General features: G+C 38.6%; 1 pseudogene; it reads left to right on the forward strand.

Moving 5' to 3' along the window:
* Positions 1–26,009: 26,009 nt before the first annotated feature.
* On the forward strand, positions 26,010–29,297 carry LOC149214787 (pentatricopeptide repeat-containing protein At2g13600 pseudogene; annotated as a pseudogene).
* The last annotated feature ends 42,792 nt before the right edge of the window (positions 29,298–72,089 follow it).

Below are 72,089 nucleotides of genomic sequence, written 5' to 3' on the forward strand. Positions count from 1 at the left end.
AAGCTTAATCTTTATAAGGCTTTGAAACTTTGTCATGATTTTTAAAGCGTTCATGAAAACTTATAGAGTGTTCTAGGATCCAATTTGGATCATTTAGCTTTTAAGAGAAAACTCACTACAATCAAGGGCAAACCTTATTTGCACTATAGATATTCAACTGGAGGTGCCTCGGCCCACGTGAGAAGTTTGTGTGGCGCATAACTATGGCCACAACCAGACGCCAATACATTCAACCATTTACCACGACGTCCTCTAGAGGCTAATGTACCAGCCTCCAAGCCTCTTCGTTTTCTTGCGAGGAAGAAGGGATATGAAATAAAAATGAAATGAAATGATATTTTAAGGTCCACGAGACTAAAAATAGTCTATGAGACCATTAGTTCCTTGTTTTTAACTTTTTTGAAATTCAATCCCTTTCCGATTCAAATTGGTGATGAGCTGGCCCAACCTTCCAACAATCCCCTTGCTAAAAAGACAATGCCAAGAAACTGATGCTAACATGTTCTCATAACTTTCTCTGATGTATTTGAATTCATCACATTCCAAAATGAACTGTTTTTCCAATTTCATAGCCCCAAACGTGCGAAATGTACACACTTGTTCTTCCCAAGCTTCTTTAGGCTTTTTCCACCATCTTGTTTCACACCGAAGTTGATGTGAGTTGGTCCTTAATTGAGCAATAACAACCTTTTCCCTCCACGAAATGCTAGCTCCAATGAACTCTTTTTGTTGTACATCACACATAGGGTTGAATTCCTCAATGTAATATTTCTTCTTTCTACCCATACCTTTTTACGAAACTTCTCCATCACAAAATCCTTTAGCTCCTTGCTATTTGTGGGATAGGCATTGAGGTAGATATTCCATTTTTTCATCCATGTGTAGTTTTGATTCATCCATGTTTTCTTTCTTTCACTCATGCCTTCATTGAATATAACATTAGGTCATCTACCCACTCTCATTTTCTTAATTATTTTTAGATATCTTATAAGTCGCACCATAGCAATTGCTTCAATGGGAGTTGCTCCTGTTTCACTCATCATTATCTCATAAGGTACTGAACTTTTTATTTTTAACTTTCTCGTGATCAAGTGTTTTTGGATTTTCTCAATTTGTTTCCATTTTGAGACAGGAGCGTTGCTAGCCCACAATTCACACCCATATAGCATCACTGGACAAACTAGGAGTCCAAAAATCACTTTAATCGTTTTCCAATCCCATAACTTTGCCTCTCTACATCTGTTTTGAAGAGCATATAATGCTTTCCACCGTCCTAAAATTCTCTTCTTTATGAAAGCCTCCCAATTGAGTTTGTTATTGAAATCAATCCCAAGGTACTTGTACTCATTTACTTCTTCAAGAATGTTGTCTTCAAAGAAGAAAGTATGATGGCTCTGCTTCCTTTTATTAGAGAAAAACATTGTTTTGGCCTTGCTAGTATTGAATTGCATCCCCACAGCTCTACAAAAATGCTCAAGGGCATATAAGTGCATTTTCAATCCATGGGCCGATTTAGAAATCAATACAATATCATCAGCATATAAAAGAAGCTTTATCACAAACTCCCCCAACCGAACACCATCTCCACCTTGCAGATTTAACCACTCTTCCAATTTATCAATATATAGACCAAAAAGAGTAGGGGATAGAGGGAAACCTTACTTGACTCCAATGTCACTTCTAAAGCTTTATGAAATACTTGCTGAGGTCCTAATTTTGACTTTCACTTCTTCATAAAGTCTATGGACAACGGCTCTATAATGCATAGGAATTTCAAGTTCTTCCATTCTATGCCACAACTTATCCTTAGGGATTGTGTCAAATGCTTTTTTGAAGTCACCAAAGCAGCAAAATACTTCTTCTTTGTCCTCCCAAACCTTTTCAATAATGTGTCTCAACGTGATACCATGATCCACTGTAGAATGTTTTGGCCTAAAACCTGCTTGTCCTCATCCCCTCTTTTCTTTTACTTCCGCCCAATACTAATTATGTCTTCTACCTTGTTGTCGAAAAGTTTTGCAAACAAAGGATTGATCATAATTGTTCTATAGTTGGATGGATTATTAATGTCTCCACTTTTAAAATGGGGTATTGCTAGGCTAGTTGTCCAGTCTCTTGGAAATCCTTGTTGAATGATTTTTTTGAATATTTCCATGATGTGTGGTGCAAGAGCGTTCATTCCCCATTTTAGATACTCTGCTTGAAGTTCAACCAAGTCCTTTGCCTTTCCTGTTTTCAGCTTTTTAATTCTATTCTCCACCTCCTGTAACATGAAGATCTTTGAATTTGTGTTGATCCTAGGGGGGCTTCGCCTTATATTCTTTCTCATAGAGTTGCCTTGCATATTCAAACCATTGATTGGCTGTAATATTGTCATGCGGAAAGAGTCAATTTTGCGGAAAAAATCGACCTCCCTAGAAGCTAAGGATTTCTAGTGACAAACAAGACAATTAAACACTATCTTTCCCTAAATATGCGTTTAGAATACAAGTGATCAGGTGTTTATAACATACCTTTAGTCCAACGCTTTGTAGCAGTCCAGCCTCGTCGATCCGGATGAGCTCCTCCTTCTCTTTGAAACCTGCATTCACTAACAAGCAAATGATTACATAGCACCTGAATAACTCATAAAATAAAACATATTCATCATACAGACCAAGGAGTATATGAAACAAATCATGTATAACAACTTGTTGAGAAAAATGAGCTTAATTGCATTAAGTGGAAACAAAAGAAACCATTACAACCTGAGCCTTGGTGTTGTGCAGGTCCCTCCCAGGGTCCAGCAAGAGTTTTCCTTTACTTTGATCAGCTCACCCACCTCCAAATGAAGCTAAGAAAGGATGGGAATCTCTCCTCTCAAGCTCTATTAGGGAGTCCTAATCTCAGCGGCATCTACCCTTAGGAATGTTCAGCTTTCAACCTCCCCTCCCTCTGGCCCAATGCCTGTACTTATAGTGCTTTGGAGGAAGTTAATCAGGTCCACCATGAATGGGATAAGCCCCTCTTTCAATGGGATAGCTCCCCTCTTCATGGGATAAGTTCCTCTTACATAGGGATGCATGAACCATCTGGAGGTGCTCAATCCACGTCAAACCATCTTCTAGAATGCTCTAGAAATGACCACAAGTAACTTTTTTGAAGTGAAACTTGTGCCTTTTGACCTTTACAGGAGTACGCACCCACCCCTTTACATACAGAGCGTACAAGTATGCAGGTTTTATGAACTGGAGGTGCGTACATGCAGGTAAGGCTAAGAGAAACTGCGTAACCAGAGTTAATTGACTTTTTAAGAACTTTCTCTCTTTCTTGGAGTTGGACATGAGGAGCAGAGGTATGAGACTTGCCAAGGAGGATAGTATGACAGATGACGAAGCCATACTAACTGTAGATAGTCATGGTGACAAATTTTAGTGTAACAGATTGCCCCCTAAAGTGTGAAGCCTGTAGTAGATTTAGGGTTTCATATCATCTAGGAAGGGTGAAGTACTTTATCATTCAAGGATTATCTTGTGGAGAGCCCGGTTGGAACCTGCAAGTATCCAACACAAAATACATGTATGAGATCATATCATCGCTGAGGTAGGCATTCCCATACTCAGATCAAAAACTTTAACTAGCAAACTAACTACTGCTCTGATACAGGAATGATTTCGCAGTACATCATAATCATAGACTCATGTAGACATAGTATGGACGCAACCATCTGTTTATAGTTAGTCTACTATATAATGAATACAAAACTCCTCGCAGCCTGGATGGTGGAAACTAGATCCAGGGTCTTCATTTCTACTTCCCGAAATAGTACGATTCTATCCATGCGAATAAATGAGTTGTTGTCGAGCATGGTAGAAACCACTTGATTACCAGTCAATGATGTAAACTGTTAACAAGTGTGAGAGAAACCACCAGTGATGTCAATGGTTCTCAAAGTACCCAGTACAATCCATGAGATGTGAATGAATGTGCTGATGTCGAACATGTCACGGAATCCTTCGATCGAAATTCAATGATATAAACTGTCGTCGAAGGCGAGAAATCTGCCATTGATGCATGCGGATCTCAAGGTACTGACGATTTCTAGATCATCTTTCTAGATAATGTGCCGATGTCGATAGAAAGCGATCCGTTGTAGGCAAGCCCACGACACGAAATCATAGATCAAGTTGAAGAAATGTAGTTGTAAGGACTGACTCAGGGATGGTCAAGATGGATGACAGGTATTTTGCAGATGAATGGTTTATTTGCAGCGACCTCTTGAACACATAACGACACAACAGATGGCTTGGTGACATTTGACCCAAAGTTAATACCTGGCTGAAGACTTTCAATGTGGTTCAATCAACTGTGAGGCAAAGGATTTCCCAACCCAGGTGAATGAAAAGTGTCGTGTTCAAGAGTGGTGATAAGGTTTCTTCTGATACAAAGGATAGCAAATAGGCTCATTTTCATCTCTTTTCCCCCACCATTTCTGGCAAGTACCTCTTTATTTTTTACAAGCTTGAGGAGGATAACATATGCTTGATTATAAGCTCACCCTTCGGATGAGTCCAACTTAGTTTAGATTCGAACCCTAAGAAGGAGTGGCCCGTTCCTGTTTGTAATTGAACAGGTCCTTTACTGTGAAATTTTAACGAGTCCAGTATAGGAGAAACTCGGCGTTTTTCAATTTTAGAGAGTCTGGAAAACTTAAGAAAACTCCAGGGTTGGACTTTTTCGTAAATTTGTCTCCCAAGCCCGAAAAAAGTATAAAATAATACTTGAGAGAACCGCTTGGTTTTTTACGACCAAGGAGTACTTTCATAGTTAGTGTCTTTGACCTGAAAAGTAGAAAGTGATCAAGGACACGTCGTTTTATTTCCAATATCGAGTTTGAAACGACAAAAACCCGGCAATCTTTTCCTGTTTTTACGGTCGGAAAAGGGCTATAAGGGGACCTCTTTTTAATTCAGTTTTAACGAGTGTAAAAGAAACACTCAGCAATCTTTCCATGTTTTAGGAGTCAGAAAAGGGCTTAAAAGATGACTCTGATGTTTTTGTTTGTGAAAAATGACAATTTTCCCTGAAAATCCTTTTATCCTGCACAAAAACCAACACGTTACTCATACCTGTTTAAGATAGATAAAAATGCTTTGAAAAATACCTTTTCATGGTGGAAAATAAACAAATTTAACATTCATTTACTCAAAAAACCTATAAAAAGGGTTTTTACCATTTTACTGTTGAGGAGAGAAAAAGGGCTTTTGGCAAGAAACTTCCCGTGGACATTGCGGAGAATCCGACCGTCGAAACCGAACGTCGTCTCATCAGGTATTCTTCAACATCCTCCCTTGCATTTTCATCCGTTTAGAATTTGTTTTTAAGCTTTAGTTTCATTTTTTGGAGGCCTTGGGGTTTCAAGGGCCGCTTTTCGGGGTACGCAGGTGCTCCACTGGTGACCTGCGTACCCCGACATTTTCTCAGTTGGGAAAATGCCGGGCATACGCAACTTGCCTTAAGAGAACCTGCGTACACAGGCTCTGTCTCTAAAGGCGGGCTGCGTACACCGCGGAGTGGGTTTTCAAACCCCCATTTCTCCAAAATGAACCAAAATCTTTCAATTTTATGGACTCTAACAGATGTTTTATGGTGTGTAGATTGCCCACCATGCTTGATTGGCACGAAAGAGAACACGAAGATGTTGATTTGGCCGCGATTAATCACCAACCTTCCATTGATGCTTTAAAGGCATGCGGTCTTTACAAATACTGGGCCATACCTGGCATGAGGGCCTAGGTGCGCTTTTTAGAGTGGCTGGTTGAAAGGTGGAACGTCCAGGATCAGTGCTTTTACATTGGAGGGCACCAGCTCGAGATAGAGCCCTCAGATATTTACTTTCTCACTGGTTTGCCCAAGAGGGGCGAACAATTGACTCTGTCCGGGACTAGGCTGGGTGGCCAGTCCATCGCTAGTCTCCATCTAGAGTGGTGCAATAATCAAAACTAGGAGAGGGGGATAGAAATTAAAAAGATATCCCGACCTGAACTTATGGTAATTGCCTTTACAGTTACCAAACTTTGCGCTGCTGCCGCTTTGCACATTGCCACCGAGTCCCAAATGCGGATGGCGATTGACTGCTATTGAGGCACCATTTTCAACTGGTGTGATGCTGTGTTGGCCAATTTAAAGGGCCAACTGACCAGGGCAAAAAATGGGCAACTCAAGACTTTTGGTTATGGGCCTTTAGTAGTGAGTTTTTCTCTAGAGCGGGTTCCGATGCTGATCCCGCAGCATCTTACCATTGAGGTTGGGCTTCCCCGAGAGCCTAAGTTGATGCGATGGGTTGCGGTGATGGCCCGTCATCCTGACGAGGGCACTGAGCTTGTCCGATTTAGACCGGAGTACTTTCACTGGTTAGAGGACCAGATCTTTTCGATACAGGATTTTCCTTATGCCGGAGTCGATTTCCGTGGTGATCCAGACATGATTCTTCCACCGGGAGAACAGTGGGATGACACAGGTAATTCATTTTTCACAAGTTTTTAAATTATCTATTTTTTTTTGTTTTTATATCCTCTCAAAACTGACAGTGACAATTTTCAAAATGCAGATGTAGGCCCACGGCGTCCAGCCAATCTCCGACCTTTCGAGAGGAGACAACCAGTTGCACCAGCACCGGTCCCACAGAACGAGGCTACAGAGACCTTAGTTGAGTTGGAACAAGACCTAGAGCGTCTGACGGCAGATATACCAGAGACTACTATAGATGATATTCCTATCAGGCTTCATCGCTATGTAATCAGAGTCCCGGGACCTTTTAGAAGGTTCTTGTGTAGGGTAGCCCGTGCAGTGGTGTCATATAGAGATCATCACCAGTGATTGGATGATCGCTTTTGTAGACACATGTGACATTTTGGTTTTTTGTACTTATCATTTTTGTCGATCATAAGGTGTTTTGCAACCTATGATCGAAGACGATGTATTTTTTGACACACTCCTATCTATATATATATATCATTATTACCGGCTTATCTTGTTAAACATGTGTGATTAAATGTTTTTAAATTTACATGTATGATTATCGCAAATGTCTGTTTAACATTCGAGAAGCAATTGCATCTGCTAATGTATTTAAAGACCTTGGAATATGTTGATATTCAATGTAATCAAACTCACGTTCCAAGAGACGCACTCTCAAAATAGCCTTAATAACACTGGATTTCTAATGGCATACACTCTATTAAGCTGTAATACAACGAGTTCAGAATCTAACCTCACTATCAAACTCTGAATCCCAAATGAAATAGATTAAGACAATAACTCAATCACTGCACTGTATTCTGCAATGTTGTTTGTTGTTTGACCGAGGCTCACCCCATGCATAGAAACTAACTCGTCAGAGGGCGAATAGATAACCCAAGCTGCGGAAGAAATATTCCGTGTACTACGACAAGCACCGTCAGCAAATCCAATGTATGTTTGGAGAGGCATCGACATCTGCAAACATCAAGGGTAAAACCAAGATAAGCAGAATAACGACGAAAAACACACTTTCTTAAGCTAAGCACATTGTCTAAACTAACAAACACACCAGCTAGAAAGAAAAATTAACATAATCTAACTAAAATCTCCACACTCATCATTTAAGCATAATACCTCTTTAGGTAAAGTCCATTTCTGGGTTTACCCAAAGAGTCCCCGTCAAAGTCAACCAGCTCATAGGCCCCTTTTGCTAGCTTTCGCTTAACAATGTAGGGCCCATGCCACATAGGAACAAATTTTCCAGCACCTAATTTATCGTTAGCTTGATCATATAATAATACTAGGTCTCCTTCCAAAAAATTTCGAGGGGTCACATTTCGATCATACTGAGTTTTCATTAGTTTTGCATGAGTCTCGATTGCCAATGCAGCATCACGTCGAGTCTCATCTAATTGAGCCAATTATAATAAATGCTTCTCCTCTTCGGAAGTAGCTGGAAGTAATTCGACAGCCATTTGAAGTGATGGGATTTCGCATTCAATGGGCAGCACAGCTTCCAAACCATAAACTAGTTGGAAAGGAGTGAACCCTGTTGATGTTTTCACTGAAGTTCGGTATGCCCAAAGCGCGGAAAATAACATGTTGTGCCAATTCGACCGATGAATACCAATGATTCGTCGGATCATGATAACTAAAACTTTGTTGATAGACTCAACCAGACCGTTGGCTTGTGGATAATAAGGAGTTGAGCTATCATGACGCAAACCAAGCTGGCCTGTAAGTTCTGTCATCATAATGTTTCGAAAATGGCGCCCATGGTCAGTGATTATCGCTTGTGGGACACCAAACCTAGCAATAATGTGATTGAATACGAAAATTGCAGCTGTCTTGCCGTCAGCCTCGAATGTAGGTATCGCCTCGGCCCACTTAGTAAAATAATCAACCGCAAGGATGATATACGCATGCCCCCTGGCCGTGTGAGGGTTACATGTAATAAAGTCGATACCCCATTTGGCAAAAGGACAAACGACAATTATAGGGTGGAGAGGAGCAGGTGGTGCGCACATCTTGCGATCAAACACTTGAAAGTTGTGGCATTTTCAGACCGCAGTAATATAATCTTTAAACATGGACGACCAGAAGTAGCCAGCACGCAACACCTTCTGAGCTGTGGCATACCCAGACATATAACCGCCACATGCCCCAGAATGACAGTCATTCAAAACCCTTTCTGCCTCTTCGTGAGTTAAGCAACGTCGGAAAACCAAGTCTGCCCCACGGTGATAAAGAGTATCTCCAATAATTTTGTACTGTTGGGACTGGAATCGAATTTTCCGACGTTCCGACTTTGAAACTTCAGGCCGAAAGGATTGGGTTTGGAGATAGAAGATTATATCCCCATACCACGGATCTAAAGTGCTGATGAGAAACAAAGATTCGTCCGCAATGGGTTCCTCTGCCACAGTTTCCGTGTCAGCACGCGGGAAATCACACATCAACTCTGCAAAAACTAAATATTTCTTAGACTTAGATTTTTCAAATTCTAAGTCAAAATCCTGCATGATAACAATCCATTTGGAGTACTTGCCCCCTAGAAATTGTTTAGTCAAAATGTAGATCATAGGGTTGCAATCCGAAATGACTGTAGTTTTACGGAGAAGAATGTAGTGACGAAAACGCTGGACAGCCTGAACGGCTGCCAAGGCCAATTTCTCCACATGTGAATATTTGAGCTCAGTGGGGTTTAACGTCCTACTAAGATAATATATCACATGTTCCGTTCCGAGTTCATCTTCCTGTACTAACAGCATTCCAATGGTGGAATGAGCAGCGGCGAGGTACAAAAAGTAATCCTGGTTGTAGTTGGGAGGATGTAGCAACGATGCATGGGTCAACGCGTGCTTGAGTGCATCAAAAGATTTCTGAGCAATCTCATCCCAAGAGAATTGAGTGTTTTGTTTCAACAACCGTGTAAAACCTTTTGTAACCTCGGCGTAGTTAGGAATGAATCGGCGTAAAAAGTTTGCTTTCCCCTGCAAACTTTGGAGTTGGCGAAGACTCGAAGGAGGAGGCAGTTTGATGATAGCTTCTACCTTCGAGGGATCGACACGAATGTCGGCTTTTGAAACTACAAATCCCAGCAATCGTCCCAATTCTATACAGAAGACACATTTGTGTGGGTTCAACCGTATACGATAATTCCTACACCTCATAAAGATTGCTCGTAAATGGACAAGGTGATCAGCTCGATGTAATGAATGAGCAGGCAAATCATCGAGATACGGTTGCACAATGTGTTTGATGTCATGAAACGCATAAGACATCGCCCTTTGAAAAGTAGCTCCGGCATTCTTAAGCCCAAAAGGTAATTTGCAATAAGCAAATGTCCCCCATGGACAAATGAAAGCCGTTTTTGGTTGATCGGCAAGTAGAATATTGATTTGATTGTAACCGGAGAAACCGTCCATAAAGGAAAATATTTCACTGTCGGCACAATCATCAATTATTTGATCGATATAGGGTGTTGGATAGTTGTCTTTGGGACAAGCACGATTAATATCCCTATAATCGATGCATATTCTTATTGTTCCCTGTTTTTTGTTTACCGAAACAATATTCGATACCCAATCCGTTAACGGGATCGGATAAATGAAACCTGCTTTCAACAACTTCTCAACTTCTGCTTTAATTGCAGTCGCTTTTCGTGGGTGAATCTGACGCAAGAGTTTCCGGATGGGTTTAGCGTCCGGGTAAGTCTTAATCTCATGGACAACAATTGCGGGATCAATTCCTGGCATTTCCTCATAGGACCAGGCAAACACGTCGCGGAACTCTTGAAATAGGGCCTTGTATATCTGAATTTCGTCGTCTGAACATGAGGCACCTATATGAATGTGCTCAACAATTCCGGGCTTGACTGAAATGTCAACGGGAACAGTGCGTGAGATGTTTCCCAAATTCAGCTCTGAATCAGGATGTTTCATTGGATTCTGAGCATCCTTGACATATTCAACTGTAAAAACTGATGAGAAATCGTTTTCAAAACGATCATCCTCAGGTAAGAACGAAGATCTATGATGGAGATCCTCCCATGGAAAATCGTCTACACACAGGATTTCACAAAGTTGTTCGTCAGATGACAGAACTTCGGGAAACGTTATTAACTCCGAGGTTGACGTGAAAAGTGATTCTTCACAGACCACATTCATTTGGTCAATTTTGGTTGAACGCGAGTCGGTAAAAGACTGCACGGCTTCATAAGCAATTTCATATGGACTCAAAGGCATATCATCACCAAATGAGTCTATTTCAGATTCGGAAGGAACGATCCAAGGATCGTCGTCAACAATGGTATCTGATGTAATCATATGAATGGATGCAAACGAAGACACGGCGTTGATTGGAGGAAAAGGAAAAGTTCCCAGTAAACCGGCATCTTTAATTAATCCTACGCCAACATCCTTATAAGGGATAGTCGTTTTACCGACATGCTGGATACTCTCTGAAGAGGCTGGGTCGGATGAAAAGTAAGCCAGCTGGTCTATGGTCACGATCTTGCCATTATGTGGAAATTTTATTACTCTGAAGACCGATGAGACGACCGCTGTCATAGCGTAAGACCAACTTCGACCCAAGAGAAGGTTGTAGTCTAGAGTGGCATCAACCACCTCCACATCCAGACTAACGGTTTTTCCTTCAACCCCTATAGGCAAATCCTGTAGAATGCCAAATGGATGGAACCCACGGCCATCAAAGGCCTTAAGAATTGTCGGGGATTGATTTAGTGAAGGAGAACCAAGCGATCTCCAGCACTGTATCGACATAATACACGTGGAAGCTCCCTCATCAATTACAGTCCGATGAATAGGCATGTTTTTGACTATCACTGGGATCTAGAAAGCCATCTGATGAGGTAAACGCGGTGTACTATTCTCTAGATCAAAGATTATTAGGTTCGGGTCCTGAACATCAACAGCTCCTATAGCCGAAAAAAGTAATTTTCGTTGTGCTGGGCATGATTGCAGCACTTCTAAAGCCGACATTGCTGAGGGTGAAACAGTTAAATCCTCAACAATGTTGTAATTCTGGGCCACTCTCGCATGTGTATTGAAAGCAGACCTTCGAAGTACACCCTTGGCGGGCGGTTTGATTACTAATTTAGGGTTAGGTTTCTCGATCTGTAGTGGATCGGAACCGGGAGCTGAGGTTGATGGATTTGACTGAGAAGATTCTGCTTCTTTCGATCCATCAACAGGACTTTTACTACCATAATCGTGTGACCAAGTCGCAATCCTTACATGAGACATCATCAATATGGGTTCTTCAGTGGCACTCGAGGAAGAACCTATCATTTTGTTATCTTTCGGAAATGGGTCCTTCAAGACAGCAGGAATTTGGGAACCCTTGACGATTTTCGCAACCTGGGCCCGATGAGGGCAATCTCTTGTAAAATGATCCTCTTCACAAATAAGACAAGGATAACGAGGCTTGCGCTTTTCTTCATTGGTTTTCGACTTTTCTGTTTTCTCCTTTGGAGTTTTGTCTGCTTTATTCTTCTTCTTGCCTTTCTTTTTCCCACCGTTTTTTGATTTAGCCGTAGATGACTCTACAGCGTGAATATCAGCGGAAACTTCGACAAAAGATTCTCCTGTCGGGGAGTCTGGTAAGGTTATAATGGGCAAAGAATTCTTTGAAGACTTCTTCTTGCTTTTAGTATTCACCGTACCAATCATGCCATCAGCAGCATGAGATCCCGAAGGAGCAGCAGCGATTTGATTTGACTTTGGAAGATCTGGGATCTTTTCGTGTAACGTACCTGACTGAGTGTAAACTAAGTCAAGGTACTGCGCTTGAGCAATTACTTGCTCCGCAGTGACTACTCCGGCCTTAGCTACATCTTCAGTAATCTTCGGTAATAATGATTTAACAAACCATTCAGCTAAGATTTGGTCCGGGATAAGAACTTTCACTAACCGCCTTCGACGTCTCCATTCATGAATATGGTCAGAAATATAAGTGGACATCGACTGTTTTAATGAAATTAGTAACTCGGTGCCATTATCATATCTGACCGGCAACTGAAAATGAGTTAAGAACGAGGTAGCTAACTGACTAAAATTATAAAAAGAGGCCCGTGGCAGCTCAATGTACCACTTGGCTGCAAGACCAATGAGCGTACGCTGAAAAAGACGTAAACAGATCGAATCATCCGAGATGGAATTTGAGGCACACCAGAGGTGGTAAGTCATCACATGATTTGACGGGTCCTCTCCAGACTTAGCTTCGAACTTGGGTATGTCACTGGGCAACTTATTTGGCATTGGCGGCCAAAACGGAAGATAATTGATCGAATCGTTCGTTAGGCGCGTCAAGTCTGGTAAATCCAAAGTTGCGATAAACGGTAATTGCCGATTAGGATCCCTAAAACTCTGAGTCACAAGACCAGTCCCAGGAGGAGGATATCCAGGATAACTTGGAATAGGAATCGCATTCGGGATATTGTATCCTCCCGGAAAACCAGGATTAACCGGACTGTACTGGGGTTGCTGTGGTTGTTGATAAGTGTACCCAGGATACGGTTGATATTGGTAAACCGGTTGCTGGACAGCAGGCCCGTATTGGTACTGTCCGTGGTACGGTTGATAAACGAATTGTGGTTGACTAGTGACAACCGTACTTAAACCAGGTTGTCTTACAGGCATCTGAACCATAGTTTGAACCGTGGATCCAGACAGTGGTAAAGACGTCTGAGGAGTAGTGGCAGAGACACTAGAAATCGGAGCTGTCGATACTCCAGAAGTCAGTGTGGTGGAAGGAACAGATGTTGCGGTAGTCGCAGCAGTCGTTTGAGATGGAGTACTAGGTGCAATGGGCGACTGAGTAACTACCGAAGGTACAGAAGTTTGAACATTAGACTGGACTGGTTGCTGGGGTGGACCAGAAACTAAAGGTTGTCCAGTTTGAGATGACAACTGTACGCTTGGCTGCAACACCTGTTGAACTTGCGATGGATCCCACACTATGTTCATTCCGACGTATTGACCCATGACAGGTTGAGGATATTGAGATCCATAACCGGATTGAGGGTAGGATTGATAATTGAAAGGTACATTTCCCGTACCTTGAACATAAGATTGACCTTGGGGTGGTTGATAACCTTGACTCGAGTACTGACCTTGGGGTAGATACCCTTGAGGTAAGTACTGATACTGGGGTTGACCTTGAGGCATAAATTGATACTGAGGTTGACCTGGGGGTACATATTGAGTCTGGGGTTGACCTTGAGGAATGTACTGTACCATGGGCACATACTGTCCTTGAGGTTGCCCCCCAGACACAATTTGTGTACCTTGAGGTTGCCCCCCAGACGCAATTTGTGTACCTTGAGGTTTCCCCCTAGGCGTTAATTGAGACTGCCCCCCAGGCGGTAACTGGCCACCTTGAGGTTGAGAACTGGGAATTGAACCTGACATCATATAAATGTCTCCTACGCCCAACGGTTTATTACCATTGTTTCCAGTTAATAACCCATGTCCAATGGGTTGAGGAGATGCTCCTGCAAAAGTACCAGAAAGTGACTGATACCCAGCAGGAACAGAAGGACCACCGAACAAGAAAGATTCAGGAGATTGAGTAAACACGGATGACTGACTAGACATATTTACAGGAGTATAAATACCTCCGAGTGGATAAGGAGTACGAGGTGGAGAAAAACTTATCCCTGAGTTGTCCAAGTAATTAGTTAACGAAAGATACCAAGTAGTACTTCTAGGTGGACTGTAAAAAATGGATTCACGCTACCTTAGATCAATAGTAGGTTGATCTTCAGGGATAGGGATGCCTATTTCTTCTTCTAGAGCAAGTTCTTCAATAGCTATCAAACTAGAAGGAAGATTTTTGGTGATGACTCTTTCTACCCTAGGTGAACCAGGAACACTAGAAGTTGGAGTAATAGGTTCAGATATTTCAGGTTCTTCGCCTATATCACTAGTAGATGAAAAACTACCAGCAAGCTCGGAAACTGCAACAGCTTCGGGAATATAACCTGTTTCTAGACTTTGGTAATCTGGATGGACTACCAACGAAGACTCTCCTTCTTCAGGTGAACCTACTTTACTGCCACTAGGAGGAGTTACAAGGACTTTCAAACCTTCGTAATGACCCAGGACGTCTTCAGGAGGTTCGCCCCGAAATCTACGGGACTTCCTCAACAAATCGGCCACGGTAACAATCTCAGGAGACTGGCCCCGAAGTCTACGGGATTGTCTCGGTAATTCAGCCACAGTTAAAGACTTTTAACTACTGCACACGCAAACAAAGTAAAATCTCAAAGAAAACCGCTTAAAGTCTCTAAAGAACCAAACAAATTCGAATCACATGCCTAAAGAATCTAGGGCGTCAAACCAAACACAAACAGTAACCTTCCGGACCGAAAACACTAGTTGGTGATGAAGCCCAACATCGCCGAATTCAGTACAGAAGTGGTGGGTGGAACAGTTACCCCAGCAACCTGCTTAATGAATAGACCGGCACAAGTTCCTCCACTTTAACCGTCTCGAGTGAAGTGAACCCCCCGGAAAATCCAAGTGAGTCTAGCCGACGTCTGTTCCAGGTATAGTGGGATCTTCCCTCCACCGTCACCTTGGGTAGAATCCTAAAGATAATGGTCACTAAGTTTACCAACAACAACAAATATACCTGGGGGAACATTCTACGACCCGATAGCACGCAAGGGCAGAGTAACAAGCTCAATCCCCTTGCCGGCTCCTTGACAATAATCCAAGGTTTACCGACAAGTGACTCCAGGCTCCTCGACAATAATCTGAGGTTTACCGTTTGTAGTACGTGCGTATCTGGCGTCTTTCCCAATGAAGGAGGATTGATCCCCTCACTGGTTCGGAGACGGTCTCGTGCTTCTCCTTTAAGAGGAGCTTTCCCAGAGTACAAATGAAACAGTTGGATTTATCCTACCACAAGATAAGCTACTTGTTTGGTTTTACTGTCTTGAAGAGTTAATTACTCTCCTACTCCAAGACACTAGCCTGATCTATATTGGTGTTTCAGAGCCCTAGTAAATAAAAAGTTACTAAGTTGATTTTACTTTAAGCGTTAATTTTTATGGCTTTTCTTTAGGACAAAAGGTAGTGGAGATGAAACTGATGGTGTGTAGACTCGACTCAAATCCACTAAAAAGATGCACTTAGGATGATTTATACTAATTTTTTTTTCAATGAATTCCCTAGCTAAGAGAGTTGGAGAATGCAAAATTGATATAAAGACAACTTTCTTGGCAATGAAAATCAAAGAAACAATATCTATATCTTTTCCAAAGCATACAACACATGACCACTAATTATGTCGCGAAAATTCCTTTTCTTTTCAAAGACACAAATGCTACTAAAGCAAACTTTTCTTCAAAAGAGATTTTTTGGATTTTTTCCTACTTAACAAAGCATTTAAAAATCAAAAATCAAATCTTTAAAAAATCTATGACAATCAAATCAACTCTACTTAAAAGCAAATCAAAGAGAAATTCACCTAATAAGCAAATCTAATGAGGCCAAAACCTACAAAGTATGATCCCAGGATGTTTTACTCAGTCATGATTTAACTAAGGACTAGTTAATGCAGAATAAAAAACTAGTCAAAAACAAAAATCAAAATCTTTTGTTCTTTTTCTTAAAACGAAATTCACAGTTCAATCAACGAACTTTTTCGAGATTCGGCAAAGAGACAACACAAAGAAAGGTTTCTCACAAGGGTGGATTCTATGAAAGGTCCGACTCCTAAGAAGACTGCAAAGACCAGGGATATCCAAGGTTTTACGACTTCTAAAGCCAAAGTCACTACAGGACCAATGCAAAAATCAAACCCTAAGGCTAGAACCTCTACGAATTTCACTAAAACTCTTGACACTGATGAAACCAGCTTAGGTGAAGATTTATGGCAGGTAACCAGTGGATCTAGGTGGTAAAAACAACTTACAAACAAAATCTAAGAGGCAAAAAGGAGAAAATTGAAATTTTCTTAATTTTGACAGGGTACGCAGGCAACCTGTTTGCACAGGTGCGTGTACGCTCTGTGCACAAAGCTGCAGTGCGTACAGATACGCACTGTGCTTAACGCAGAGGCTATGTACTTCTAGCAAAACCAAGAAAAACTAAAATCTAATTTAACCCTAAGCTAAGTCACCCAAATGCACAGTCAGACAGCCAAAAACCACAAAGAAAACGACTTATCTCAAATCAAAGTTTCACACAAAGGAAAAATCATTCACATCAATGGAGTTCCCCAGTGGAGTCGCCATTTTGTCATGCGAAAAGAGTCAATTTTGCGGACAAAACCGACCTCCCTAGAAGCTAAGGCTTTCTAGTGACAAACAAGACAATTAAACACTATCTTTCCCTAATATGCGTTTAGAATACAAGTGATCAGGTGTTTATAACATACCTTTAGTCCAACGCTTTGTAGCAGTCCAGCCTCGCCGATCCGGATGAGCTCCTCCTTCTCTTCGAAACCTGCATTCACTAACAAGAAAACGATTACATAGCACCTGAATAACTCATAAAATAAAACATATTCATCATACAGACCAAGGAGTATATGAAACAAATCATGTATAACAACTTGTTTAGAAAAATGAGCTTAATTGCATTAAGTGGAAACAAAAGAAACCATTACAACCTGAGCCTTGGTGTTGTGCAGGTCCCTCCCAGGGTCCAGCAAGAGTTTTCCTTTACTTTGATCAGCTCACTCACTTCCAAATGAAGCTAAGAAAGGATGGGAATCTCTCCTCTCAAGCTCTATAAGGGAGTCCTAATCTCAGCAGCATCTACCTTTAGGAATGTTCAGCTTTCAACCTCCCCTCCCTCTGGCCCAATTCCTGTACTTATAGTGCTTTGGAGGAAGTTAATCAGGTCCACCATGAATGGGATAAGCCCCTCTTTCAATGGGATAGCTCCCCTCTTCATGGGATAAGTTCCTCTTACATAGGGATGCATGAACCATCTGGAGGCGCTCAATCCACGTCAAACCATCTTCTAGAATGCTCTAGAAATGACCACAAGTAACTTTTTTGAAGTGAAACTTGCGCCTTTTGACCTTTACAGGAGTATGCACCCACCCCTTTACATACAGAGCGTACAAGTACGCAGGTTTTATGAACTGGAGGTGCGTACACGCAGGTAAGGCTAAGAGAAACTGCGTAACCAAAGTTAATTGACTTTTTAAGGACTTTCTCTCTTTCTTGGAGTTTGACATGAGGAGCAGAGGTATGATACTTGCCAAGGAGGATAGTATGACAGATGATGAAGCCATACTAACTGTAGATAGTCATGGTGACAAATTTTAGTGTAACAAATATTATTTTCAATTTGCTTCTTCCTTAGTTGCAGTTCCTACCAGAAAAGCTTTGGATTATTCTTGCTTAAATATATTAACACTTCTCTCCTTGTTTGCATGAGCTCATCTTTTTTCCTTTTTAGTATCTGCTTATATAACTTTACATTTATCTTCTCCTTTCCTTCCTTTTTCAAGGTTCTCCTTGTCATTTTGCATTCCTCATCAAACCAAGCATTTACAAGAAAACAATTTGATTATGAATTCCTATTTTTTGCTCTTTTGCATTTCTCAAGTGCACTTTGAATTATATTTTTTAAGTCATGATTGTTGAAGCTTTTGAAACTAGTGTTCTCCTTCCGAATTAATCTCTCTAACATTGTCTTGAAGACAATACAATTTTCTTGTGTTAGAAGAATTTTTCCCCTTGATAGTGATTGTCGAGAGCATTGGGTTTTCCTCCTATGCTACCTTTCTTCTAACCATGATAACCTTATATAAATTGAGTTATGGTCTAATTTTAAGTTCCAAATATGCTCTCCAATACTAACTTCATCTATCTTTTCTATCAAGCTTTGTGAACACATCGCATAGCCAACGACACTTGCCCCATTGTATGTGTTGCAAGTGAAATTCCCAGACCTTTTCCATCTATCTAGACCATTGCAAATAATTAGGTTGAAAGCCCCACACAGTGTAAACAACCCCTCTCCAAAATGATTGCTAACTTTGTCATCCTCTGACCACCTCACCCATTGGGGATTCTCCTCTTCAGTGAGCCAAATATGATTATTATCCTCTTTGCAACAAATAATGCTAGCTTGATTATTTGTTTTTCTAGCATTGAAATCTCCCACTAAAATAACGTATCCTTGCTAAGAGTACACGACAATATCTTGTTTTAAAGCTGCATACAGATCCTTACTGTCAAGCCCCTTATTTTTGTAAGTTTTTGAGACTTGAGGGGCAAAATAGCATGTTGCAATTCTTATGTGATTATCATTCTCTGATATTTTCAACCATAAATATTGTTTATTTGCATCTTCTTTAATAAACTAAATTTGACGACCTTATTTTTCTTTCACTAAAACTAGTATTCCCTATTTCTAGGAAAACTAGTATTCCTTAAGAATGCTAGCCCTCTAGGTTTGGTAGCTACCTTAGAAACAACAGTTTAAAGCAATTCAATGATTTCTACTATGTGTAACAGATAAGAGAAAGATAATGGAACCAACCTGGAACTTCTGCTTAATCCCTTGCTTGATCTTTCTCTCCTTTGACAGATCCTGCAACTCCTCCCCGTACTTAACACGCTTGGAGAGTACTTGCACAAGTACAACAACAAATAACCGTCAAAGCATCGTGATCTATTACAACATAAACATTACAGAATCATATATATAATTCACAAATGATAACATTCACAATTGCACAATCATATGGGAGAAAACTTGAAGAGCTTTATTAATAGAAAGGAGAATTACAACCCAATTGTCTAATCTAGCATCATCCTCCCAACTTCAGTCCTTCTTCATCTCATGAAATATCAAGATCACTCCAACAATAATACAATGCTCTCTCCTCAATTACAAACTATCAGCACTTACTTGCAATTCACAACATTTCAGCCTCTTGATCTCTTGGATTGGAGATCCATTTATAGATGTTTGCAAGGGTGTGAGTCATCCATGGGGTTTGATTAGTGTCATTCCACTTGCTATAATTGGCTCCACAAGAGAAGGGATAGCAAATGGTTTTAGATCCCTTATTCATCCTTGGGTGAATTCAGAGAGGCAAGTGGCATAGGAGAAGTTTCTAGAAGATTCCAAGAGCAACCACCTAGCAAACTGTCCCAAACATTTGTCCATCCTCACCCATCGCACCCTATAGAAGGCCTAAACAGTATGCATCGCACCCTGGCAGTGTACCACTCAGTATGCATCACACGTTGCCAGTGGAGTAGTTAGTATGGTTCAATTTAGGCAATTTCTGGATGGTTTCTCAGATGGAACTTTTGGGGAATGATGTATTCAGATGACTATGTTCCTTTAGGGTATGAAACAACTCTTTTAGGGGTTTATGAGCCTTAATACATCGACATATAAGTTTGGGGTTGATGTGCCCAAATATGTTTATAACATTCGCCCATACCCTTTTCCATTTTATGTTACCTTGTTCCAAATTGCCAACTTCAAATAATTGTCAAACTTAGGTAGACCTGGATAGGATTTGACTGCTACGCATTTTGGCACATATGACTCAAATTTGAGTCTTCACCCCTTTTCGTCCATGCTACTCTTGTTGTTTTCATCCCTATTATTGAATTCTTTGTTTTTTCTTTACTGCAAGCTTGCTACCTTGTTTTGCCCGAAGGCCCAAACACTGCAATAACAGCTTTACCATTGTACAACCATGCCCTTTTCCCTTCATTTCTTGTTGTTCTAATTTTCTCCACTTCATCCCTTCTCTCTCTTGTTGGTTTTTGGTTAAATCTTCAACGAGGAAGAAGTGTGAGCCTTTCAAGGGTTTCTTTTTGCCCAAAAGCTGGTGTTTGTCTTGTACGCTTGCCATGGTGACTTCTATGGGTCGAGGCCTCTCTTCACATATCCTCCCAACCCTCCTTACTTGGAAAATTTTCCCTTTCCAATGTACTTTCTCTTTTAGAAAGTCTCTTGTGAAATTGAGAGTACTTTCATTCTTCCCATAATCTCTTATTCCCCTGATAATAAAGTTTGTTTTCCTGTCCTGTCTTTCCTTGTGTTCTATTTCATGTTCTCTACAAGCACTTGCATCATCTTCTTCCTCTGTCCTTATGTAACCATTAGCGTCTTCAGCTCTAGCTTTGAATTCTTTTGGACTATCTTTCCCATTGTTAGTTTTTGCCTTCTCTTTGGAAATGTTTGTTTGCTAAGATACTTGTGTATCTACCTGAGTGTGTGATGAGCCCCAATTTTTGGTACAATTTGGGCTCATTTGGCCTACTTGCTCTGCTCAAACCATTCATTTTTTATTGCTTATGCATTCATTTCTTGGTTTATTCATGTTGTTTGTAGGAAGAAGGGTAGACATTCTATCTGCGTGACTAATGCATGATGCTTTCAGGTTTTTGGCATTAAAAGGGAGAAAAGACCACGAGAAAGGAGACAAGGAGACAATGAGGTGGCACTGCTGGTTTTTAGGAGAGGATGTCCACGGTCTTGGGGACCTTCCTCGTGATTCCCACCATAGCTCCGAGCTCCAATCCATCTCCCCACCGAGCTTAGAAGCAGCCAACTGTTCTACAGGAACAACAGTTATGACTGTCCTACAGGATCAACAGTTTAAACTTCAGTTGGACAGCCGAGCTCCTAGAATCAAGGACACCTGTTGGATGATCATTTGGCATAAATACTGAGGCCGTAGCATTGGATAGAAGCTTTTTGAACTTTTGTATTACTCTTGTAATTTGGAAGTACGAGCTACAGCTCGGTTTTTGTTCCTTTTGTAAGCCAATTTTGGCATGTCATCAGACTTTCGTTTATGAATAAAGGCAGACAGATTTTGATCTCATTCTGAGTTTCTAAGGGAGATATAACTCTCAGGTTAGGGCCCAACCTGAGAGCAATAGATCTCCTCGGTGTTGTAATGTTGTTGCATTTCGTTCCAACACTTTGAGTTTTTTTACTTTAACATGCAATTCGAATTTACAGTTTGTTAATTTAGTCTTTTTCATGAGCTTAGATAGGATTAGTTTATGGTGAATTTGCTTTCAGTTGCTTAGATTCGATAGGAGGATAGTTATAAATTATTGGAGCTCCAGCAAAAGGTTGTTAAGGCTCACTGCCATCTCTGTTAGGGATTGGGGTGCAGTCCATAACCAACCACCAAAAAGAAACGCAGTTCTTCTCATTTCCATGCAAGCTGCAACATAGACATTCTCGTTGAAGATCCATCCATGCACTGTTGACATTGAACCATACTTCTACATTTCACTTCCATGCACGAGTTTCATTTCTTGGTTTTCCATTGCTGCTCATAGGTTTCATGGTACAGTTATCATAGGTTAATGAATTTCTCGTTTTTGGTGCATAAGTCATTTGTTTCATTTACGCTGCTCCTTATCAATCCACTCCCTTCTTCTTCTTCTTGATCTCTCCTCAATCCACCTACTCAGCCTCTGTCCAACTCATTCACCCTCCAACTCATCCATTATTCACTTAGCTCCATTTACTTCAACTTTCATTGATCCCATCCTTCCAACCATCAAACCACTGCATACACTCTTCCTCCATCTGATTTCTCTGCTCCTGAGCCATCACCAGCTCCATCTCCATCTCACCTATCCTTCCACACCACTCCAACACTCCTCCATCTCCCAAAACCTCCATGGCCAAACATCCTGTAGAATTGCACAGACTTCCTGTAGAAACCCCTGAGTTTCCTATAGGATCCCCCGCAGACTTCCTGTAGAAACCTGCAAATTCGGTTGCTGAGCATCCGAACGTGGTAGGCTTCTGTGGACTGATGCTGGAGACCCTCTGGGACCTCCCTTAGCCATCCTGACCTTGCCCATGCTTTCCTTCCATTCCAACTGCTCCTGCACAACCAAACCCTAATCAAAAGCATCATCACAATAAATCCAACCACTTAATGAAAAAATACAAAAACATGTCTTTTCAGATGCAAGTAGCTTAGATGCATGTATTTTAGTTCACTGCAAGTAATGGCATTAGTGGTAGTAGTTTCATTCACAGTTTTGCATTGTAAGGGTCTAGCTAGTCAAATTAGGGTTTACTAGGGTTTTCATGCTTTATTGGCTTTCAGTTACTTTCTACAATTAGACTAGTCTCCTTTGAGTTAGCTTTCGTCCATCATTCATAAAGCTTCTTCTGTGAGCATATAGAAGTTGGCTTGAGCCCTAGCGGACTTGTGCCAGCTGACCAAGTGACAGCTGCGACAAGAGCTAGTACTTGTGCATACAGCACCGTCGCTTCCAAGTTTGTACGAACTACCGGGTTGATAAAATTAGAGATAGGAAGCTCCAGGAGTTGTAGCATTATTGCTACAATACTAGAGCCCACCAGTGTGTTTAGAAATTATCACATCCCTGTTTGTTGCTATTAATTATTTCATGCTTTGCCATTCTTGTTTTCCTGTCTCTAGAGCCTCTTGTAACATTGTTACTTGTTCTTTTAAAATTTTATTACCTTCCATTAGAGATCGATTTGCAACTGTGATCTCTGAAATTTTGTGGCCCCTTTCCTGTTCTTTGGCTTCCAAAATCTTCAACCTTGTCCTATCCTTCATCAGTTCTTGGACATATAGATCCGATGACCAAGTAAAAGGTGTAGATGTGGGACTGTAAATGATTGATTCTTCTTTATTTTTGTTTCTCGTATTTATTTTCTTCTTTAGTGAGCATGACAATGCCCTTTTTCTTAATGCAAAGCGTTTTTAGATCCTTGTTTGTAATGCAAAGTGTTTTCTCTTCCTTTCTCACTGGTGAAGGTGACAGAGAGAAGTGATCGGAAACAGGTCTGGACATTGGCTACCTGCACAGGTAAAATTGAGCATGCCCATTTAATTTTCCTCTTGGGGTACGGGCATGATCATGGGTTCCATAAGAGGTGGGACCTGAAATCTGTTTTGAATGAGTTTTGGAGGGAGAAAGAGGTTGGTGAGCAGTTTGTGATCATGAGTTTTTATGAAACTCAGAAGTCGCTATTCGTTGTCATGGCTAAAGTTAAAATTTATTTAAAATTAACTTAGATATATAAATTAAAAGTGCAATTTAATTAGGAGATGAAATGACCTTTTTCACCAGAATCACGGGATACAATTTCAAATAAAAATGTGATTAAGTCTAGTCTAATTAGTGGACAAAATTATTTTACAAAGATTATGAATTTTTGTTGTTTAAAATGTCCCTTTGAAGGCATAAAATCTATTCAACTATGGCACTTTAATTTTGCAAATTAAACAACTTAAACTTATGATTTTTAAAAATATCTAGTGGATTTTGGGAAAAAAAATGTCCAAAAAAATGTCATTTCATCTATTAATTAGACTTAGCTACATTTAAATACTTATAATAATAATAATAATTTAGAAATTAATTTCAAAATATGATGAAGTTAAACATATATGAATATATAAAATTAAGTTCAAAATATGATGAAGTTAAATATAGGTATGGAGTATGTTCAAAAATTGTTTATTATTGACTAAGATCTTTAAATACTTAGTTTCATAATAATAATTTAGAAATTAATTTCAAAATATGATGAAGTTAAATATAGGTATGGAGTATGTTAAAAAATTGTTTGTGATTGACTAAGATCTCGTCATCCCATAACATAAGGAAACGTGTTGCAAAGCAATGGAGTCCCTCTTATTCAAGTTATAAATTATTCTTGGGAAAAATTGCATTAAAAAATATAATTTACATTGGTCAATGCTAAATTAATATTGGTCAACAGACAAATTGAGTCTTATAGTTTTACTTTGATCAGAGCTAATAAACTAAGATGTGAAGCGGATAAATTAATTTACAATTTTATTACTACATAAGGTTTTAGGAAAACATAATAATGGTGGGAAGTAACTCCTAGTAAGTATATTTATTTACATCTTGTTCCTATAGATTTTTATGCAAATGTTTGCTTAAATTATGATGGTAAATATGTTATTTCCAAGGATTATATATAAATTGAGATGTGCATTGGATAAATTAATTATTTTTTAGGCAAAAAGATTTTCATAAATTTTGGTGGGTACTAACCACTAGTTAGTCTACACATTTATTGTTTTACTCGTGCACAAATGATAACAAAAACATAAATAATGGTAGGAACTAACATCTAGTAAGCATATTTATTTACATCTAATTCTCATCCATTTTTTATTAGAAGACTTGTTTAAATTATGGTGGAAGATAACGATGGTAAATATGTTATTTACCTTAGTATGAACTATTTTTCAGGTATTAGATTTTTAGATGGTTTTCTTGCACAACTTAAAAAAAAATCACTCTAGAAAGACCTAAAAATCATGCATGAATGTCCCAATCATATCCATAAATTTTGGCATTAAGTATGTGACAGGGTTATCCACATAGCACTATATTGTGAAAAGACTACAATAAACCTTCAAATTATGGTGTAAACAAATGTTGTGAAAAAAATAATTTTAATATTTTTGAAAAATAAATATATATTTTTCAAAGTGAAACCTTATATATTTAAAAATTCGAAATCCATAAGTGGTTATTGAGTGGATTTCGAGGAAATCTTTCTTCTATCCTCCTTTGTTGACCAATTAATTGGTCTATGAAAAATAAATATATATTTTTCAAAGTGAAACCTTATATATTTAAAAATTTGAAATCCATAAGTGGTTATTGAGTGGATTTCGAGGAAATCTTTCTTCTATCCTCCTTTGTTGACCAATTAATTTCTGTCGATGACTGCTATATCTATACTAGCATCTTAGTTATCACATACTCTACCCCCTCTGGTTTTGAACCTGTAATCTCTTAGGAGGAAACACATGCTCTTAACCATTAGGCCCACTCAAGTTATATATTAAGGAAGAATACTGATTTTATTTTAAATTAATAAATATAATGAACCACACTTATTAACTTGAAACACATCGATAGATATATTATCATGTGATTTATGTCGAAAAAAACTTTTTATTAATTTTTGTTAATTCATGATTATAATTAAGTATTTTTTATTATATTGGATCTTTATAAGTAAGCCGTCAAACCTCTCGTGAACTCCAAGAGTACAAAATTTACACTGAGTTTATTCATTTAACGAGATGATAAAAGACATCCGCGTTAAATTTTATATTTCCGAGTGTCTGTGCATCAGAATTTTTGGTCTATAAGGGGAGGCCGATGTAGGAAAATCCTATTTCCACCACTATAGGATCATTAATGCGCTCTTACATGTGCGGGAGATAGACGTTTATAACTAGATAATAAAAATAAAAACGACGCGTTACCCCTGCGCGTGTTATAAAAGTTTATCTCCCGTGCATGTGTTATAAAAGTTTATCTCCCGCGCATGTAAGAGCGCATTAATAAAAGTTTATGTCCCGCGCATGTAAGAGCGCATTAATCATCCTATAGTGGTGGAAATAGGATTTTCCTGCCGTTGTACAGAGAGAGCGCCTTAAATCAAAGGCAGTTTGAATAGGCGACGTTTGAATTCCGTTTGATTTATTTATCAAATCCTTCACATCTACATCAATCTGTCTCGTCGCCTCTCCCTCCTTCAAACAGCCGTTGAATTGCACAAATTCAGCCCTTTCTTTTTTAATTCAAGCGGGCATTGGCGGGCGTTCGACCTGAGATTTTATCCGGCTCGCCGGCAATCTGAGGCGAGCAAAATCTGTCAAGAGATGGAGGTATTCTCAAGCTGATTGCAGCGCGGCATTGGCTCCCATTGGAGATAGCAATGGTACATATGACAATCTCAATGACAAGTCTTCATATGTGAACCAAGGAAAGCCCTACACATACTAATAATAACATGTGAATCTTTATTTCTTATACATACTAATCACCAGCGTTTTTTTCCTTCTGGAAAAAAATGTGAACCGAGGAAAACCCTAGACGATGTGGAATATATATAGCTCAAATCAGAGAGGAAATTTTTACGGTGAGATAAAGTGTTTGACGTTTCATCCTTCCCGCAAGTGAAACATCCTTCCTGTTCTGGAAAATCTGGATGAAGGCCCGCAGATTCTATTGTTAGACGCTGGAGTGAAAGGAGGAGTGGGGTTCTGCTGGTCTGAATCATCGTTGAACCGGTCCTGTTACTGAGAAAAGTGCACATGAAGAACCCACACATGACAGGTGCACAGGAAGACCTGTTTGCCAAAACCACTGGTTTTGAACGACCAGCTATTAGGAGAACCTTTGCCTTTCTACATGCATTCGGCATAACTAGACCAGCCAATTTGATTTCTGAGGGGGAATTTATAGTATAAGTTAAACCAATCTGACCAATTTCTCCTGGGAAAATCATATTGATTACTGATAATTGTTATACCCTTGTGATTCTTAATCCCTGGAGTATCGCAACCCGGCCTTCTGGATTTTTCCACTGATCGTCGATGTTCTTTGCGATGATTTTCAACGAAGTTTGATGGAGCATTATATGGACATTTCTACAAGTCGAAACTCAGTTTTTCAATACCGCACAGATCCAATCGCTCCAGCAAGTCCGACACAGAGGTGCCTATTTGCTGAAGGGTTTCTGCTGAGATTTCAGTAACTTAGCTGCAAATTGAGTAACAGTATGAAGACAATTCAACGCAAAAGCAGTGGCAACGACGATGGCCAAGTCACTAAGATATCAGGAGGTAAAAATGGCACTGCTTTCTATGCCAATGTTTCGAATCCAAGGCGTTACCAGAACAACGTCAAGTGCTCCCGAAACACAAGGTGACGATACCGATATTGCCATCACAACTGTTTTGAGCAAAGAGGGTCGATTTGAAGAAACCCAACATTTTTTCAATATCATCTACCCACCTCAAAACTCATCTGGTGCTGCTGCTGCTGCTTATCATTCTCTCTTGCAGAGCTGCCTTAATAATGCTAAATCTTCCCTGCCAGAAGCTAAGCTAGTCCATGCCCACATGATTCAAATGCATTTTCAATGCCAAGACATCTCCTTAACGAACAAATTGGTCACTGTGTATGCCAAGTTTGGCTATTTGGCAGACGCTCGCAGGGTTTTCGATCAAATGCCGGACAGAGATGTGGTTTCATGGACTGCCATGATTTCAGCTTATGCTAGAGACGGGTATGCCGATAAATCTCTGAAAATGTTCGATGAAATGAAACAAACTGGTGTCCAACCCAATCACTTCACATTTTCTAGCGTTCTCCCCGCTTGTGCGACCTTGGCATCTCTGGAACAGGGTAGGGAGATCCATGAAGAAATAAACACAAGTGGATTTCTGTCTGAAGTGTTTGTAGGGAATGCCCTTGTGGATATGTATGCAAAATGTGGGAGTATAGAGAAAGCACGCCATGTGTTTGACAAAATGCCTCAGAGGGATGTGGTATCGTGGAATGCAATGATTTCAGGGTATGCACTAAATGGGCAAATTGAGAAAGCCCTGGAGCTGTTTCAGAATATCCCCAATAGAAATGTAGTTTCCTGGACATCGATGATTACGGGGTATGCACAGAATGGGCTCGCAGTAGAGGCTCTGAAGCTTTTTCAACAAATGCAACGGGCTGGTGTTAAACCCATCTCTAATACTTTTGCAAGTGTCCTCTCAGCATGTGCTGACTTGGCAGCTCTTGATCAGGGTATGGAGGTTCATGAAGACGTAATCAGAAGTCAATTTAATTTCCATGCATCTGTAGGAAATTCCCTAGTAGACATGTATTCAAAATGTGGGCAGATTAAATATGCACACACTGTATTTGAGAAAATGTCTGAACGAAATGTGGTTTCATGGACAGCCATGATTGGAGGGTATGTGCAGAACGGGCTTTGTGAACAGGCCCTGACACTTTTTCGGCAGATGCAAAGGCTAAGTATCAGGGCAAACTTGAGAACTTTTGTTGGTCTTCTCCCTGCTTGTGCTGATTTGGCAGCCCTAGAACAGGGTATGGAAATCCATGGTGACATAAATAGAAGTGGATTTCAGTTTGATGTTTTTGTAGGCAATGCCCTTGTTGACATGTATGCGAAATGTGGAAGTATAGACAGTGCAAGAAATCTGTTTGACAAAATGTCTCTGCGAGATGTGGTATCCTGGACTGTAATCATTGCAGGATATGCGTTACATGGTCAGGCTCATGAAGCACTCAAATTATTTGAAAAAATGCAACAATCTGGCACAAATCCAAACCATGTCACCTTTGTGGCAGTGTTATGTGCCTGCTGCCATGCAGGCCTGGTAGATGAGGGCCAGCGATATTTTGATGACATGACCAAACATTATCACATCGCACCTGTAATGGAGCATTATGGCTGCATTGTTGACCTTCTTGGCCGTGCAGGGTGTCTTACCAAGGCTGAAGATTTTATAAACCAAATGCCAATAAAACCTGATGTAACTGTGTGGGGATGTTTACTTGGTGCCTGTAGTTTCCATAACAACATAGAAGTAGGAGAAAGGGTTGCGGAACGATTTTTTGAGTTGGATCCTAACAATTCGGCACCCTATGTTGTGCTCTCTAACCTCTATGCCACAGCTGGCAGGTGGGGTGACATTGAAAAAATACGTAGATTGATGAAGGGCAAGAAGGTAAAAAAGAAACCCGGATGTAGTTGGATTGAGATCAATAAAAGGGTGCATTCTTTCCTCATAGGAGACAAACCACATAAGGAGACGGAAAATTCGTGAATGGTCGGAAAGATTATAAGGGGGAGATGTATGTGGCAGGGTATGTGCCTGACATGAACTGTCTTCTGAATGGCACTGTAGAATTGTAAAATTGTAAACAATTATTTGGATTAAAAACCTGATTGTTTTCATCAATTTTTTTATTAAAATCGATTAAATTTCTTTCTATTTTCTGTTGAAAAGAGGTCCTATAAACCAGATTGGTCTCTGTAGAAGTTAAAAGAAAAATAAGTACAGAGTGAGTGGTTGCACTCAGGTTTAACAGCATGTATGTAACCGTGACAGACAAAGTTATTGCAGGTTATGTTGGTAATGCTAACTAAATCATATCTTTTATTTTCCCAGGAAAACATTGTGGGTGGATGCTTCCCCACAGTCATGGATAGCATCCTTATAAACTCATCATTGTAGGATAGTGCACCTCAACCCAATGGACTTGAAACCTGTTAACACAGAACTAGCTAACTGTACAAGAACATTGGCAACAACCAATTGAGCTTAGCCAAAACAACTATTGACATAGGCTCGTGTAACAAGATCATCGCAAAAATTGTCTTGACTAGGCAATACATTTTTCAGTAATTGAAGGTCCAGTTTATATTCCTAGCCCGCACTAGGAAAAGTAGGTGTTAAACACACATGGATAGTAAAGACAATGTGAAAGATAAATCATTCAGTACATATTTTTATTAACATCAGATATACATTTATAGTACAATGTGTGACTCTTGGGTTTCAGATCCCAAGGTCTCTTGGACTGCTTAGTCTTTTCGACTTCCACACTAACCCTTTAGGATTAGGTGTCCAACATTCCCCCCCTTAATCCGAAGGGTTATGTATGAGTCCAAGAAAAGAGCTGTAATACAAAATGTGCAAAAATGCATGGCAGCACTAGGCTGAATGTGCTCTATGAAATGTTGGTAAAAAAGGGCGGTGGTTTAAGGATGACCACCAACACTGGAACGCTTAGTGCAGTTCTCGGAACTCTTCCAAAACTGGCAAGAAACTGAAGTTTTCTGCTAGAGGAAGTGATCCTATTGTTTTAAAGAGGGAAACCTTCAACCATAAAAGGGAGGTCTCACCCCGCATAAAAGGTAAAACTTCAACCTGAAAAGGGAAGTCTCAACCTGTGATGGTTTAAGGATAACCAACAACTCTGGAATGCTTAATGCAATTCCTGGAACTCTTCCAAAACTGGCAAGAAGCTGGTGTCTTCTGCTAGAGGAAGTGTTCTCAATCTTTGATGGTTTAAGGATGACCAACAACTCTGAAGGCATGTTCAGGCATCTTGTCTCTGGCTACAACTTTGAAGCTGGTGTGGCAGGTTGTGGCTCAGGCTCGCTTGATGTGGCTTTGAAGCTTGTAGATGACCATCATTTCCCCCCCTGTCAGATACAAGGTGAGAAGATGGAGAAAACTCAACTGCAAGACTGTTCAATATTCTGGAACAAGTTCTAACATGTGTTTGGAATATCTTCTTGGCTGTTGATGCCCATTGCAAAGAAGCGATCCATCCAAGATGAATCTTTGTTCTTGCAGGACGTTTGTTTCTGAAGCATCTGTGTGAAGAATGGCTGGTTTTATGACAGTGCTCACATGGATGAAGATCAAAACAGTGATCTTTCAGATGGCCAACTCGGTCACAGTGTTGGCATTTTACAATCTGTTGTTGTTGTTGCTGCGGTGGAAGAGGAGTAGAATCTGGAACAGCTGAAACTGAACTGTCATAAGGAGCAGGTGAACTGTCATGAATGAATCCAGCACTCTGAAACTGAATGGGCTTGGCATAGTCTGGAATATGAAAGGACAAGTCCTTGTCATAACCAAGACCAGTTTTGTGCTTGTTGTGGACAAGCTGTTCCCAAGGTCTGATGATGGGCTTGGGAAGTGCAGATTGAGTTTTTGCATTTGCATGTGCAATCGCTGCTTTATTGGGTACTGGATCTGAATGAACTTGAGCAATATTAACATGTTGCTGATGGGTGGTTGTCTCAATGTTCTGAACAAAAACAGGTTCAGAATGGTGTCTATTTTGATGTAGCTCTTCTTGCTGTAGCTGTGATTCAAGCTGCAAAAAATCGATCTTTTCCTGTGCATTTTGTAGACATGTCTGAATTTCTGAGAGAAAATCCTTACTGATTTGTAATGTGTCATCAACAGTAGATAATATCAGAGTTTTAAGGAACTGTAATACTTCACTGGTTTTGGCCATGTTTGATTTTCACCTTAAAAAACTGATCACAACTACTACTCAATGCAGAAAAGTAATATCTACTCACAGTACACAGCAATATCCTTTATAAATGTCAGCAAATGATCAGTGTGCAATATGAAAGATTACAATCAGCTCACCAAAATCTTTATGCAGCAGTGGAATCAAGGAATGTCAAGCTCTCTGAAACCCTTGACCATTATAAGCTGCCAGTAGTTTATTAACAGGTGTTTTGACCTCCTACTATAGTAGCTCGACCCCACTGTAAAGGAGAACTCATCCAGTCACAGAATAAGAAACTCGTCCCTTCTATTCTTCATGGAACTCGTGCTAATGGTGGCTGGTTTTCATTACCATGTCTTAGTCGCATACCATGTCTTAGTCGCAATGATAAAACAATTACATAGCCTTTACAATAATATAATGCATGAGTAAATTCAGCTATCTTCTAAGCAAACGATGAGAATAAAGGAAACTGGAATGATTTCAGTCGAAATTTCAGGCAATGAGATCCCAGTTTTGTGATCTTCAAAGGATCCAAGACTGTTGAATGTTAAACCTGCTTGCCACAATACTGTGCACAGCATCAGGAGCATTGGCAAACTGCCCTGTTTGCATCCTTTGCTTGACAACCTCTGTTGGCATTCGAACAAGAGAAGTTGTTGCACCTCCAGCAGCGCCTGCTAACAAATGAGCAACAACATTATAATTATCCGGAAAAATCTCTAACAATTTTTTCTTCACCGGTTCATAAACTCCAACAAATATCGCTGATGCTGGCAAAACACCTGCAAGGTTTCCTGCAAGCCCCGAATATAAGCCCTTTACAAGAATTTTACCCCCAACTCGTGCTGCCTGTAAGCGAGTCTTTATTGTATCAATAGGGTAAATAATAGTTTCAACAACAACACCAGCCGTAGCACTTACACCACCATTAAAGTGAATGCTGCGATATTAGATCTTCCACGCGCACGTTTACATGAGGCTTTCTAGGGTTTGCTTTCCAATTGTCAACACCACCACCGCTACTAAACTTCAAACCTGAAAAATATTATTGCGACACATACTACAACGAGCTTTACAGTAAACGAAGGATCAAACTGTGTTGATATTGCTAGTAGTATGGAGCTTACAAAAGCGCACCTCAGCAGGTATTGATGAATATGCACATCTCATACCATGTTAAAGTAATACAACGCAATTCAACATTAGATGGGCATGTGGGTAACTCAGTCGCTGAAAATGCCGACAGACGTTGGGCTTATAGAAACGGTTCTGTTATTGCAAGAGCGCCTTTCACTGAAAATGCCGATAGACTTCAGGTTTTTTTTTAGAAACATTTTTGTTATTCCAAGAGCGCCTTCTGAAAATACGGCTCGGGCTAAGCAAGCAGGTGATCCTCAAGCATTATTATGCGGTGTATTGCAGGTGATTATACAGAAGCTCGGCCTATGCTTTTGGGTCCATTATTGAAGGACCGTCCTCGGAGAAACTCGCACCGCTTGTCAATATGGCATTGAATTTTATATTGTTTATCAATACAATAAACCTCGGCATACGCACCAAAACAGACGCTCTAAAATGGCTTCAAATGGGGCTTCTACGTTTGGCAGCCTTAAGATACTCAAAGGAGGAAACGCTGAGCACGCCGGTGGACAGGTTTCTCAAAATGGTCACGGAATACCCAGCATACAAACCCGGATGCCTTCGCGCTCTATGGTGGCTAACAAGACTGCCAAGAACGGCCAGCGGCCCCGGCTTGCATCCGCTGAATCATTAATTCCTTCACAGATCATGGGTGCTCTACAATCAATACAATCAATCCCCGTTCAAGTCCCATCACAACCTTCACAGTTTTTAGTAAGGAAATGGGAGAACGGAAAAGGTCTCACTTCAACCAATGCCAACTAGTTAAAAGAAATGACATCTGTTTAAAACCGGTTGCCGCATAAGCAACTACAATAACGGCCCCAGCACCAAATGAGATGACGGCCCCAACTGTCTCTAGCACCCGTTTGATGAGAGAGCTCCACAGCTCTTTTATACAGTCGTCTTACACCAAAAAAACGCAGACACAAGAAAACGCAGTCACCACAAGAAAACGCAGTCACCAATACAATACAACGCAGCCATGCTTCAATACAACACAGGCTTCAATAGAACTCAGCCACCATAATAAAATGCAGTCACCATAATATTAAACGCACTCGTTTACGGTTTTATTACCATATATGCATTCACCATCAAATTTCTTCAATATATGAGTTTGTTAATTGAATACCAAAGAAAAATGTTCTGCATTCACCATATTTCACCATCAAAGTTCTTCAAGCCGTGACAGAGCTTCAATGCGCGTTCTTGCTTGGAAATGGCGTGATGCACGGCAGGTGTAGGAGCAAACGAGGGTTACAGGATGGTAAACGCTCAAAGTCTTCGAATTCACGTCCAGGTCAGGTGAAACGCATCAACGGTTATCCGCGTTCATTATCAATGACTCATGCTCTGAGAGGGCACAGTCTCTGGCAGTCAGAGAGCGCAGGGCATTCAGAAACGTATGGCAGGGAATCGCTCAGGATGTCAGAGCAGAACAACGCTCTGGATAGAGGGCGCAGTCTACAGCAGTGGCAACGCTATATGCTCAGAGAATCGCTCAGGGAATTGCTCATTCAGCAGGGCAGAGGTGCAGGACTGACATGCACATAACAGGCCACAGAAAAACAAGCGGCTCCGATACCATGTTAAACACACATGGATAGTAAAGACAATGTGAAAGATAAATCATTCAGTACATATTTTTATTAACATCAGATATACATTTATAGTACAATGTGTGACTCTTGGGTTTCAGATCCCAAGGTCTCTTGGACTGCTTAGTCTTTTCGGCTTCCACACTAACCCTTTAGGATTAGGTGTCCAACAGTAGGGTCAATTCACAAAAACAGGTATAATTAGGATAGACACTTAATCAAGGTTTATATATGGAAAATTACCTTAATTAGTGTTGTTGAGGTTACAGTCAATCAAGATTGACCCAAGCCGCAATTTAAAAACAATACGTATAAGATTGGCTTAACGCTGGTATTTTCAGAAATTTATCGTCTTTAATTTTCTGCTAAACTATTCCATAATATTCTTATTCATAAATAGTATTAATCTGTACAATTGACCTGTGCTCTGCCAAAACATTTTTTAATGGCTTTTATTCTTTATTGGAGTCTACAATTTAATGGAATATAACTCCCATCTGCGTGTATAATTTGTAATCCCTCCGGAGATTCCTTTGTCACTCGTGGAAGGTGTTCATAGCATAAGAAAGGCTTTCACCTAAAAAAGGCATCCCATTCTTTCCAGTTTTGCAATTGCACATTCTTTTCAAGTATACATGAAAATACTCTTGTGCTCTCATGAACAAGACATTGTGTTTTTGGCATGAAACTCGGGATTTAAGTGTAATTATCTTCACCTTATACTAACTTTGGTCTGTTATCACATAAACTCACACTTCTTGATATAAAGTCCGAAAGCTCAAGTGCAATCCAAAGGATGCTATGACAGGCAATCACAATGGACAATCATTTTGTCAGATCCATCTGCCTCAGCCAATTCACTGGAAATTTTTTCTATGCTGGACACCCTCATTATTGGTTGTCTGACCATATCATGGGAACATGCGAACTATCTTCCTTGAAATATGAATTTGCTGTAGTTATTTTAGAAGGTTGTGCAAGGATGGTTCTAACCATTCCTCTAAAATGGGACGATCGCAAAAATTAGCAAAGAAATGGCAGCTTTCTTAAATTAGGCTGTCTCATGCAACAAAAGGTATAGGAGTAATGCAGAGTATTCTCTTCAATGCTTTTGATTTTCTTAAAGTGTTTCACCTTCATTATTTGTTTGGCCTTCTGAAATGACTTTGCCTGACTTGCGAATCTCGTAGTAAAAGGTAGACATGATCACTGTAAAATACCACTGAATGTTGGAACTTAGAGTTGGAATATACTTGGGAGCTTTTCCACCACAAATATACATTTCCAATCACTGTGCAATGATGAAAAAAATCTGTAATCTTGCCGGGGAACCACTGATCAACCAATCTGTAGTTAATTCTGTCATGAATGTGCCTTCCTTTACTGCTGTAGCTACAAAACACCCCTGGAAAATGCACCCCGGCTGATGGCTGTTCAACATCCTGTAGTAAGTCTGTAATGGTGTAACAGTCTAAAACAGTGATAGATCGAAGCAGGAGAAGTCCCAATTTCTTTCCTTGGTTGCTTAAGTGCATCTGGAGGAAAAAAAACAACAACAATATGCCCCAATTTGTCCAATTCATGCTACAGAAAATAAATGATGTACCTACAATTTATAAGGTGAATGCTGTTAATGAATGTTGAAAGAAGTTGTTATTGATGTCAAAGGCTGTTCAAATGAAAGAGAAAGTTACATATTTACATAGCATATTTTGAAATATTGTTTTTGGATTTTTGATGTCCCATTTGGATACCTTATCTTTGAATGATACCAAGGCCTGACTAGTGAATGTGTATGAGTCCCCATGATGGGCTAGGATTATGGTGTGGTTGTTATGTTTCCATCGTGTGCTTATGTTATGTAAAAGCATTCACAAAAAGGAAATATATCATAATATAATAAAAAAATGTTGCATAAGAAGCAACAATAGTACTATAATACCACAAGACGGGAATCTAAAAGGGGGTGCATGGGTGATTTGACTTGACATCTATCTCTTGGGAAGTCAAACCTCCCTTGCCCATGCTTACCTACAAAAATTTCCCATAAAACATAGAATTGGATGTTTCCCCATGCTTCTTGGCTAGTGGCTGCTGCATTTATAGTCCTCCGTCGTAAGGTTGTGTTCTTTCTTTGTCTCGCCCTTGGGGATCTCTAGCTACGTGAGCTACCACGCATGTGGACTACTGACCCAATGACCCAAAATGAGGTCTGCAGTGTGGTTGTTTCACTTTGGTTTTTCCATACCTGTACTTACCTTTACTTTCCTCCTGCTTCCCCTCATGGAGGTAGTAATTCAATGCATTATTCATCCAATGCATTCTTGAGTTTCATAGGGGATAAATGGCTCATGCTAGTGACCTTGCGCGCAAAATGGGAGGCCTATAAATAAAATATGACCGAGATCAGCAAGAAATGGTAGCTGCGCCTGACCGGTGGAACCATGTTTGGCCACTACACCCCTATCGAATACGAGTCAAATCGGTATAAAGTGTAAGGTGAAAGTGACGGAATGGGACACTTCTTAACATTGCTTAAATCGGTGAGAAACGGTAGCTGCGCCTGACGTGGGGACATAAAGATTCTGGTATGTTCCGCTGGACGTTGATTGATAAATTCCCATACAACTCTTTTTTTGCAATGGATCAACTTAAACTGAATCAACAAGCTCATTTGTATAAACAAGGAAGATATTAGGTTAGCCTGGTGGAGGGTGCTATTGGTAGGGAGTGTGCTACGGAATGCTACTGCTGGCTGGTAGGTACGCGTGCTGGTCGTGCTATCGTAGGTCAGTTTGATACAGAACAGAATTGAAATGAGTATTAGATATAATGAATGTGAGCTTGCTTGCCTCACCGGTAAAAGGAAGCACCTTTACAATCATTATATGATATGATTGATGAGAACGAGCAACATTACTTGACAATAGAATTTCACTATTTCCTAATTATTTCTTTGGCAAGCAAGCCTTTGAACTCAGAACCCGAGCCCGTAAAATAAAGCAAGGTGAGGTGGAAATCCCCTGAGTTAGACCGCTACCTCACCCCCATATTAAGTATGCTTGTTGTTCCATTACGGAAAGGAGAGTCAAGTTTGCCTTGTGGACCGGGAAGGAATGCAGTTGAAAAGCTTCCCTTAGGAACTCAAGGTCATTATATGGTCCTTCCTTCAGAACATGTAGGGCAGAGACCGATCAAAGACTTAGCCCTTAGACATTGACAGATACCAAACATAGCAAATACGGCATGAAAGGGCGAGCTGTATCGATTGGTTAACCCGAATCCTTTGCATGTATGATCCGACGGGCCCTACTATTATTACTCAAGGCACTACACATTACCTTATTAATCGAAAAATGGAGGGTTGGGATTTGAGATCCTTTAGCCATGGAACACGGCACAATTGTGTATATAAAGTGGGGCCTCTCAAACACTGGTATGAAAGCTTTGTGCATCAACCGAAGCATCAACACCTGCTGGTTGGAATGCAAACGGTCATACACATATAAAGTGGGGCCTCTCAAACACTGATATGAAAGCTTTGTGCATCAACCGTGTTAGCGTTCGAATTTGCCTCAGGCTGAGGAAGGCAAAACTCGAGGCAACATCAAACCAAGCTCAACCTCGTAGCTAGCCCTACGAGGACAGGAGAGGGCTCTCTCCGGTCAATCTCGGCAAAAGGTAATCACAGAGGCTCGAGATGACTGAATTGATAACTAATTTTAGGCTAGGTATGAAGTACAAGGATTATGGAATTTATTTTTTGAAGTTTTGTTGAATTCAAGGGAAAGGCAATTTTGGGTGCGGGGATGAGGCACAGCTTTTGCAGAGGTCTACTTGGGGCAAGATAGGCGATTGTTTTGATGCCTTTAAAGTGATTGAATGAATAGACCTGACAGGTGAGGAGCTAAGGAGAGCAAGGAAGTCTCAAGGATTCTCCTTAAACTGAAGAAAACATGGAAAATTAAACAAACTTAAAGGCAGAGCATAGCAAATTTATGGATTCTACCTTAACACTTCATTTGTTTAATTGCAGAAGATTAAATAAGGAAAGTGGTACACATACACAACTTACAAGTATTGAGAGAAACACACCATCAACACATAAGACCACATGAATCCCAAATAGTGCTGCAAAACCCTGGTCTATCCTTTGCCAAAATTGCAGATGAAATATGTACAATAGTGTATCAAGCTATTCCCAAGAGTCCAACCATGAAAATGACTAAGAAAATACATAATATAGGCAATTGAACCCATTCCCTTGCCTCTAGGGGTCGAGCTCATCATCCTAGGAGCTGTTTCAACCAATTCTAAACAAAGCACTACAATCTAGGCAGTCAAAACAACTTGCCTCTATAAGGTAGGAAACTGATTTATTCATTTAATTTTCACTTTTTAGTGAATGAATCTTCTAGAACAAGTAATAAAGTGCCAAAATTACATCATGTTTCATTAATTACATCAAGAGGAGTGAAAAAATCACATCACAAGTCAAAACTGGTCAAACTGGCTACGTTTCCTGAGCTGAAGATGAAAATTGTGCCAAAATACCCTGATGCGCCGCGCGCCTGAGCCCTATGCGCCGCGCGCCTTTCCACCTATTTTTGGGGCACTTCCCGGCATCCAAATTGAGCTCACGGTAGCTCGTTGGAAAGATCTGGATGTATACTTTCCAACCCAAGTGGAACTTTTCAATTTGGTGTCCATTTGCCCCTCCAAAAGTGCATTCTCCAAAGACTGCTTCCTGTGTGTCCAAAAAGGGGCAGTGAGGTCATTTTTTGCATGTTTTTTGACCTTTTGGGGACCCAAACCTTGATGAAATGCTTTGGAAATAGTTGAGCATGTATATTTCATCGTGACAAATCCAAAACTACAAGCCATTTGTAATTTGGACCTTCCAATCTTATGGGTCGCGCGCGGCGCGCTACGTGTCGAGCCAAAAAACCTGTTTTTTGTACCAAAAATTTCAAAATTGACAAAATTTTCTCCAAATTTCTTGAAATTTGGGCTGAAGGTGCCTCATCAAGTGCCATGCTCAGCGAAAGAAGCTTCGGCCAAGATTCAGAGTCGATCTTGCCTTTTACGCCGTTCCAGTGTCCTCCTGATGCATGCAGTTTCAGTTGTAAAGTTACTGTCTGTTCGCCTTCATGGTGTTTCAAAGTCTGTTTGGATTTCAATGAGATGAAAAACGAGAGTTTGGCGCAATTTCCAAATGTGGGAGGGACTGTGGGAAATAGGGCAATGTGGATAGTGGGGTCTTGTCAAGGGAAGGGGAAGGAAATATATATGGAAATGGGGTTTTTTGGGTTTGGGGATATTGCATGGCATTTAAGGAGTTTGATAGGGATAAGGGATTTAGGGTTTTAGGGATTGTAGTGTAGGATTAATGAGGGAATGAATGAGGGAGTGTGATGAGCAACTTTGGGAATGAGGGACATAGGGAAATGAGGAAAAAGGAAACCTTGGTGACAAACTGTTCTCAAAACCCTAAGCAAGTTTTATTGGCCAAGGAAAATTTTCAAAGTTTTGTTGCGACGGGCATGAGCCATGAACCATTCACATTTCACCATCAAACACAAAGCATTTGCAGTGGATGAGAGCCTACCTGCAAATTTGTGCGGAGAGGAGCGAGTTCATGCGTTTCCAAGCAAATTTTGGGGTTAAACCCCAGTGCGCCGAACGCCTCACCCAACGCACCGCGCACCTCTAATGCGCCGCACGCTTGTATTTTAACACTGTGATTTTGTGCTTGATGCGCTGCGCGCCCCTGATGCGCCGCGCGCATAGCCTGTATATAGTTTTTTTTGCAGGGGACTTTTGGAGGCCTTTCCGATGTCCAAATTGGGTTCAGGATAGCTCGTTGGAAAGGGCTTTGAGTCTACTTTTCAACACAACTGGAATTTTTCAATTTGGAGTTCATTTGCCTTGTCAAAAACCAAATCTCCCAAGACTGGTCAAAATGTGCCAAATGAGGTTGCCTCAAGGAAGAGTGCCGTTGCAGTCAACTTTTGAATGTCTTCCTCAACTCCAAATTGAGCTCATGATAGCTCATTGGAAATATATTTGTGTCTAGTTATCATTTGACTCCTCAAGAAAATCATTTGGCCAACCAAGCTAGGAGAAAACTTGATTTTCGCAAGGTCACTTCAGAGGTGCATTCGATTCTCCTAAGGCAACGATATTTTTGACATTTCTCTAAAACCATGACACCTGTGTAAAAAGTGAAGGAGGTTTTTCTTCTTTGGCACGCTGTGGACAAAAACCTCTCTCAGTTTTCCAAAATTCATCTTTGATTGCTCTGAAACATCTTTTGAGTGAAACTTATCCCGATGTGTGGAACAAGGGATTTTGTCGAAATGAAGCGAAATGAAGGGGATAAGGGGCTTCTAAATTCTTGGGGAAATTTTTGGAAGTAGGGAGAGATGTTAAGAAGCAGGGGAAAATTAAATCTCAGAGATCGAGCGAGGGGAAGGCATCCGAAAGGGCAAAACACAGGCCTAGCCTAGAAAATTGCCAAGTTGTGGCAAGAAACTAGGGTTTGTGCAAAAATGAGGAATTTGGGGAATCTCAGTGATGGGAAGTGTTTGATAAGGTACTTTAAGGATAGGGGAAGGTGTATGAACATCAGGATATAAGTTTTGCTGATGATTTGACCGTCCAAGAGAAATTGCCTTCAAAACCCTAGGAGAGGGAAATGACCTTACCTAGGCTCAACTGAAGCATGAACAAGGTGTAAAATGACCCAATGGAACATGACATGATGAGGACAACCCTATGAATGATGATAGGCTCAGCTGAATGATGACATGGACCGACATTTGGACAACTTTAGAAGGAGTGAAAGCAAACCCTAGACCTAATGCCTAGTGACCAAATTTTGCTTGAAGACTCTTTGAAATGACAAAATTTGACCTTGACACTCTGAGACCACTTTGTAAGAGCATATTTGATCACTGGAGGAAGGCTGGAAAGACTGACACTAACATTGGCTCCAATGGGGATGGTAGCTCCTTGGAGGTGCCAAGAACGGCAGATCTTTGGGAGAGCAGACAGTGCCTTCGTCCATTGGGAAATGGAGTCAAAACTCAAACTAAAATGCGTGACTGAACAGTGAAAACTGATGACTCAATTTTAAAACTGAAAGGACTAATCAACTGACTCGACAAACTGTACTCATAAATACTAAGACCTGAAACTTAAAACAAAAGCTTGGTAGCAGTACATGGCCACTTGTGTTTCTTACAAGACAATATATCCTCAAACTATATCAAAATGCCAATGCAACCAATCAAAAAGATGGCTTCTTGACTGATTCTTCCTATCAGAACTTTTGGTCAACAGTACAAACCTATCACTGGGCATCTAAAAACATAGTTGACCATGGCTGCAACAAAACACTGTAATAAACATTTTCACTGCTGGCTGCAACAAACTTGCTAGAGGATCGTGAAAAACATGAAGATTTGCCACTGCCACCTCCTGCTGAAAGAACAAGGTGTCCTTTGTTTCAAATTCTGATCTGCCTTCATCATGTGCTTCAGTAAAAGTATGCTCATAGGCTTCAAAAAACTTTGAACAAATGGATGAGCAGATCTCTTCTTGGAAAAACATTTCAACACATGAAACATATGAAGAGGAATCTGAATGGAAATCCTGAATGTTTTGATCTTATGTGGTGTGAATGTGATGTAGGTCATTCTTAAACAAAAAACAATCTTCGAGATTATCAAACATGACAACCTTATCATCTTTGTGAAAGAAAAAGTTATCTTTTTGCCGGTCTACAAAACTGATTATAAGACAGTCATCTTTTTCAAAAGAGGAAGAAGTTTCACCAACACTTTCCCGACTATGTGTGCACTGCAAATCTGTTGTAGCTTGGGCTGTAACAAGACCTCTCAAAAGTAGATCTATCTCATCTTCAGATAAAGGAGACAATGCTTTTTGTTTTCTTCTGCTTAAATAATAATTATCTTCATATGACAGGGCATTCAAACTATCATTTATTACTGAGTTATTGAAAGGAGATTTATCACTTACTTGCACAAAGATCTCATTATGTTTTGCCTGAACATCTGAATCCAAAACTCTGTCTATGATCTCAACAGCAGAGCTCTCTTTGATGGGATTCAGCACAAGGTATTCTTGGTCATCATGATCTGAATGTTGATCTGAAATAGCTGACTTGACTGCATCACATTCTGAAATTGAATCTTGAGTACCCTACACGCTGTCTTCTTTTGTGGGTAGATCTGAAATACAACCATCTCTTTCATCATCTTCAGCCTGCTGATCTTGATTCTGCTGCAAAATGTCCTGATCATCTGGACAAGTATTCTCTAAGTTTTCTTTATGCTGCTGAAATGGATTCTCATACAGAGCCTCCATGATCTCATCATCCATAAAATTATCATCATCATAATATTTCTCAAGGCTTTCAATAAAAGTAGAAGCATGTTTGCAACAATCATGAACTAAATTTAATGATGGATAAGATGCTTGATATCTTTCAATGAACAAGGCATGAAAATCCTTTAAACAGTAAATACATGCCAGCGGCAAATTTTCATACCAGGATTGGGCTTCACCTTCCAGAGTGGCCAGGAATATCTTCATCAAGCAATTTTCAGGAAAATCCACCTTCAACTTGCGAATATGCATATGAAATCTAACTAGATGTAAAGCAGCATCCTTCTTACCATCATCATTAAATGTAGGCAGATTCATTGACCAATCTACCTTGGGCATCTTATTTGGAAAACCTGGAATGTGATCTCGGCTCATGGGAGCATATCTTCTTGTGATGCGGTCCATCTTGAAAATCTCACAGCTACTGATCTCTCTGCAGTGAAGTCACCATGAAGCACAGGTTGCTGGATTCTTCATGAAAGGAGTCGCTAGGTGAATGATTTCAGCCTTGCCAGTGTCTGATCAAACGTTGTCCGCCATCAACAATCAGATCTAAACTTGATACATGTACTGGGGTAATTAACAAGTTAAATGTCACGTTTACAAGCTAGACCGGAGATTGACTGAAGCAACGTTTATCTACTTCCGCTAATGCAAAGCAAAAGCGTTTCGAAGGCTACCTGGCATAACTTCAGGCTCCGTATGTAGCTTACAAAACAAATGACACTAACAAGCAAACCATTTTCTTCCCCAGTCTGGTCGCCACTATGTTAATGCTCGAATCTGCCTCAGGCTAAGGAAGGCAAAACTCGAGGCCACATCAAACCAAGCTCAGCCTCGTAGCTAGCCCTACGAGGACAGGAGAGGGCTCTCTCCGGTCAATCTCGGCAAAAGATAATCACAGAGGCTCGAGATGATTGAATTGATAACTAATTTTAGGCTAGGTATGAAGTACAAGGATTATGGAATTTATTTTTTGAAGTTTTGTTGAATTCAAGGGAAATGAAATTTTGGGTGCGGGGATGAGGCACAGCTTTGGCAGAGGTCTACTTGGGGCAAGATAGGCGATTGTTTTGATGCCTTTAAAGTGATTGAATGAATAGACCTGACAGGTGAGGAGCTAAGGAGAGCAAGGAAGTCTCAAGGATTCTCCTTAAACTGAAGAAACCATGGAAAATTAAACAAACTTAAAGGCAGAGCATAGCAAATTTATGGATTCTACCTTAACACTTCATTTGTTTAATTGCAGAAGATTAAATAAAGAAAGTGGTACACATAAACAACTTACAAGTACTGAGAGAAACACATCATCAACAAATAAGGCCACATGAATCCCAAATAGTGCTGCAAAACCCTGGTCTATCTTTTGCCAAAATTGCAGATGAAATATGTACAATAGTGTATCAAGCTATTCCCAAGAGTCCAACCATGAAAATGACTAAGCAAATACATAATATAGGCAAGTCAACCGATTCCCTTGCCTCTAGGGGTCGAGCTCATCATCCTAGGAGCTGTTTCAACCAATTCTAAACAAAGCACTACAATCTAGGCAGTCAAAACAACTTGCCTCTATAAGGTAGGAAAGTGATTCATTCATTTAATTTTTACTTTTTAGTGAATGAATCTTCTAGAACAAGTAATAAAGTGCCAAAATTACATCATGTTTCATTAATTACATCAAGAGGAGTGAAAAAATCACATCACAAGTCAAAACTGGTCAAACTGGCTACGTTTCCTGAGCTGAAGATGAAAATTGTGCCAAAATATCCTGATGCGTCGCGCGCCTGAGCCCTATGCGCCGTGCACCTTTCCACCTATTTTTGGGGCACTTCCCGGCATCCAAATTGAGTTCACGATAGCTCGTTAGAAAGGTCTGGATGTCTACTTTACAACCCAAGTGGAATTTTTCAATTTGGTGTCCATTTGCCCCTCCAAAAGTGCATTCTCCCAAAACTGCTTCCTGTGTGTCCAAAATGGGGCAGTGAGGTCATTTTTTGCATGTTTTTTGACCTTTTGGGGACCCAAACCTTGATGAAATGCTTTGGCAATAGCTAAGCATGTATATTTCATCATGACAAATCCAAAACCACAAGCCATTTGTAATTTGGGCCTCCCAATCTTATGGGTCGCGCGCGGCGCGCTACGCGTTGAGCCAAAAAACCTGTTTTTTGTACCAAAAATTTCAAAATTTCAAGAAATTTTCTCCAAATTTCTTGAAATTTGGGCTGAAGGTGTCTCATCAAGTGCCATGCTCAGCCAAAGAAGCTTCAGCCAAGATTCAGAGTCGATCTTTCCTTTTATGCCATTTCAGTGTCCTCCTGATGCATGCAGTTTCAGTTGTAAAGTTACTGTCTGTTCGCCTTCATGGTGTTTCAAAGTTTGTTTGGCTTTCAATGAGATGAAAAATGAGAGTTTGGCGCAATTTCCAAATGTGGGAGGGACTGTGGGAAATAGGGAAATGTGGATAGTGGGGTCTTTTCAAGGGAAAGGGAAGGAAATATATATGGAAATGGGGTTTTTTGGGTTTGGGGATATTGCATGGCATTTAAGGAGTTTGATAGGGATAAGGGATTTAGGGTTTTAGGGATTGTAGTGTAGGATTAATGAGGGAATGAATGAGGGAGTGTGATGAGCAACTTTGGGAATGAGGGACATAGGGAAATGAGGAAAAAGGAAACCTTGGTGACAAACTATTCTCAAAACCCTAAGCAAGTTTTATTGGCAAAGGAAAATTTTCAAAGTTTTGTTGCGACGGGCATGAGCCATGAACCATTCACATTTCACCATCAAACACAAAGCATTTGCAGGGGATGAGAGCCTACCTGCAAATTTGTGCGGAGAGGAGGCCAGTTCATGCGTTTCCAAGCAAATTTTGGGCTTAAACCCCAGTGCGCCGCGCACCTCACCCAACGCGCCGCGTGCCTCTGATGCGCTGCACGCTTGAATTTTAACACTGTGATTTTGTCCCTGATGCGCCGCACGCCCCTGATGCGCCGCGCGCATAGCCTGTACATAGTGTTTTTTACAGGGGACTTTTGGAGGCCTTCCCGATGTCCAAATTGGGTGTAGGATAGCTCGTTGGAAAGGTATTTGAGTCTACTTTCCAAAACAATTGGAATTTGTTAATTTAGAGTTCATTTGCCTTGTCAAAAGTCAAATCTCCCAAGACTGGTCAAAATGTGCCAAATGAGGCTGCCTCAAAGCAAAGTGTTGTTGCAGTCAACTTTTGAATGCCTTCCTCAACTCCAAATTTAGCTCATGATAGCTCATGGGAAAGATATTTGTGTCTAGTTATCATTTGACTCATCAAGAAAGTCATTTGGCCAACCAAGCTAGGAAAAAACTTGATTTTCCCAAGGTCACTTCAGAGGTGCATTCGATTCTCCAGAGGAAACGATATTTTTGAAATTTCTTTAAAGCCATGACACCTGTGTAAAAAGTGAAGGAGGTTTTTCTTCTTTGACTTGTTTTGGACAAACACCTCTTTCAGTTTTCCAAAATTCATCTTTGATTGCTCTGAAACATCTTTTGAGTGAAACTTATCCCGATGTGTGGAACAAGGGATTTTGTCGAAATGAAGCGAAATGAAGGGGATAAGGGGCTTATAAATTCTTGGGGAGATTTTTGGAAGTAGGGAGGGATGTTAAGAAACAGGGGAAAGTGGAATCTTAGAGATCGAGCGAGGGGAAGGGGTCCAAAAAGGCAAAACACAGGCCTAGCCTAGAAAATTGCCAAGTTGTGGCAAGAAACTAGGGTTTGTGCAAAAATGAGGAATTTGGGGAATCTCAGTGATGGGAAGTGTTTGATAAGGTACTTTAAGGATAGAGGAAGGTGTATGAACATCAGGATATAAGTTTTGCTGATGATTTGACCGTCCAAGAGAAATTGCCTTCAAAACCCTTAGGAGAGGGAAATGACTTTACCTAGGTTCAACTGAAGCATGAACAAGGTGTAAAATGACCCAATGGAACATGACATGATGAGGAAAACCCTATGAATGATGATAGGCTCAGCTGAATGATGACATGGACCGACATTTGGACAACTTTAGAAGGAGTGAAAGCAAACCCTAGACTTAATGCCTAGTGACCAAATTTTGCTTGAAGACTCTTTGAAATGAAAAAATTTGACTAAGAGCATATTTGATCACTGGAGTAAGGCTGGAAAGACTAACACTAACAAACTGAAGCATCAACACCTGCTGGCTGGGATGCAAACGATCATACACAGCTAGATCAATAGGCGTTGTTTGGGAGCTTCTGGTGAACCTCGATATCCATACCATTATAGACGCAAATAATTCGCCCCCGTATATTATAGGAATTAATAATCGAGAGGGGACAAAACTCATTTTCTAGATGATGGACGAGGAGAAACTCATTGAACGGCTTATTTCCCTTCCCTCGCTCGGAAACAGACTAGCATTGTGCCATATCTATTACGTATATAATTTAACAAATTTTGTTGTGTCTGTCTCGCAGCTAGCTAGACGTGTAGCAAGCAAATTCATAAGAAAACGTTTTAGATAGGTAGGTATTCCCCCGGGCGATCGGAGAAGAGCGACTATGGGCTCTCTAAGAACTAATAAGAATAAGATGACCACGGATTGGTCTTATTTGTGATCCTATATCCCAACAGATTATGTTTTATGTTGGCTGGGGTGGGTATGAAAACAGGATCGATAGAGCTCTGTCACGATTGATTGATTTCGAGATTGGTGGCATTTTTCATGAAATTGGTGCTGGCTACTCCCACGATAAGACTGTTATCTACAGTTGAGGGATATATTCATCCAAATGTTTCACTAGAACTATTGGGGAACTGATAGCCAATCAGTAGATCAAAGTGTTTTTCGAATGTTCTATTTATAAAAATTGAATGTGGTTTCCGATGAAGTGAGGGAATGGGGCAGGGATACAAAAGTGGAGAAGGGAGATCAAAAGGTATCAGATTCTCGAGTGTAGCTACAGTTATGCCAGTTCTAATGGCATATTGATAAACTCTACATATTTATGAGGCTCTGTTCAAAATATTTATGCAACAAATATTCAATTTAAATTTAAATAACTCTGTAATTCTTTGTTATCTCTAACAACAAAAGTTCAATTTAAATTTAACTGAACAAATTGATATGCTATTGAAAATACATCCAAATATAATTGAATCAAATCAATAAGGGAAAGGGAATTACCACATATTAAATTAGATCCGTCAAAAGCATTCAAGCCTCATAATTCTATTAAATTAGATCCGTCAAAAGCATTCAAGCCTCAGAATTCTTTTATACCTGAGAAAAGATCAAACAATCTGCAATTCTTTTATAACTGTAAGAAAAAATCAAACAACAAAAATTCAGAAACTAGATATTTAAATTTCAATGTACTCGTAAACTGTAGAGATAAAGATGTTTTGCAGTACATAGATAATATTTTCTGTAAAAAAAAATCATACGGTTTCTTTATGAGTGTAACCTAAACATAAAAGTATGAACCCAAACATAAAATAATTCATGGGTATAGCCAGCATTAGCGCTATGCGCCACATCAGAATTAACCTAAAGCACCACAGCATTAAAGAATTTAATTAATTTAAAGATAGGATTTAAAGAATTTACATAAGGCTATCGATTTGTTTGAACACATGGCTGCCACCCGAAGGTTCAAATCCAGCAAGGAGGAAAAGAACTTTGATAGCAGCAAAGCTATTATTCCTCCTCCATGGGCATGCCGTGCTGAAACCACAGATCTGCAAGAAAATGCTAAAGGTGAGTCCGCCTGTGAAGACTTAGATGCACCAGCGGATAAAGAACCAAAAGTGAGACGAGCATTCAAAAAAATCACCTAAATAGAAGCAGATTGTTCCACTTACATTGAAAGAAAACGATGGTGAAGGCAGAAAAGCTGAGCAACAGCAAAAGCAGGAGGCCAGGGAAGGCCAGAGTAGCTTAATGCGCCGAAGGAAGCGCCTGCACTGCAAGGGTTCCAGATCACTTTGATAGCAGCAACGCTATTAACCCTCCTCCATGGGCCGGCCATGCTGAAACCACAGATATGCAAGAAAATGCTAAAGATGAGTCTGCCGGTCAAGAATTAGATGCAGCAACTGATAAAGAAGTCAAAGGTGAGAGGAGCATTCGAAGAAATCACCTAAATTGAAGCAGATTGTTCCTTCGAAAGCGACGGTGAAGGCAGAGAACCTGAGCAGCAGCAAAAGCTTAATGCGCTGGATGTTTTCAGACATCAACGTGGATCATCTTTGGACGGCCTGGAGTTCCTCTGTCCGAGCTACCAATGGCCGAGCAAAAATATAAATGCAGATTTGTTTACCGTCGATCATAAATACTTTATACGGTTGATAACCATTGTAATTTGTTTATTGCAATCGATGCATTTGCAACGCTTCTTCTTTGCCGAATTCTTTTCATTTTCGTGTGTATTGCAGCATTTCCCCTGAAATTTAAATGGCCATTTCCGTCATTACACCAGCAATACTATAATGTAAAAAAATTACAAAAATAGTGAAGTGAAAATGGATGTCAAAGTATACCTGAGCATTTAAATGGCCATTTCCGTGATTACACCAGCAATAGTGAAGTGATAATGGATGTCAAAGTATACCTCACGGAGCTTCGAATTACAAACAAAAGAATAAGACATGGCAAACTCGTTTGCAGTGGGGTGTTTGAAGTCAAGAACACCATGGCTATGGTCGGATCACAAGAACACCACCATTCATTGTCATTCATTCAGCCACCTGCACTTCTCATAAACTCCATTGGATAAACAGAGCTTGGAGCAGAATGGACGGAGTTGAATATAGTTCACACAATCCCTAGATCAACAGGTCAGATCGAGTCGCCAATAAGCTCTTTGCTGCATAGAAAAGAGCTTATGGGCTCTTTACTTCTCAACCTCCACTTGACCAAATTACACCAGTATATCTGCACCGTTGGATTGGAAGGCAGTTACAATTAAACGAACATAAAAAATGGTGTCAGAAGAAAAGGCGATAGAAAAGGGAAAGAGCTAACCAGTCATATATTGGGTATTTAATGTCCTCAGAGCAGCACGCGACTTAATGCGATAACAAGAGAGCGGGTAAATTCGGCATTAAATAATATTTGTTCGCTATCGTGTTATTGGTCTAATTGACGTGCTGCTCTGAGGACATTAAATACCCAATATATAACTGGTTAGCTAGTGCGAAATTTCAATGACTGTCTGACATAAGCCATGGATGTCATTCTTGAAATGGATGTCATTCTTGAAATTGTTCTTGTAATAGTGCATTAATCTTAATCAACTTATAAAAAACCTTCACCATCCACAACATTAAAGATGTATTCAGCTGCGACCCTTTCTTTTATACTGCAAATTTATTTTATTATTTTAAATTAATGGTTTAATCATAACAGAATTTGTGTTTAAATGAAATAAATTAGATTAATGTAAATCCAATAAAACCTTATTATTTTAAATTAATGGTTTAATTATAACAGAATTTGCGTTTAATTTTGATATTTAAATGGAATAAATTAGATTATGTAAATCCAATAAAACTTATGTTTAATTAAAATAATTTTTTTTTATAGTTTAAAAAAAATATTCTATTTTTTAAATTTTATAATAATTTTAAATTTTTTATTATAATTTTAATGTTTGTTTAATACTCCAAATTTATTATTATTTTAAAAAATCCGTTAATATTAGAAGTTGACCTGTACATTATCTTTAATATTGACATTTAAATGAGGAAAATTATATTTATGTAAATCATATAAAATTTATTAAATAAATAGATTTCATTATTATAAAATAAATTTTATTATAATTTGTATATAAAATTTTAAAATTAAAATTAAAATAAATCTTAGTGAGAAAGATAATCATTATAGTTTAGTAATTTATTTTAAGCATAGTTTAATTAATAGATACATACTTTTTTCTTAGGTTTTTTTTCTTTTTCTTTTTTCAAAATACAACAATTATAAGTTTAAGTTGTTTGTTTTGCATAGCTCCAGTGGTATAGGGGTTATTTCATGATAATAAATCTATTTATGGATATAAAAATGCATTTTAAATAAGGAAAAATCACAATATTACTAAAAATTATATCATTAAATTCCAACTAAAAGGTTATTTCATTTTTCACTTAGACTTTTATTGTGTTAATAATTAAATTGATTCTAGAAGAAAATATTAAAAAAACAAATTATATACATAGCAACAATATACATGATTTACCTTGGAAAATTTCTACTAGGAAAAACTAGACAATAATAAATCAATTATCTTATAGTTTAAAGCATAAAACCCATGAATAGTGCTACCAATTGCTTCCTCTAATGTCTTGTGTGAGAGAGATTAGATATGTCATCCACCTTAACTTCCATCCATAATAAAAATATAGTCAAAACAATAAAGAAAACTAGAATCACAAATATGCCCAATCAAATCCTTCCCATAAAAATAATGAAATGGGTGATGCCTAATTCAAACCATAAGGGAGAAAAAACAAAGTTCAAAGGAAAAAAAATGTAGAGGTAAATTCAAAAACAAATTAGTCTAAATGGATAATTATAACATAGGTATAAGGTACCAAAAATGCAATGTCAAACCAACAATTTGTCACATCTAGTTAAAAATTCTAGACATCATATGCATGTGTCTACCCTATTAATGGATATTGATGTCCTAGTATGTGATGGTCAAGTGGTGCCATAAAAGACAAAGATTTGTCTTCTCAAATCCCAATACAATCATTAAAATGGTAGAAATCATAACATTGTTTTCCTTTGTTAATACCTTGCATATGTTTTACAACTTGGGTGTGTTTATACACTAAGTTTTTGTATTGCCAAAACCATCATTTCATTTCTAGCAATCACGCCTTAACATATACTTTGCAACTTGAGCATGTTTATATACTAAGGTTTTGGATGGCCAAAACGGTCATTCCAACCTTATGTCATATATGGATTACATTGACATAATTACAATAGCCCATCCACTCAATATAACAATAATCTGCACCAAAAATACATACAAGGTTTTTTTGGTGGAATCCCCAAAATCTAGATAGAACATCAAATTTTGGTTCACCAAAATTGAAACCCAAATTTCATTGTCATAAGTTAGCTATCACTAATTTTCATTCTCGCTTTCACCAACCATGCCTTTAACTAACTTGTAATATGGAAAGCACAGATTTCAAAGGGGAAATGCATGTAGCATTGCTCAACAATGATACTTGAAGGAAGGATGAGGTTACAACTTTTGACGGTCTGGTATTTAAATATATAATGTTTACTTTGTGAATAAAAAATATAGTGAAAGAAATAAGTAGGAAATTTATGGTAAGCTTGAATGCGCTCATATGTGGCATTGATCAACCAATGAAATGTTTGAATCTTCTTCTCTGTGGGTTGATCTCTATCATGATAGAAAATCAACATTAAAATCAGATGAAAACTAAAATAACGTCAAATTAAATGAAACTATATAATGAGTAAGACCAAATCCTAAAATGGATGGAGATTATCATTTCAAGTGCCTTACATCCATCCATTTATTTCGAATTATCATATGAATGGAAAAACTTAAAATGTATGTAAGTTCTACCAAGGTCCCATTTCTTTCAATCCTAACTCAAACATGAAATGTCTCGATATGTACGCACAGTGCTCCACCTACATGCAAAGTGCTCCTCCTACAAATTGCGCAGTAGAATGTTGAATTCAGAAGAAGTTACGGATGAACGTAAGACAAAGATAAGTGATCTACAATTTAAAATAGATTAATGTGAGCTCAAGATTGATCCAACTGTATAGATTGATCCACCACAAGAGACAACTGTTAAATTCAAATTTATAGTTAGATAAGACTATAATTACGATAATTTTAATGAGAAAGATAAATATGCAAATTTAACTATTATAGTTGCAATCCAATGGTCTTTAAAATATCTCAGAGACACACATGGTAGACCTTTTAAGTATCTAGCCTAACTAACATTAAAAAAAAAATTCAAATATTATAACAATTACATTGCTCCTTTCATTTTCATTTGTTACACTACAAACTAAAAATCATAGAGTTAGTTTATTTTATTATTTTAAATAAAATACTACTTTTCTTTGAATCATTTAACACTAGCTAAGTGGCATACAAAAAATACCAAATGTGTAACTGTCAATTTCTATATATTCATTTGATCAATGAAATGCTTATTGTAATGATTAGGTTATTTTATTATTTAAATGAATTATTATTTTTACTATTAATTAGAACATAGGTGACAAAACATATCAAATTGATAATCTTGAATTAAAAATATGATTCTTTATATATCTAATTATTAAAAAATAAAATTATTTATATATTTAATGTAATTGTGTTAGTTAATACGTTAAAAGAAACTACTCCAGCTCAAACTACCCGCAACTTGAATTGAATCCATTGGAAAATGGAAACGCTCCCACAACTTAAATTGAATCAATTGGAAAATGGAAACGCTTGTGTACCTTATGATATGAACCTATTTAGGTATAGTGGGCAATGATTATTTTAAAAGAAAAAAATGGTAACTAGGTTAATTTTAATTTAGTTGTTTTAAAGATGAAAGAGCATTCTTTTTAATTACTAAATCTTCTATTTATGTTAGTTTTTAAAACATATGTATTTATATATTAATTAAAATATTATATATTAAGTTTTAATATTAAGTTTAAGATTAATACTAATAAATTTAAAGTTTAATAAAATTATGTTTAATAATAAATTTAAAAATATATTAAATTTATGAATTTAATATTAAAGTTTAGTCAATTTTATAAATTTAATAAGTTTAAAAATAAATTTAATATTATGTTAGGTTTAATATTATATATTAATATTAATATTAAATTTAAGATTAATATTAATAATTTTAAAGTTTAATAAGGTTAAAATTAATAATATTAGCATTAATAAAATTAAATTTTAACCCTCGATTGGGGTGTGAAGGGAGATCGGATCCGGACGGGGATCATTCACATGGTAGAAGGATGAACGATTAGGGTACGTGGGCGGCCATTCAAGGATCCCACATGAATGCGACAGAAGGTCTCAGGAGAATGAGGCAAGTGGAGGCAGCCTCGGGAAAACAAATGGGTAGGTGGGTGAACTTTCAAGGCAGAAAGGTGGCGAGGGAGAATAGTGTATGCATGCAAGGTTGGAGAAGGGAACAAGAGCCAAGTGACGAGATTCGAAGCCGAGAGGAGAACCAGGACTGCGGGAGAAGGGGCAGTCGTCGGCACTTGGATTTCACCTTCATCGCCCTAGAAAGAGACTGGTATGTAACATGAGCCTACCTAAGTCTAGATTTGGAATCAATGTTGCATGCTTGGAGGCGAGTTTGGCATCGCATGAGGGTGGTGTCGAAAGTTTTCAGAAAATGTTGGTCTAGTTGTATGTTGTTGATGTCTGGTTTCTTAATTGTTGTAAGATATAGAAGAATGCGAGAATTTTGGCTCAATTTTCTGTTATTAATGTCTGGATATGTATTTGCTACATTTAATGGAAGGCTGGTGGGAAAAGAGGGGATCCATGGAGGGTTAGGAGGGACTCTCAGATCCTGGGGAATTAAATTGGCAATTGCCACATTAAAAATCAATAGCCTAGGATTGAGAAGAGGTTATGGCTCCTTTGACAGCCTACGGGGGTCTGGTAGTCTCCAGAACCAGGGGGGGTGCGAGGGGGGTATGGGAAAAGGAATATAGGCTCAGCCTGGCTAGTCCGGCCAGTGGGGGGCATGCAAACCCCAAGGGGTAGGAAAGGGATGTTAGGGAATAGTAATTGTGGGAAGCTTGACCAATGGGTCTCAGTATGGAAATCGGGTAATCTTGAGAGGCAAAAAGGTATCAGTAGGGAGGAGGGGGACTGGAACTCCAATGCGACGGGTATGGTTGCCATGGGAAGCATTCTCTAGAGGAAATGGTGGTATGATGGAGTTAAGGACTGAAATTATGGACGAGGGTGGGAATTCTGTGTGGGAAACAAAATTCTATCCTAGTCATACTAAGTCAAGATGGACTACATGGGTGTGTCAAAACTCTTAAAGGAAAGAGGGAGGTGTCGGGGCATCCCAATTCGAGTGGGTCAGATTTAGCTACTGAAATTGAGCCAAACTCATGCAATTCTTGCTTTGGTAACCCCAGAAATTTCCTGTTAGCAACCCGGAGTGGAGCTGGACCTCAGCTTGGAACCCAGTTTGTCGACCCCAAGGGGGGATTAGAGTGAAGGAGGGAAATGCCTCCCTTACTGTTGCATGTAGCAAGGATCAAGGAAAGATAGGAAGGGAAAGGGGGGCACCCAGGTAGTCGAAAGTAAACTTAAAGTTGTCATTTTGAAAAGATGAATTACAAGGAAAGGAAGAAGGCCATGAATGAAATCTGGATTGGTTATAATGTTTGCACTTATGTTAACATTACAAGTATATTTAACTCCTCTATTACTCTGACTCCGACACTCCGACACCAGGAGCAAGAAAGAATGAGCGAGGAGTGGGGGGCGAAAGAATTGCAGAAGGAAAATATGGTGAAGGCAGAAGCGAGGCAGGGAAGAAAAGAAGGTCGTCGAGCTGGCAAATAGACTGAAAAAAATGAACGCCTCGGTGGCATCGGCGAGCAAAACGCAGCGCAAAAGGGGAAGGAAAATGGGAGAGGAAAGCATGCAAAACTTAACGCATGCATACCATGCAAGAACTCCAGCATAGGTAAAAGTTCTAATATGAACATGGGAGGCAGAGCTAAACGCCAAGGCGATGAATGAAGCACTTCCAATAGAGGACTGGGAGCCACTGCTCGTAGATCCAAGGCACACTAGAGGTCGTCAAACACTGTTCAGACAGACCATCCAACAGTACTAGGTGATGAAGAGTTTGTTGGCTAGGGCCATGGCAACATACAGGGACAAAGAAGAATCAATGCAAGTTCGCTAGGAGGATCCAAGTTTAAAGGATATCCAAAAGGATATACAGGCAGTATAGGTATAGCAATACCACCAGAACCTCCATGTTAGGCAAATAAAAAAACAAATCCAAACCTTGTTGTAGAATGAAGTGCATAATCGTATTAATAAATGTGGTTGATATATTCGAGGCATATATCAACCACATTATTAGGTATATGGGAGGATGTATAAACTCTAATATTAAATATAGGGTTTATATTATAGGATTTAATATTAGGATTTATCATATTGGATTTACTAGTAGAGATTATTATATATGGTTTATAATAGTAGCATTTAAAATATATATGGTTTAATATTATTTTTAAAATACTAGTTTAAAATATTGGGCATTAATATTAGTATTTATAATATTAAGTTTTAATATTATCATTTATAAATCTCTACCATAAACGTAATAATTATTGTAGAGTTGAGGCTTCTGTGTTTATATACACTCGTTATATATGTTAACTAATGTGTTTATATACGTTTGTTATATATGTTAATGTGGTTGTGCCAAATTACTTTCTTTTCTTTTAATCATTTAGATAAATTACATTTACCTAAATTCACATCTACACATCACATGTATATTGTATTTCAAAAAATAGTGTTTTGTATTTAGATTATATATGTTATATCTTGTTTTCATATATAAGAAAAAAGATATATAATGAGTAAATATATGTGATGTTTAATAGTCAATTTTATAATTAGTGCAATCATGTAAATTAAATAGCTAAGGAATATAATAAATTCACTACCACTTTACCATAACGATTCTTAATCTATCAAGAAATTTTATTGCAGTATCATGGTTTATCAATCCCACATGTCCAAAAAAACAATAACTTGTTTCATATAACACATGTTCATATGACATTTTCTAATCAATCAATTTAATTAAAAGGGGAAAAAATGACATAACTACTTTGGAGATAAGATTTGAGCATACTACTAGGAATATTCTATATTGTTCCATAGTTAAATCCTTACCATCCACCTAATTATATTCTATATTGTTTCGTAGTTAAATCCTTACCATCCACCTAATTATTGATAATTAAATTAAAAGTCTTACTTCAAACTAGACACTATCAATGTAACTATGAAATTTTAATATTAATAAAAAATTATATTATTGTGTTTTTAATTAGATTTGGTAAAGAATTTTACATTTTGGAGAAAAAAATTACAAGAAAAATACTTTTAGTCCAGGTAGGTTAGTTCAAATTTAATTATAGTATTTATTGATTTATAATAAAAAATATTAAAAATAAATATTAAATATACTATTTAAAAATATGATTATTTATCATTATTATTAAATATACATCTTTATAATTAATTATACTAATGATAATAATAATAATCTAACTCTAACAGGGGTGGCAGGAGTGGTAGGAGTTATATCTCACCTTGATGAAGCAAGGGTGATTAAATTCACCTAGGGCATTGGGGAAGAAACCAACAACCAGGGGGAAATATAACATTATGGCAAGGACTGGACTTGACATACACCATAGGTATATGTCATTTGATGGACTTTGGCAACTCAATGATCGTAATAAACTAGGTGGGAAAAGTAGCAGGCAACCCCATGCAATTTCTGACCCCAATCTTACATAGAATAAAGATTCTTTTGGAAAAATTTGAGAAGTTTGATATTTTTTCACATAAAACAAAATCTCAATATAGAAGCATACACCTTGGCTAACCAAGGAGTTCTATTGGAACATGCCCAATTGAGAATAGATGATAGGGTACTAGAAAATAAACCAATTCCATGATTGTAAAATCCAAATATTATGGCATTGAGGTAACAAACATACAACCACCTAGAAATTGGAGGTAGAAGCATTTAGTTCAAATGTACAGTGTAATTATCTCCCTAATAACTCCACTACATAACTACCTCATGTAGTGGAGACATGCGATCATCATTAGAATATGCAACAACATATTCATATTGAACATGTTCGTCATGCAGTGCTAGAGGCCGAACAGGTGGAGACGGGCATATTAAACTCTAGCAGTTATAAGTTGAGTGAGATAAAATTTACCATGGAAAAAAGTGTGTGTTCTCCTCGGTTATCTCATGTCGTAATGAAAAACATCCTTTTCATGATGGTAATGGATTTCAATATCTACTCATATTTTGGGGATCATCGCAACATTAAAGGAGAAATTACATTTCATAAATGGTAGGAAGTGAAAAATTGAAGTATAAAGAGAAAAACAATGATTCAGGAAAATTAAATTGTTATGCACTCAACTCACAAAGTAGAAGAAAATATAGATCAATGATTTAACAATTATCCACTTCGAGGCGGAAACCTCCTTTACATTACACAAATGAACAATTATTGGATGATACAAATGATAACATCTCTTTGGTATATATAGGAGTCTAAGGGGTCACAATATAATCAAATTCTACATAACAATAATAATGTAAGGGCGCAACAATAACAATAATGGGCTTCTATGCAACACAACAATAATAACATGGGATACATAGGGACAACAATAACAATAGGGGGCTACACTAACAATATCAATAAAGGGAATACACTAGTATTATATGGACCTAACATGCCACTCTCCTTCAAAAAAGTGTTGTCCTCAACGCGTTATTAGTTCAAGATGCTTCTATACAAAAATTGCATCCTCCCATGTATAATCTTCAACGAGTAAGTTCTTCCACTTAATGAGACACTCTGAAATTAATCAATTTCATAGTTGTCAGGTTCTTGTTTCCGTGACTACTTCAAGCTAAAATATGATTTTTCCTTTTTTGTCAAGTTCTGGAAATATTGTTTGAACTAGGAGCTTGTCACCGACAACCTTCTTTAAGCATGAAACATGGAAAGCTGGGTGTACCCGGGAAGATGTAGGCAACTCCAATTTGTATGTCATATTACCAATCTTTTGCAACACATTCTATGGACCCTAATACTTAGGTGATAATTTATTATCCATCTTAGCTTTCTTGAGGTACATTTTTTTAAATGGTTGTAGTCATAAAAATACCGAGTCACCTACATCAAAATTTCTTTCATTGCAATGTTGATCTACCTATTGTTTCATTCAATTCTACTCCAAATTGAGGTTATCCTTTAAGAGTTGGAGAAATTATTGTTGCTTCTCGATGTGATCTTCCACTCCTTGAGCCTCAGAATGTACTCTCAAATATGATGTGATGGATGGTGGTTGATATCCATAAAGTGCCATAAATGGGGTAAATTTTGCTACAATTTGGAAGGAAGTGTTATAGCACCATTTAGCTAGAGGTAACCACTTGATCAATTGTGTTTGTTTATCATATACAAAGCAATGAAGATATCCTTCCAAACATTTGTTCACTATCTCAATGTTCATGTAAGATTGAGTATGATATGATGAGCTATGAGCTAATTGAGTACCAAGACAAGAAAATAATTTAGTCCAAAAAAATTTCAGTGAAAATTGAATCTTTGTCACTTACAATAATATTTGGGTTTCCATGTAGCTTTTTAACTGTTTCCATAAATGCAGTAACAACTGTACTAGCTTTAAAAGCATGATATCATGCACAAAAGTGTGCATACTTGGTTCTATTAACTACTGCCACGATAACCTCTAGGTGTGAGGTGGGGCGATGTGAAGTGATAGCCCCAAGAAGGCTGAAATAGGGGTAGGATCCTTGAGGTACCCAGCCTCTTTGATTAGACCTTGCTATGGGAGCCTCGATGAGGAGTAACAGGACTAGCTGAGTGGGTAGAGATAGATGTGGATGGAGCGGCAGAGGGAGCTTCAACATCAGAGGGTGTTTCTAGCCCAACAAGGAGGTCAATTGGGAGATTAGTTACTTACTTCTCAGTAACTGAGTTGCAATGCAGAAGTGGGCAGCATGATGCAACATGATGAGAGGAGGTGCAGTGCAGATGTAGTGGTGGGAGACAGGACCAGTAGCAGCACGGATGCGGTAGGAGGAATCAGTGTGATTGATGCAGTCAGATATCAAAGTGACAGAGGCTAGAGCAGTCAGATACTGAAGAGCACGAAGGTTCAGAGTTTTCAGTCGACAGAGGCAATAAAAGTCAGAGACTTTGATGACAGAGGCATCATTCTGATTCAGGTTGGATATTTTTTGCGTTTCTGGAGTTGCTCGAGAAACAACACTTAAGAGAAGTGTTGCATGCAGAACATTCCAAAGGTTCAAGATCAGGTTCAAGTTGAATGCCTTTCTTGTTGAGATGGAGTGTTGAAAATGGCAACAAGAAATGCTAAAAATAGCATTGCTATAAATAGCATTTTAGGATATATGCCAAATCTGTTGGAAATAGCAAAAAATATAAATGCTAAAAATAGCATTGCTATAAATTGCATTTCAGGATAGATTCCAATTTTAATTAGCCCTTGAATTAAAATTTGAATTTAGTCTCACTAGCTGTTTGAAAATAATTAATTAATTCATCTTGAGTTAATTAGTTGGAGAAAATCAAACATGAATCCTTTGTGAAGACATGCAACAATTATCCCTTTGATTCAGGAAGTTATCCCTTAATTCAAGAGATAAGGATGAGTTGTATTTGAGTTGTAATTAGTTAGCTCAGTTAACTGAGTTAAGTCCAGTTAAATTAGTTCCAAATAGTTGGAGGAACTACTTGTGAGTTCAGTTAGTTAATGCATGCATGCATGCAACTAGTGTTCTCGAGATAAATGAATATTCTCTCATAAATAACTCATGCATGTCAGTTCAGAGAAAGACCCAGTTGAGATTAAAGGAAGGGACAATGTACTATTAGTTGGAGGAATTTTTCTATAAAGGAAACTCATGCATGCAGAAGGAATTATCTCCTTCAGGATTGCGCAGTTATTTCAGAGGTCAGTGTTGTGTGTGAGAGGATTATTCACACAGGTTGCAACTAGAAGACCCAGGAGAAACTGTGCAAGGAAATAGGAGGCTTGGAGGACTGAAGGAAGGCATATGTGTTTTTTATTCTGTCTATGAGCAGCAGTGAGGGATTGCACTGAGAGCTAGATAGCTTGTGAGCTAAAGCTTTGTGTAATCTTGAGATATTTCCACTTGTATGATAATACAGATAGTAGGGTTTCTACCTGAGGCTTTCCGCTGAGTATTATTTTGTGTTTCATGTGTATGATTTCTTCTTCTCTGTTATATGTGTTTCGATTGATCTTGCTCAAATTGATTAAGCTTCCACAAAGTTTGATAGTAGAAGTAGATCAAGTATTTTGCTTTAGTATATTGCATTATCAGGTGATCTATGGTGAAATTTCTACATGGTATGAGAGCCAAGTTGATCAAAGAAGAGAACAGTATACAAAGAAGGGAGAAGTTCGAAGTTTGAAGTTTGAAATTCTTGATTGTAGAAATTGAATTCTTATCACATCTCAAAGTTCACTAATGGAATTTAATGGTTTGAGACTCGAGTATGCCCTAGATGGCAGCTCAAATTATATAGCTTGGAAAGTTCGTATGGAAGCGGTATTAGAGGAAAATGGTTTGAACGACTTCATTGATCAAGAAGTCCCCAAGCCAGCAACAACTAATGCCTAAGAATTGGCGGAATGGAAGAAATGTGTGGCGAGAGCAAGGAGGATTCTTCTGGAGGGAGTTCGAGACCATATTGTCTCGAGTTTCCATGGGAAGGAGACTCTGTTTTCAATGTGGAAGATATTGAAGGATCTATATCAGAACAACAACAACCAGAGGAAGCTGGCGTTGAAGGACAAGCTTTGGAAAATCAAGTGTGAAAAGGGCGACATGATCTTTACATATCTGAACAAGCTCACCACCTGCAGAGCTGAGCTTGGAAGTGTAGGAATCACGACAACCGATGATGACATGGTGAGTCTTGCTCTCCTCAATCTTCCTAAGAGCTAGCATAGCTACCAAGACTCGGTGAATGGAAGAGAGAAACTTCTAGATTGGGAACGACTGTGGTCAGATCTGATGCAAGAGGAGATTAGGAGAAGCACCAGAGATGGTTCTTCATCCAAGGAGGACGAAGAAAATTGTGCCTTAGCGAGTAAGGCAAGGAAAGGGAAGGAGAAGGATTCTCATCCCAAATCAAGTTCTTCTCATGGAGGGAAGAATATTGACAAATCTAAAGTGAGATGTTTTAATTCTCATGAGGTGGGCCATTATGCAACTAATTGTCCATTGAAGCAATCCAAGAAGGGATCCTCAGAAGGACTTGAAGGTGAGGCATTGGCCTCTTAGTTCGAATCGGATTTTACCCTCTTTGGATGCATGGTTTCATCGATGATGGGTTGTGGTTGGGTTCTTGATAGTGGAGCCTCATTCCGCATGACCTCCAATAAGAGTTTGTTTAGTACCTTGGAGGAGAAAGACCTCAAGATACTCATAGAGATGGGTAATGATGAAAAGTATAGTGTTTCAGGAGTGGGCATGGTTTCTTTTCAGAGGGAGCATGGAGCTCGCATTACCTTGACAGATGTGAAGTATGTGCCAGGACTGAAGAAGAACTTGGTATCGATCGCGATGTTGGAGGACAAAGGCTATGATGTAGTCTTCAGTAAGGGAAAGGTTTTCCTTAGACACATTACCACAAGACAAGTGAAGCAGATCGGTTCACGAGTCAAGAACATGTATGCTCTTGAGTTCAAGATGTGTGAAAAGCCTTAAGGAGCAAGGCAACTCTTGGAGACTTGGTGGTTGAGAGGGAGAGTACACTGCCTCTCAACATGTAGTGCCAGAATAAGTCTTAGACAATTGTGGAGGAGCCACAATTGGTGAAGCAGCTTTAGGAGGTTGTGGAACAACCACAACTGGAGAAGCCGAGAGGAGACCAAGTGGAGGCATCCACTCATGTAGAGACCTCCAGTAGGGGAAAATTTCGAGCCAAGTGGGTAGAGGGATCACATGCATCCATACCTCCAAGTGGGAGGGGGGGCAATGTGAAGTGATAGTCCCAGAAGGCTGAAATAGGGGTAGGATCCTTGAGGTAACCAACCTCTTTGATTAGATATTGCTATGGGAGCCTCGACGAGGAGTAGCAGGACTAGTTGAGTGGGTAGAGATGGATGTGGATGGAGCGGCAGAGAGAGCTACAACGCAGGAGTCCCAAGACAGTATAGAGCTAGCAGGCTACAACAATGCCAGAGGCACAATAGTGTTGCACCAGTGTAGGATGGCACAAAGAGGTGTGCAATGATGCGAGATGTAGGGAGTTGTTGTAGCAATGCAGAGGTCAGAGAGGGAGCACTTGTCAGTGGCAGAGGGAGCTTCAGCATCAGAGGGTGTTTCTAGCCCAACATGGAGGTCAGTTGGGGATCAATTACTTACCTCTCAGTAACTGAGTTGCAGTGTAGCAGTAAGCAACACGATGCAACATGATGAGAGGAGGTGCAGTGCGGATAGGACCAGCAAGAACACGGATGAGCAGGAGGAATCATTATGATTGATGCAGTTAGAGATCAAAGTGATAGAGGCTAGAGCAGTCAGATGCTGAAGAGAACAAAGGTGCAGAGTTTTCAGTCGACAGAGGCAATAGCAGTCAGAGACTTTGATGACAGAGGCATCATTCTGATTCAAGTTGGATATTTTTTAGTTCCTAGAGTTGCTCGAGAACCAACACTTGAGAGAAGTGTTGCATGCAAAACATTCCAAAGGTTCAGAATTGGGTTCGAGTTGAATGCCTTTCTTGTTGAGAGGGAGTGTTGAAAATAGCAACAAGAAATGCTAAAAATAGCATTGCTATAAATATCATTTCGGGATATACTTCAACTCTGTTGGAAATATTAAAAAATAGAAATGCTAAAAATAGCATTGCTATAAATAGCATTTCGGGATAGATTCCAATTTTAATTAGTCCCTGAATTAAAATTGAGAATTAAAATTCGAATTTGAGCTCAGCAGTTGTTTGTAAAATAATTAATTAATTCATCTTGAGTTAATTAGTTGGAGAAAATCAAACAGGAAGTCTTTGTGAAGACATGCAACAGTTATCCCTTTGATTGAGGAAGTTATCCCTTAATTAAGGAGATAAGGATGAGTTGTATTTGAGTTGTAATTAGTTAGCTCAGTTAACTGAATTAAGTCTAGTTAAATTAGTTCCAAACAATTGGAGGAACTAATTGTGAGTTCAATCAGGTAATGCATGCATGCATGCATGCAACTAATGTTCTCCAGATAACTAAATATCCTCTCATAAATAACTCATGCATGTCAGTTCAGAGAAAGACCGAGTTGAGATTAAAGGAAGGGACAATGTACTATCAGTTGGAGGAATTTTCCTATAAAGGAAACTCATCCATGCAGAAGGAATTATCTCCTTCAGGATTGCTCAAGGAAATAGGAGGCTTGGACGACTGAAGGAAGGCATATGTGTTGTCTATTCTGTCTATGAGCAGTAGTGAGGGATTGTACTGAGAGCTGGATAGCCTGTGAGTTAAAGCTTTGTGTAATCCTGAGATATTTCGACTTATGTGATAATACAGATAGCGTGGCTTTTAGCTAAGGCTTTCACCTGAGTATTCTTCTGTGTTTCATGTGTATGATTTCTTCTTCTCTATTATATGTGTTCTAATTGATCTTGCTCAAATTAATTAAGCTTCCAGAAATTTTGATAGTAGAAGTAGATCTAGCATTTTGATTCAGTATATTGCATTATCAGGTGATCTACAATGAAATTTCTACACTCTGATACCATGTTGAAGAATCTAGGGCAAAGTAGTGTTGTGATGATTCTTCGTTTCTTGATAACATTTTGTGGAGTATTTTTACTTTTCTTGTTCGCTTAAGCTTCTTCTTCTTATCATTAGTGTATACATGTGTACTTCATCAAAATTCTACCAAAAAAAAATATCAAGAACAAAAAATTTTGGCTCTCTGCCAGGGACAAAGCCTCTCCACTCTTGAGAGGAAGACCCTTTGTAAGTTTACCCTTATTGAAGCTTCTTATTTTAAAAACTGCCAAACCCTAGACCCTTGACTATAGGATCCTCCAAGCATAAGTGAAATTCTTCCTCTTCTATAGTATAAATTCTGACACATGGACCTCTGTCTTGTAGCACTCTTCTCCTCAACACTTCATCCTTTTTTTGATGCTTAGGCTTCTTTTCTTCTTAGGAGAACCCTATAACATTAGGACTTCTTGTCTTCGTTATAGGGAGAGACTTCTTCACTTTCCTTGGATACCTTGTAGGCCTAGGTGTATATCTGAATGAGCCCTTTAAGTGTATTGTCTTCAAATGTTGTTAGATCTGCATAAATTAACTTCTGGAATCTTCACACGTGTGGATAGAAACCCTAGAAACAATCCTCTTTACCTCGTTGTCTTTTCTTTTCTTCTTTGTTGGAGAGAGAGGCCTTGTAGACCTATTTTGCACCCAAAACAATGGTATATGATGACTACTGCTATGACCATAGATAATTCTTCCTTAACCTTGCACGTGTGGTTGTAGCTGCTTCAGAATTGGCCTCCTTACCTTTGTTGTTTTGTCTTCTCGTCTCACTTCCCTTGTATCCATCTTCTTTTTCTTCTCTTTGTCCTTTTAGCCCTCTTGCTTGTGGATTTCAGAGAGAGTTGTGTGTAGAATAAGAAGTGGATAGACTCTATATATAGAGGTTTTCCCCTCCTCTTTAGGCCAACTAGACTGTCCTCTAGGACGACATGACAATTTTCTCTATAATTCAATTTTATTCATTATTGTATATTTTGTTGATGCTAGGAGAGGATTTGACTATCCTTGGAGGTGTTCCTATGACCTTGTATGATAACATACATGATTTAACATGCCCTCAAAGTGTCTTATCATAATTACATTTTGACTTTGACTCTCTAGAAGCGCTTCAAAATGTGCTTGACCTATTTTCAACGAGCAAGAAACTCATTGACAAATAATACAAAAATAATTTATCTTTTCTTAAGTAAGTACAAATATCAAAATTACATTTATGAAGACCTAGCCTAGTTACATTTCATTCAACATCAAGGTCCACCCTAAAATAAAGTGGACACCCTCGGAAGGCTATAAATACAAGTGACCTCTACCTCCTTTGGACATAATCATGAGACACTCTTCTATCTTGGTTTTTCGCGTGCACAGGTCTGAGGCTAGTTCACAGAGGAATAAGTTCGCTCTAAGGTGGAATTGTAGGTCTGAAGCTCACATCTCAAATCTAGGTTTTTAGGCCTCAGTCATAGGCACATCATAGGATGGGTCTAGCTACAGCTGCTCGCATAGAAGCTCATCAGTGCGATTGGTGCATTTTAGTCTCACAGACAAGTCACGATTCATGTGACTAGGAGTTAGGGTTTCAAAATTGCAATCACTTCACTCAGGTCAGATTTGACAGCATTCACATGCTCGAAGTACTTCAAAGAGCGACTAGGAAGCCATATCACTTGCATAACGTCTTGAAGGGTGCGATCGAGCCTCTGAGATAGTTTTGGGAATATCTAACCCCAATCATTCCCATACCAACCTTAAGGGTGCAATTCGGCTACTATAGTCCCTCTCATGACCTCCCCTCCATGTGATTGGGACTTAAATGATGGAATCTTAGTTGTTTGGAGATTTCGCTCAGTGACTGCAGGATTCAAAAATTGACTGCAAACAGTGACAGTTCATCATAGACTTTAGAATCAAGATTTTGAGTATATGCTTTGTTGGGTTCATTCCATGGTTGTTGTAGTTGTTTTTGCTAGTTAGTTGCATTGATGAAGATATGGATCATTGTACTCTCTTTTGCTGAATCATTTTATGACGATCTAATAAGAAGAATAATTTGAAAGGGTACTCCCCATAGTGGGTTTTTCCTTGGTCTCTGACCAATCCTGGTGTCTCTATGTGTGAATTCTTTTCTTCTATTGTTCCTTTATATTTCTCTGCATTTAGGATGTTGATATTGTTCTTTCTATATAATTTCGTATGATGTTGAATAATGATGTAAATCTGAATTATGCTATGATGTTATGGGGTGAACATAATGTGTTAATGAATAAATGGAATTATTAAAGCAAAGAACAATATAACCCCAAGAAAAATTAACATGGTATCAGAGTTGGGCTGAAGAAAAGTCATTAACATCACCGCTATGATGACACCATTGATGTATGTAAGAAAAGGATGGTGGAGACCTAAAATAATTCTATGGTTTGAAGAAAACCTTAGGAAATTTGTTTATTAAGGTTTGATGGATATTATGAGGCTAAGATTTGGAAGAAACACTGGTTTATTGAAAAGATTTGACATATGAAACTCTAGCAAGGTCAATGTGAAGATGCACAAGGACTTGTGACAGATTTGATGAATCCCTAGATGGGATAATGTCTAGTAGGCCTCATTGTTAATAAAGGTGGTTGAAATAGTGAAGGAAAAATTGTTATATGTACAATGGATAGTGATGACTCTTGAAGGTTGGTTCAAGAGGGATATGATCACCTCTCATTGAAGATAATGAATTTTCGATTTATGATTCTTCTCCATGTCTTTACTTTTGTTTAGAATAATGAATCTAATTATTGTTTTGACTATTACTCATTCTTCCTGCATATATATTTGAGTAGTTAGATTCTTGTAACCTCTTAATGAGATGTGATAAGTGGATCCTTCTTCAGGATCATAGGTAATGCAGGAAGAGAAGAAATAATGTTGGAAAAAGATAAAGAGGCACTTGATGGAAAGGTGACAATGTGCTGCAAGTTGACTATATAAAATAAGAAGGTTCACAAGTATCTAAACACTACAAGGTATGCATGGTATAGTGTTTCAAAGTCATGTTTCAATTACATATTGAATGTAAAGTAAGCCCTAAGGTATGATAATAATTTCTCCTTCTCAAATATCTCATGCATATGGAAGTGATTTGGATGCACGATTCTTATGATGAAATGATGCACTTGGTATTGAAAAAGTATCTTACATTTTAGACATGATGAATTTATTGTTCTATGAATCTACTTAATGTTGATTTTTTTGATAGAGTATACTTGATGTTTGGCTAATATCTATCTTTTGGAAATTTTGATCTTATAAAGAAGGCTAGCACCTTGACTCTAGTAGATGATACTCTTGACACTTGACATGAATAAGACATGATGGATTTAATATGGAAGGCTAGCTCATTGATTTCTATATACAATACTATTGATAATGCTTGTGATGAGGATGACCAAAGTATGGAAAAAGGGTTGACGCTCTTGCTGTTTTGGAAAAGTTTTATTGAATTATCTGGATTGATAATGAAAAGTATGGTAGCCATGATGATAGAAGTATAACAATAAGATTGATATTTATGATATTTGGTTGACCATGGTTATGCTTTGATATGTATGGCATATGGTAAAATTGAATGCCCTAACTGAATGGATTAAGTTATGTGACAATGAAGCAATATCGTGTTCATGATCTTTGAATTATGATGTCATCTCCCCCAATAATTTGGTTATATCCCTTCATGAAAGATTGATGTCATGATGTGATGATAAAGTAGTTGATGTTAGCATGTTATGACCATGATGGATATATGTTTGACTTTATGATCTAACATATCTACTAATGCATGACAATATTATAGACAAGTTGGTGACTTGAATGAAGATGACTGTAGTAGCCTCCCATTTAGAGGGAGAATCTCTCCACAATATCTGTACTCCTATTACCATTTGCATTATATAGTCTTTACTGTTGAAGTATGACTTATGGACATGGATAAACAAAAATTTGATATTATTGATTTGCAACAAAGTTATGATATGAGGAGAGAGACTTTTACATTTCTCTAAACCTCAGTAACACAAGTTCAGGCTTATAGGTGCAAGTATAGCCTCTCATCCGCATGGAAGTAAGGTCATGAGTGTGACTATAGTATCCCAACCACACATAGGAAGGCCTATGGGTGAAACTATGGCTGTAGATCATAAAAATGAAGTTTTGTGCTTGAAATCATATGTTCATCTAAAGGATGTCAGTCCCACAGACATAAAGCATACAACTAAAAGTTTTTATGAGTAGGGAAGTTTGAATGTTTACTACAATATGAATATGTAGATTGAACTTGTGTTTGTAGGTGACCAGGATATGCATATAATTTAACCCTTGAAATTTGTGCTACAAGAGTTTGACATTATTTGGATAATTGATATAGATGAGTAATGTTTGGAGATTTGAGATGATACTTGATAATACTTACAAATTTTACTTGATTATTGAGATATGTTTTTGAGCTATATATATATCACTATGATAGAGAATTTGGGATTTTTCCTAATGACAAATTATTTTATTTGAAGATTGATGATTTTCCTTGATGACAATGCTATGCGAGCATAGTGATTTTCAGTGAATGATATTGGTATTCAATAATGGTTTTGTATTGGCCTCCTTGTTCTTACCACATTGGTTGAAGTACTGACAATTATGATTAATTATGATGCTATCTCTCAATGAATGGATGGAACCTACATGACTTATCCTTGGTGTGTGTATTTGCATCTAGTGACATAAATGACTTGTAATATGATAATGAGAATGACTTGATAAATCTTGGATTGATATTGCGTGGTGTATGAAAACTTGTTTGCATGATAACAGATGAAGTGAAGACTTGATATGAGCTCTATCTGTCACCTGGTCCAAAGAACTTGATACTGTGATATTGATGATTTTGATAATTAGTTATGATCTAGCTTCTAAGCTGATTTGATTGAACAATATTGATTTATGTAAGGTTGGGCATGTTGGTTTTGTAAAGTGTGATGTTTGAAGAGAGAATTGCATGCAACAAGCTCCCTGATCTAGATATGTTTGCATTGACAATTATTTGGTGAAGCCAGGATGATGTGTTAACCCAAACCTCTTCCTGAGAAGTGTTGCAAAGTATGGCTTATATTTCTGGTTTTGGTTTTATATATTGATGGTCTATTATTGATAGGTAATGAGCCTCTAGTGCTCTAAGTAAGAGGGAGATGGCTTCTAAAGCTGGAAATAATGAATCTTGGAAGGATGAATATATTTCTAAAATTTGGAAAAGAAAATATATATTGCAAAGCTATTGAAGAAGTTTTTGGAATCTGGAAATTCAAATCCTTGGACACTTTGATTGAATTTCAAGAAGTTGTGAAGAGGTATTGAACTTGACTTGGCAACTGGCCGTTGATAGAATCATTGATGTTCTATATTGAACATAAGTCCGTATATATATGTATGTATATATATATGTGTGTGTGTGTGTCTGTCTGTATGTATGTATGTATGTATGTACATGTACATGTACATCTACACACACACACACATATCTGTGTGTGTGTGTGATGTGCATAGAACCTAAGTGAATTCATGATTGAGTCACTTCATATACATTGAGTTATTGTCGAGCATCCTTCAAGATACTTGCATGGGATGATCAATTTTTGATCTGAGATATTCATTATACTATATGTGACTACTTGGATGTATCGATGATGATTGGGATCTTTATTGATGAGATGAGCACATTTTGATGTTGCCTTACTATGAGATCTGCCATGATATTTGAAAGGTCCATAGCACAACCGAGGTCAAGTATGGTGTTGCTAGGCATGGCTAGCTATGGGGCTAGATGAAGAAGCTCCTTAGAGAGTTGTCTAAGCAGGATTTGGACATGACATGGATATATTGCAATCTCAAAGAGTGGGATTCAATTAGAAGAGAATCTTACATATAGATGGGACTGAGTTAACTTCATATATTGAGATAGTGCTGATGTATGAGCCAAGCTTAGGCTTGTGATTGACACCTCCTTGAGAGGGAGGATGAATATGGTATCCTTGTTGTGATACATATATGTGATTGTTTATGTTCTTATATGATATTTTGATGTCCTGTATGAACATGAGACATGATGATTACCAGATGCGATCATGGTGATATCTTGTTGATCTATAGAGAGAATAATTGATATGTGACATTGAGTCAGATCTTCCTCCCCTAATTGAGCTCCCAACGTATGGAATTGAAAGAGAGGGATCCTGGGGTTGATGGAAATATGGACAATAGGGTATCACCCCTATCTATTATCCATAGGGTTAGAGATGTTGTTCCCCTATCTTCATAGGTTCAGAGATGTTTCTCCCCTATCTGGTCTATGTAGAGTATAGTTCGAAGATGTTTCTCCCCTATATGGTCTATGCAGAGTATACCCTAGTTGGAATCATACCCACAAGAAGGGATTGTTGGGAATACCAATCCCTATTTGGGAAATGGGTTGAGAGTGTACTTGGAGTATCCAACACAAGTAAATTATGATGCAAGTTTTCTACCACATGACCCATTAGAGACATCAATGGGAAGATCAGAAGGCAATAAGATTGGTTTTATATTTTCTCTCTTATGTGATTACAGGTTGAGAATGAGCTACTCAATGTGGTTCCAGGGCAGGGAAAATTTTAAGGATGGAAAATTATCTTGAAGTTTAAAAACATTGACGAATCTCACTAGTCCCTAATATGAAAACTATAAAATGTTTATTGATATATTTGTAAAATTATTTGAAATTATGGTGATTTTATATAGAGTTTCTATATAATGTTGGCAATTTTTAAGGTAAAATAATTTCATATTGTAAAATTTGGGCGATTCTATTTTATAAAAAATGGAAATTAGAGAATCATTTTTATGGAAAAATCATGAAAAATTAGCCCACCTGCAAATATTAGCCCCTAAAATTTTCCATTTTTCAGGGTTGAGATGTGCTCCCCCGTGTGTTTGGATATCATATCGCTTGATATGGAGTCATATTAGTAGGTCCCCCATGATATTCCTAGTTGAGATATATTCCCCGATATGATTCTTGGTTCAGATGTGCTTCCTAATGATATTCTCTCCGATGATCATGTGAATTGACTCTCTATTGATGTGATTCTGGGTAGTAGCCCGCTAATAGAGATTCCATGTAGTAGTTTGATGGATAGAGGGTGGTAGATTGAACTCCCCTTCGATGTCAAAATTCTTCTTCTTTTAGATTCGAGAATATTCAACAAACGAGCAAGGACGATTAAGAGATAAGCAGGACTGAGAAAGAGATGAATTGAGATGGTCAATGACGATACATGATGATACTTGAGATTGGATATAGTTTGATGACATAATGACATATTGATCAATGGTCAAATATTTGCAGGTGGAATTCTCCCTAGTTGAGAGGGCGTGTTAAAAAATATGATACTATGGTAAAATTTCACTTTGGACAACTCATTTGATGGAGATAATGCTTGAATTGAATTCCTCTTTTCGAGAGAACCAAAATCGACTTGAATATCGCTCAAACTGGATAAGGGAAAGTATATTTATGAATAAAATCCCTCATGTGAAAATTTATCAAGGTCGAGCCTAAAGAAAAGTGGACACCCTTTGAAGGCTATAAATACAAGTGACCTCTACCTCATTTGGACACAATCATGAGACACTCTTTTATCTTGGTTTTTTGCTCACATAGGTCTAAGGCTCATTCATAGAGGAATATGTTTTCTCTGAGTGGAATTGGAAGGTCTAAAGCTCACATCTCAGATCTAGGGTTTTGGGCTTTAGTCTCAGGCACAACATAGGATG

Source organism: Pinus tabuliformis, chromosome 1_1, assembly GCF_031772625.1.
Source record: "Pinus tabuliformis cultivar Carrire ecotype Pingquan chromosome 1_1, CPIR1, whole genome shotgun sequence".
Lineage (NCBI taxonomy): Eukaryota > Viridiplantae > Streptophyta > Pinopsida > Pinales > Pinaceae > Pinus > Pinus tabuliformis.